Raw genomic sequence first — 72,089 nt, 5'->3', positions numbered from 1 at the left:
TGTTCTTTCATTTTGTTAGGGGCCTATTAGGTTTTGTAACCTACCACACCATCCCACTATCTCGACCTTCCCCTCACGCGACCCTTATTGCACATAATATATTTCTATACCAAAAGCACGGCTCCAAAATTGGGAACTCACCCAGCAACCACATATGCACTGCTAAAGGCTAAACTGCTTCAAGAGAAAATAAAAAACCTATTATTCAGCCATACGCATTAAATTCCAACTGAACGCGCAGACCGAAACTTCTCTGCCACTACCCACCCCTCTTCGTCTCTCTCTCTCTCTCTCTTCCTCTCTCTCTCTCTCTCTCTTTCCCACTCACACACACACACACACACACACACACACACACACACACACACTCTCTCTCTCTCTCTCTCTCTCCAGTTCTTTAACTCAGTCATCTTACATTACTTCTCTTTCTTCCTCCTTTTTTCTCTACCCTCTCTAACTATCTCTATTTCAACACCGTATAGCGCTTTCCATTGACTTTCTTAGTTTTTAGGGGGTGGATCCAACGTTCACTTTTATTTATTTACTTTTGGCCATTACAAGAAGTGGGTTATTGATGTAGACAAATGTTCATGTACCCTTTACAGCTCATTTTATGTATGTTATTACCAAAGATGAAAAAGCCAGTCAGTCACTCAATAGTGTCTGACAGTGAAGACTAGCAATAAACGGGTTTCCTTGCATAATTTGAATATTAGGACACTGCTCAAGTTTAAATTTCACAGATAGGACATACATAACATATTCATAATTCGTGCAAAGTTCTACAGATATGATGTTGGCTGCAAAAGGGACATAGTATCTTTAACTCAATTTCGGGGTATGTAATATACAACATAATTGAATTGAATGAAATGGTTATTTACAACAAAAATCATTACGACCTAGGGCATAGCTTTTTAACATGCCCTACTGTTTTCCAAAAAAAAAATCATTATCTTATTTACATGTGAATAACGTATTGTCAAGTTAATAATTAATATGAGTTTACGTAAACATCGTTGTTACCATAAATTTATTTTGTATTAAGTTCTCAATTTCATGCACTATTATTTGAAAGTATTATATATGAACTTGAACTTGAACTTTGGCTGTTCGTATTTGTTTATGTTTTTTTGTTAGTGTTGATTTGACTTTCGTGCCCTTACAATTGATATAGGCCTATATGTGTTTATTAATTGTGGCCATGAAAGAACGGTGGCATTATTTTTATGAAACTGAAATGGCGTAATCGCCAGACTCATAATGTTTACGATATCTATGTTCTAACATTTCATTATTGCTATGAAAATAAAACAAACAAACGAAGAAAAAAAAGGATTGAAGCGACTCATGGGTGTTAAGAGGTGTATTGACACGATTGTTTGGACTGGTTTCTTGTAGAACTGCTTACACTAGGGCCTGGAGGACTGTGATTAACTGTTGTCCGGGATTCGCAGGCCCTCCTTGTATTGGTAAGTTACATGAAGACTATTATAATATATCATGTTTTATATTGAAAGGGCGGTGCATAAGATAAACTTGATGAACAAAGCTCTTTTATGAATGACTATATGAAGCGCAATCCAGCCTTTTTTTATTGTTATTGTGCATCTATCCATTATTCTTCTTGCTCTTCTTATGTTGTTCTTCTTCATCTCCTTCCACCTCTTCTTCCTCTTCTTTTCCTTCCTCTTCTTCTTTCCCTCCTTCTTCTTCTTTTTTTTTTCTTCTTCTCTTCTTCAACATTATTGCTATTATTATTATTATTATTATTATTATTATTATTATTATTATTAGTAGTAGTAGTAGTAGTAGTAGTAGTAGTAGTAGTAGTAGTAGTAATAGTAGTATTACCACTATAAGTACTACTTCTATTATTAATTAAATTGTCCTTATTTATAATACGATGATAAAGACGGAAAAATATTAAAAAGATACCTTTTTATGTTCAAAGGGGATTGGGGTTTTTGTCGATACGCACGATGAACTAACTTAAAACAATCGACTTCGACATCCTGTGAAGTCCTCTTTTATGAAATGCATCCCCTTACTCATTTTATTACATTTTTTACCCAAATACCTGCAGATACACTGTAATTCAACATGACAAATATCTATACACTTGGTAAATGGAGCCAACAAAAAGCAATAGCTAGTCAAGATTGGCCTATTTCAATACACCATAATGTATGACAATAAACTACATGTAATCATTGACATGAAACGCACCTTATATTCGTATCTGAAGGAAATCAATGACATATGATATCAATATTACGAAGTAATCGAACATATTTGCTATGATATAGTTGTAACTCAAATTTTTCTTTTTTTCTTGTTTTTACTTTTAAGGGACAAACACACATTTTCTGTATGCATCAATATTTTTTTATGTTTTCATCTATATTCCCTTTTCCCCAAGATATTAACGAATGCGCATCTAGACCGTGTCTGAATGGAGGAGCATGCTCAAATGAAGTGAATAGTTACTCATGTTCTTGCACTAGTGGGTGGTCGGGATTGCAGTGTCAGCAAGGTAAGTAGGCCTAAACTAAATATTTTCCCACCTAACGAATCACATTGTAGATGATGAATCTTTAAAAATATAGGTTTCCCCCGGCCAAAAATCATCATAACATTAGTCCGTTTCATTAACGTTCATTCTAGTTCCCGCAAGTCAAGTTACCGCTTATTAATTGCTACCATGCTGTAAAAAGGAAGGGAGAATACAGAATTATTTTATTCACATCGAAGGCAATCCATGGATCCCCCCCCCCGGTGTATATTTTAGACATTCTGATGCCCCCCCCCCCCCTGTAATCCTCGAGCTTATCATTAACATCGGGTAAATATACTTGAGAGCTTGGTGATGATTTGCTGCTTCTAAACCTAGACTGTGGAACAGTATTCCTCATATCCCCAAGTCTTTCCCATGTGAATCATGGACGGTATATTCAGTAGTTTTTTCAATCTCATCAGTGCCTTTGACTAGGTAACTAGATATTGCGTGGCGCTCTACAAATTCCTTATATTCATTATAATAAATGTAACATAAGTCTGAGCAGATAATGTGTTAATAGATCCAAGAAATTATCAGTTGCATTAATTCATTCTCTACACTGTCGTTTCCTTCTATGCAGATGTTAACGAGTGCTCGTCTAACCCGTGTTCTACCAGAGGGCAATGTAACAATCTTCAGAATGCATACAGTTGTACCTGTAATTCTGGCTGGACGGGAACAAGATGTCAAACTGGTGACTATATTTTTCCTTCCTCGCTCGCAACATGTAGAAATATTATGATTTTAGTCATCGAAGTGCCTGATTACCCACATAATTAGGCAAGGAGGCGACAGAATATACTTTTGATAGCGAGGTGCCTGAATATACCTTACATTTTTTTCATATCATAATTACTTTTTTACCACGCTCTTTCGCTTCACTCTCTCGGAACAGTTAGAAACAGGATGGTTCTTGACAACGAGATGCCCGAATATCCTCATATTCGTGATTCGAGATGAAGGAATATATATATATATATATTTTGTATTCATATATTTACCAGCAAGGTGCTCATATACATATAATCATTTCTTATCTAATGTGTTTTGTTTACAAATTAACATTTAAACCATACTGAAAATTTCTTTTTTGGGGGGTCGCTCGCTCGCAAATTTGTATGGCACTTGGCGTGTACCGGAGTGATGGAAATGAATCTTCTGTTTATGAATGTGGGATTAGGGTGACGCAAAAGTTGTTATCTCTTAAAAGGGCACCGTGGCTATTAAACAGGTTGAAAACACTGCATTATACCACGACACCTCTATTAAATCTGTAATACTGTCCAGTATGGTAAATCTATATTGCTGCTAATGTTTCATCGCTACCAATTACGATGTAGATGTATGTCTTAATGTCTTTTGTTCATACATGTTACTACCTGTCAATGAAATAGTGATTTAATGTTGGTAACATTGTTCGGTTTCCATACATATATCTACATGTATATATTTCAATTTTTAAGTTTGTAATCATAGGATGGAGGAAGTTTCAAATACATTGTTTAGGGTTAGAATTAGGGTTAAAGTTATGCTGAGAGTTGCAGTTGGGTTTTTGGTTTAGGGTTAGGATTAGGGTTAGTGTTAGGCTGAGGGTTGCAGTTGAGATTTAGATGTAGGCAGTGGCGTAATGAGCAAAACCATTTTTTTTTTCTTGGGGGGGGGGGGGGGGGGGCAGAACAAAATCTGCATAGCCACCACTCTTACATTACATGCCGGCCCCGTGGAACGTTTTTTTCAAAGTAGGGGGTTTATAGGGCGAAAGTATTTACGATCTGGTAGAGCGTAGCGAGCGAAGCAAATGGAGTGAAAATTGGGGTCCAAGGGCAAAGCCCTAACGGGGGTGAAGGGACGGAGCCCCTAGAAACTCATTGGTTGTAGGCATTTAATTAGGGTCAGATGGGCATATTTTGATACCTTATTTGTGATACTGACAGGTCACTAATTGGCGTGGGGTCAAGGGGGCTGTGCCCCATGAAGCTCAAGGGTTTTAGGCATTTTAATACGGTAAGATGAGCATATTTTGATACCTTATTTGGGACACTGGCAGGTTACTAATTGGCGTGGGGTCCGGGGGTGGAGCCCCTAGAAGCTCAGGGATTTTAGGCATTAATGACGGTCAGATGAGCATCCATGGCCTACGTAGTTGGTCCAGGGGTCAGAGCCCTAGGAAGCTCAGGGGTTATAGGCATTCAATTAGTGTCAGATGAGCATTCAGGGGCCGCCTTAGTCCTTGGTGGGCTCTAGGGCGCGGATCCACCGCAAGTTCAGGGGTTTTAGGCATTCAATTACGGTCAGATGAGCATAATTTGATGCCTCATATTTTGTGACACTACATGGCAGGTCACTATTCTTTCTCTCCTTCTTTCTTTTTCTCTTTAACATACTTTTCCCCAAAAAAAATCGGGAGGGGCTCGAGCCCCCTAGCCCCGCCGTTCAGCGGGACTTGACATGTAGGCTTCTATATAAGCATATTTTGTGCCACGTTTTTGCTCATTATTCCACTACCCCTGAATGGTGAGCCCCTGGAATGTTTGCCCCCCCCCCCCCATCCAAAACTGCCCTCAAATCCACGAAAATCATGTTATTTCAACATCATTTGTACATCACTGGTATCGAATTAGAAACAATTCCAACATTTCTCCATTTATTAGCAAACTCGTTGTGTTCTGTTTTGCTCTATTGTACTTTTTTTTCCTCTCTCTCTCTCTTCCCCATCACCACTTCTCCTACATATAACTTTTGTTGTTGTTTTGTTTTGTTTTGCACTTTCGCTCTCCATCCTTATGTATCATTCCCATTTTCTCCTTTTCATCAATCTATCTCTTTTGTAAATATTTCCCATGTGTAATATTATTGTTTTTCTGTTTGGGGACCTTGTTCTAACAAGCCCAGCTTCTATAAAGTCTCCCCTTTCTTTCATGTACAGAACATGATCTTACATAAGTAACTTTTTATAGAATTTCTTTAGTTAATAACAAGAGTTGTATGTTGAACATTACTATTGCACTTCAAATTATGTTTGTTATATTGATAATCTGCTGTTCCAGTCACTTTATTTGAAATTCTATGTACAAATGTTTGTGAAAGAAAAAATAAAATGAACTATGAACTATGAACATTTTTTGGGGTGACCATAGCTTTAAGGTTTTAGGATTATAGGGTTATAGTGTAATGCTGGTCGGGTTGCAGCTAGTTGGGATTTAGGTTTAGGTTAAGAATTAGGATTAAGGTAATTAGACAGTTATTAGGAATATGACCTGCGGTAGAACGCGGTAAATAAGAATGAAGAATTTATGACCATAAATATGATAACTATAACGAGAAGACTAGTATATATTTCTAAATAAGATTGCTGAGAATCGTCCTCATTTTGACTTTTGGAGATGAGGGCGCTTGTAATGCTGAAGCAGCTTTATCATTGCAAGAAATCCGTTCTTTCTAACTTCATATTGTAAGTAAAATTAACTGATGTAAATACTTGTTGTGAAAGGACTCACATGTTCATGAATTAAATTGATTTTTTTTCTGTGACTATTAGTGTTAGTGATGCGCGATTTCAAGCATCTTGTTTTGTAATTAATATGTGAATGCATTTCATGAATAACAGGCCCCATGTACTGACTTTTGTGTAATGTTATCGTTAGACCGAGCGGGCGAGAGGGCACGTCGATCCCCCCTCTTACTTGCTTAGAGTCTACTTGGTATACTTGGTTGATTAGCCCTCTTGTCCTATGGGAAGGGCTCTCAGTTTTCTCTTAAAGCTTATCCGCCATAGTTTACAGGAGGGATTAGAGTGCCCTGCAAGGACACTGGACAGGTGGTTATCTCATCAACTCAGCTCTCAGTTAACAGAAGAAAAAGAGGATCATGGGGGACCAATGGTCACCGATTATGCATTGTTTGTTATATAGAGGGCGCAAGTAGCTACAAGTAGTGCAGTGGGGCTTTAAAAGTAGCCACAGTAGGTGCAGACACTATGTCGTTAGGTAAGCTGTTCCAGGGTTGGACCACTCAATTTGAAAAAAAGTGGCCAGCTAGTTTTGTGCGAGTAGTCTACGTCTTTGGTAAAGACGTTTCTTAGTAAAGTATTAGTATGACCTCTTGGATCTTTGCAGAGAAGAACTTTTCTGAACTATTCCTATATTTATCATGGAGATATTTGTAAGTATCAATCAAATCTGTCTTCTGTCTCCTCTCCTGTAAGGACTCTATCTTAGTCTTGGTCTCGTTACTACAAAGACGTACATGTATAGACCTCGTCTGCACCTTCTCTAATGTCTCAATATCTTTCTTGGTGTAGGGGCTCCAAGCTGTTGAAGAAAATTCCAACGCTAGTCTCACAATAGACCGAATTTTCCGTCTCTTTCGTTCGTTAGCCTCTTATTGGGGTAGGGTCGGCTCTCTCTTTAGAGACGGAAACCGTTTATACACATTCCCTTGATAACGCCACGGCCATTTCAGGCCATATTGTTATGCCCCCAAAATCCCCCAAAATGTCATTTTACCTCGTGCATATCCAATTGTAAATTAGGCCTAGGCTATAATACATCAGTTCCACTTACTAACTTGACTGAAATAATCCGTTTAATGGTCCCTTTTAAGGAAATTATGGGTCAAAATCGACATCCATGTTGAAAATCTTGCAAGCCGTGTTTAACTCTCGCTGCGTATGAAGTCATCTAAATCAATCTCATCCCTTTTCTGAACTTTTCTGAACTATTCCTATATTTATCATGGAGATATTTGTAAGTATCAATCAAATCTGTCTTCTGTCTCCTCTCCTGTAAGGACTCTATCTTAGTCTTGGTCTCGTTACTACAAAGACGTACATGTATAGACCTCGTCTGCACCTTCTCTAATGTCTCAATATCTTTCTTGGTGTAGGGGCTCCAAGCTGTTGAAGAAAATTCCAACGCTAGTCTCACAATAGACCGAATTTTCCGTCTCTTTCGTTCGTTAGCCTCTTATTGGGGTAGGGTCGGCTCTCTCTTTAGAGACGGAAACCGTTTATACACATTCCCTTGATAACGCCACGGCCATTTCAGGCCATATTGTTATGCCCCCAAAATCCCCCAAAATGTCATTTTACCTCGTGCATATCCAATTGTAAATTAGGCCTAGGCTATAATACATCAGTTCCACTTACTAACTTGACTGAAATAATCCGTTTAATGGTCCCTTTTAAGGAAATTATGGGTCAAAATCGACATCCATGTTGAAAATCTTGCAAGCCGTGTTTAACTCTCGCTGCGTATGAAGTCATCTAAATCAATCTCATCCCTTCTAGTCTACCCCATCCCCCCCCCCCCCCCCCCCCCCCCCCGGTCATGAAAAGAAATCGCCATCCCTGGTTAGACCGAAAGCTTCATCTTTTTCAAGGTAATCTGCCTCCTTCAATACTGAAGATTCTTGTAGATGCCGTATACCCCACATGATTGGGGTGTGCAGGTGGACCAATACACCGGGGTTTTTCCCCTGCTCTAGACGAATAGTGCGGTGGGTTCTTTAAAGGGCAAGGACGGTGACTCTCCTGTGTACATATGTACGTTACACAGGGCCTCCATTTAACGTCCTATCCGAGGGACGGAGTGTTTTACCCTTAAAGGTACTAAGTCCCATTTGCAGGCCAAAAAATTGAAAAGGTTAAATTCCAACGGCATTTGAAAGATAATACTAATTTAGAACTCCCCTAAAAAGGTGGGGCTTGAAAATGTCTTTAAGTGGGAAAATAACGACTATTAGTTGTCTAATCGACTTAGGAGCTTTAGAGCCAATAAGTAATAGTCTTGATTTTCAGACCATTGTACCGAATGGTCATACTTTTGTATGCTGCGCAAAGGTTCAATCAGTTTAATTTTTGACCATCACAAGAAGTGGGTTATTGATGTAGACAAATGCTCATGTACCCTTTACAGTTCATTTCATGTATGTTATTACCAAAGAAGGAAAAAAGCCAGTCAGTCACTCAATAGTGTCTGACAGTGAAATCTAGCAAGTAAACGGGTTTCCTTGCATAATTTAAATATTAGGACACTGCCTACGTTTAAATTTCACAGATAGGACTGGTGCCAGGTAAAAATGTCAGAGGAAAAATGTCAGAGGTAAAAATGTCAGGGGAAAAAATGTCAGAGGAAAAAATGTCAGATGTAAAAATGTCAGAGGAAAAAATGTCAGAGGAAAAAATGTCAGAGGTAAAAGAGGTAAAAAATGTCAGAGGAAAAACTGTCAGAGGTAAAAATGTCAGAGATACAAAAAAAATGTCAGGTACAAAAAAAAATGTAGGGGAAAAATTAGTGCCATCAAAATATCTCAGCACTTTTATCACACAAACTGTTAAGATGTAAGCTACTGGGCTTTTCTATTATATTTTATAAATGACTGTGTATTGTACTTTGTACATGTCCTGAGGATAATACAATGTGGAAAATAAATTTGAAACTTATATTTTGTAATCAGGTTTGCATATATTAATTTCTATCATTTTTTGATATTTTAAATTGGTTGATGTTTTAATGTTTATTTGCTTTTGAGGAAGTAAGCCTAAGTACATAGAATATTAAGATTGAATGAGATACAACATGGAATCAGTTATAAAGATCGCACAGAAATTTCACAAATTCAGTAATTAGACCCATCTTCATGTCCATCCCAGCAAAGACTGTTATGACAAGAAAACATTAATAAAAAGACACGGATGCTTTGTACCCCTCATCAATACTTTATTACAAAAGTTTAACAAACAATATCAAAGCTTCACTTGAAGAATGTCAGATAGTAGGCCTACAAGTGGTAAACGTTGAGACATATCTACCCAGGTATTTTGTCATGTGCTTTTATTATAAAAAAAATCATGTTTGTGATTAAGAAACGTGGGAGAAATACAGTATAAGTCCCTCAATTTCCCCTGTTTTTGTTCTGCCAAATTCATGATGGTTTTTGTTTAATGTGTAGACTTGTACGAATATGTACCTGATGGAAACTGTCGTATACAGTGTATGCCAGCACACCTTTTATAAATCCTGCATCAAATATCCTTCAAACAATTTTATCATGTATACAAGCAGTATCATGATCAGGGGCGTCCGAGAACGGTACAACGAATCGTCTTCTTTCTCTGATAATCAAATGAAACATCACAGGTTCCGCGCTTCGCGCAAGAGAGGGGGGGGGGAGACTTTATTCAAACAAGGATTAATAGTCGACAACGGTACTACTAAACGTCTTCTTTCTCTAAAAATTAAATAAAACAGGGATTAAGAGTCGAGAACGGTACAACAAATCGTCTTCGTTTTCTAAAAATGTAATGAAACGTCAAAGATAAAAAAAGACAATGAAAGTACATGCCGTGAAACAGAATAATTAGAGAGAGAGTGTGTGTAGCAACATAACGTATAATTTTGAAAGTAACTGTAAAGGTGACATGTAATTGTGTCCCCCCCCCCCCCCATGCTCAAACTCAGATTGACGCCCTTGATCATGATGCTATAAATGTGTATAGTAAAACTATGTTTCTGATATGTTACTCATGAATAAATATTTGTCAATTTCAGAGTTTGATCTCTCACAGCAAATAATTATAGAACGATGTAGCTTTAACAGAACCTCTGCAGAGCGCGCGCTTATCTGGAATGTTTCATTTTTTTTTTTCCACATTAAAAACCAGAAGAATATACAAGGTAAGAAAATACATTTTAGACAGAGCAAATGAAAAACAGATACATAAGCATAAAAGAACAATGAAAATATACATCAGTAAACAAACATCAACATTAAAACATAAAAAGGTGAGTAATGTAGATGGGGCTAGAAAAAGCGAAGCTTATCGAGTCTAGCCCCGGTAGCAATGAAGGGGAAGTCCACCCTGAGAATGTGTGTGGCCAAGTAAAGGCGGAGTAAACCCATCCTCAGGGTGGACTGTCCCTTCAAATGTCTGGTTTTATAATTAGATTAAATTGACCCGATGATAACATAATTGCGATTTGAAACATAATAATAATTGTTTTTAAATTGATATGACTATTTAGAATTGCAAAGATATTGTTTATATTTATACTTAAATTGTCGTAATGATGCAGATTGTTTGAGACTGTCATCTAAAGTAGACCATGTAAGGTAACCCTGATACTTGACACTTCTTTGGCCAGTAGCAGTTCTGTAATAAATGCTATGCAAATTCTTGGAGTTTCGGGTGTTATAACAATGTACATCACTGTTGCATCTACATGTAAACCAGTTTTGAAGTGAGTTTGGTAATAGTCCCTTTTCAGACCTGTACATAAATTCTCCCAGTTGTAACCTACCTAATTCATATACAGTCAAAACCCTTAATTGCTTAAAGATATTGTTGGTATGGGCTAAATAATGAGACTTGGCAACTATGTGTATTACACGTTTTTGCAACAAATGTAAACGATTTAACAATGTATTTGATGCATTTATCCATAGCATATTACCATATTGTAAATGAGGAAGAATTAATGAATTGTATAGCAAAAGCAGTACCTTTGACGGTAATACAAATTTCAGTTTTGACATAACTCCAGTAATCCTCGAGATCTTCAATGCAATATCATTAATATGTAAAGACCATGATAACTTATCATCAATATTAACTCCCAAGAAGCGGGCACTATGTACTTGCTTTAAGGGCTCTAGTGAATCAACAAACTTAAAGATAAGGTTGAGTTCTGGTCATGCGATTGCATTGTGAAAGAAACGGTGTGAAATCGACCAGAAAGGGTTGATCATCTAGCATATAAGAATTTGTGTGTATTGCAATGTTCTGGAATCATCAAAATGATAAGAAATTTGGCCAAGTTTTGGTAAAGTTACAAACACTGTACACAGAAAGATGTATATGGGACTACACGAACACGTGGCGTAAAAAACCTACCCCCCGAGTTTTACGAGTTACATGACATATTTAGAATATAAAGGCATTTGAAGAGCCATGCTTTTCAGGGAACATGTCTTATCTGATTTTCTTCCACACTTGCATAATAAGAATGATAACGCTCACAAATTATTTTTCACCTCTTCCCAGAACTCAACCTTCTCTTTAAGAGTAAGTAAGTTCTTATCACATTGTTTATTCAATGGTGCAAAATGCATAAAATTTGTTTTCTCAATGTTTATCCTTAACTCATTCACTTTGTACCAAATATTAGACTGTAGGGCAAGTCACTGTATTGTGTTGTTTCGTAGTCCCATCAGTGGCAGTCGACCAAACCAGTATGAAAATATAAAGAAAATTATTACAAACATATTTACCGTTTGTTCTCCTCATTTTCTTTACGGTTTTTCGTGAAAACTAATTAAAGATAATAATTATGTTTCCTCCTAATAATCGTGGGTAATATCCCGGGAAATCGGAGGTGTGTCCAATTCAACCAATCACGAGGCGGGATTTTCCCTACGTCATTGTCCTCGTTCGCTACTTAAAAACATCTAACAACCATAATGGAGAATGACACCGATGAAGTTTCGTCACCGATACAGAGATAAAGAGGTGTTTTATTCACTTCCCGACTGTGGATGATGTCGTTTTGAAAGAATTTACAGACACAAAATGGTCCAAAGCTTTTGCTTCTGCTGAGATTTTGAAAAATACGGTCGGAGAAAAGAGCAAAATTGCGACGGATTTCCTTGCCAATGTCGCCCGTATTGAACCGTATACAGCGACAGTGGCAGTGGTGCATTGCAAATGACAATTTGCGCTGCACTGGTACTGTCGCTGTATGTATACGGTTCAATACCGGCGACATTGGCAAGGAAATCCGTCGCAATTTTGCACTTTTCTCCGTAAAATACCTCGAGATTCTAACAAGACTTAATTTGAAGGTGAGTTTCAATTTCTTTGTTTGCAATAACCATGATAACCCAGCAAAAATTAAGGCCCTGCCTTTGACTTTGATTTAGATCTAGCCTCATTAAAAAAAAAAACAATTAGAGAATAGAGTCTAGAATCTAGACCCTCTAGGCTCTAGGCTCTAGGCTCTAGGCCTAGATTTAGGCCCTTCATTCATGCATGATGGAGCTTGAATGATGAAGTTTGTCAGTTGATTGAATAGTTTACAATGCCTCTGTGAGTTGACATCAATTTTGTTTGTTATGTCATTGATGTAATCATGTACGTACATGTAGACCCTCCTTAGCTGTAAATTATAATAGGCCTAGACCCTAATGGAAAACAAAAAAAATGTCGAACAAGTTGGACGCATTGAGCCAGGCTTTACTTAACTTTAGACATGCCTTCCTAGTTAGTTTAACTTATTGTCCTGGTCAAAACAGCATTATTTTAAACTGGTTTATATTTTAATGCTGGGATGTGGTGTGTTGTTTACATTTTTTGTTATCAGTGCATGACGCCATTATAGTTCCACACTAGGGGTCAAAATACAAAGCCTATTTAGACAAGGGGCACTTTTTCTAACATGAAGATAGACATGGCGGCTGTCAAGCTATCAGTATCAACAATTTTAATTTTAAAATAGAAAAGACGGCGAAGCTATTGCCAATTTTCGAAATGACTTATAGACTAATATGAATTTTTGTTTTTGAAACATTTAAAGAATTTTCAAAAGACGCCAAAGCTATCTGAAATTTTTGAAATGACAGCGAAGCTATCGCCAATTTTTGATATGAGCTTTGTTTTTGACCTAGTGTTTTATATTCTTTTTCCCCCAGATCCATCTGATATCCCTTCACAACCTAAGAAGCTGTGTAGGAGTCTACAATCTCGGCGCTCATCTGCCAGCTTTGATTTGTTGGACCTATTTGAGACCATCAGCATAAAATTTACGCGTTCATATTGAGCACTAAATGTATGCAATATTTTTTGCTGTTTATCAGCAGATTTTTCAACATTAACTGGTTCTATTGATAACAACAAATATATATGACAAAATTAAAATGAACAAAGGCAAGATCATTGTGAAACTTTTTCTCTGATATTTCTTATTCAATTTGGGGATTAAAAAAAAAGATTTTTATATCCCTAGGGTTCCTTTGTAAATTATGTACAAAATAACCAACCTTTCATGAATAGACATATGCAAATGTATGGGTCGACTGGGGTGTTTTACATATACATTATGTGCACCTGTAATATAAGAATATACTAAATATATGTACAGATATAATTTCAGAGCTGGAAAAATGTTTTTTTTAGATGCCAAAATTAATCTCCCAAGGTTTGATTGTTACAAACTGTTCCAATTTATATTTCATCAAGAGGCAAACATTTCCTTCAAATGTCAAGGAAACGATGTCCTACAGTTCCCTATTTATTCCAGACCTGATAATTATATTGATTAATTGATAAGAATTGTATCAAGGAAAGCAAAATGAATTATTTTGCTAACAGTAATATTACAAGTAATCACTTACAGTAATGTACTATTGTACTTGCATTGCATGCTCATTTGTTTCATAATAATAATAATAATATGGACATTTATTATTTATTATGCATACATGTATTTTGCCATGTTGAAGCATTGCCAAGATTTATAGTCAAATATAAAACTTTATTACGTTCAAATATATGGGTCGTTTCAAACTTTCCATCACACTCTTTGGACACTTGTAATCGAAATATGTAAAATTTATGAATTCCTCAACAGTAACAGCTTTTTGGCAATTTTTCTATCAACATATTTTAGGACATTTTCTTTGAACCAAAAAAAAAGACAACAAATGACTAGACACATCTTATCAATGTTTCATAATTTATTTCAATTCCATCAATATTTATGTAAAAACTGTTAACAATCTTTGCAGTTCAAGTTAAATTGTATTTGTAAATTACAACATACATGTACCATAGTTCTGATTTCACTGGCAGTGGCAAGTACCGGTATTAGAAAAAGTACCCGGTAATAAGCTACTTGTAAATAAATGTCATTGACAAAATGGTAGTACGGTAATATATTTTACGTAATGAATGAAATCAAATTAAACAGAGAAGAATATAATTTATTTGGCAGTTTGGGTATGAATTTGTTGTTAGGTTTCTCTTTGAAATTTGTATTGTTCTAAACTGATGCTATATGCAGACCATGAGCAGTGTTGCTAGTACTACCTAGTATTAGTATTAACAAAGTTTTGAACAGCAATATATTTTTCGGGGAAGTGGAAAATAAACTAAAAGCAACAATATTGATGATTTGATTGGAAGGAGTTTGCACAGTTGATGAAACTCAATAAGACATGTTGAATATAATAAGGTAAAATATGATGAAGGAGAGTGGAAGAGTAGGAGAAAACAACAGGGGAAGAAAAAGAGATTTTTAAGAGGAGACATGAGAACAAAAAACGTGTGTGATGAGAGAGAGAGAGAGAGAGAGATAGATAATAGAGAAAAAAAGGTAGAGTTAAATGAGTGACATGAATATACAAACAGGTGGTAACTTAAACAAGATGCAAGAAATTACATAACTTGGGCTTAACAAAACTCGTCTTGATGACGTGCTGAAAAAAAAAAAAAAACACATGGAAAATTGCAATTAGTGTTTTCAATTTCACCAACAGCATAAATATAAATTAATTGCGCAGAAAAATCACACCCGAACAGTCTCATAGAGGTCCCAAATAAATTTTTTGCCAAAAATAATCAAGAAATAGCAAATTTGAATGCCTTTTGAATCAGCAAAATGGCTGGCGCTAGTCTTTTTCAAGGAAATCTTGTTAAAAACCAATAAAACTAATTAGCGAATTAAATTAATTGCGCAGAAAAATCACACCTGAACAGTCTCATAGAGGTCTGAAATAAACATTTTGCAAAAAAGAATCAAGAAATAGCAACTTTGAATCAGCAAAATGGACTATTTACCATAGTTGGCGCTAGTCTTTTTCAAGGAAATCTTGTTAAAATCCAATTAAACTAATTAGCATATTATCTCATCAACGGGTGTACGAAATTTGGAGAACAAAGGTGTTTTCTCATCAGCAACTTCATCACAATCATTTGGTATAGTTAGTTTTCTCTGCCAAAGATGGGACTACGAAACTTTTTTTTTAGATGGTTAACTGGCCCTTGCCCCACAGTCTATATTAACCTTTTGTATTTCTTTATTCATATTATGGACAAGAGTATCTAGTTTCTTCTCGCTTAAAGAGACATTAGTGTCGTCTGCAAAAATAATGTATGACAAAGTTGAGGAAACATTTGGCAAATCATTTATATATAGAATAAACAACAGTGGCCCAATTATTGACCCTTGGGGCACTCCGCATATAACTTCTTTTTCAAATGAAGTTGCATTGTTATAAACAATGTGATAGTGCAGTTGATGTAACATTGGCGGCTTTCTGCTGAGTATCAAGGCTGTTTATTGACGTTCTCCCAGACTATATATACCGCAATAGTGATCGACGATCAACTCTTTGCAAAGCGCGCGCTTCTCTGGAATGTGATGGTGCGGTTAGCATTAGATGTAACATGGGCGGCTTTCTGCTTTGTATCAAGGTATCAAAGTATCAAGCCCACAAGAAAGTGAAATTGTTGGAAATATGCATTTGTAGGAAATTACATTTTATAGTAGTCATTGCCACGTTTTAAAATGTCCATCAATCTTCAAAAGGGATGGTGAAGTGGGGGCGGAGGGGGGAGGGGGGAGGGGGTGGAGGACTCACAGCATGATAACTTATCCTCTTTTGTGGGTGGGCTGTGATGACTTTTCTTTTTATTTAATGATTACACCATCGAGCCACAACTCGGTCTATAAATATTCATGGCCAAACTACTTGATTTTAGACATTCTTTTGACCCAGAAATTTGCTCAGTGTACCAGTATCACTTGCTTAATAGACAAAGGCATATTAGGGGAAGCAGCCAGGTCACTATGCCCCCAAAAGAAGGATACACCCCCCCCCTCGGCAATAATCGGGCAAAAAGTCCCAATTTAGGGCAGACAGGTAAATAAAAGTTACAGAAAGAAGAAAATAAAGCAGCACTGAAATTAATGACTGCAGAGCATCCTTCGTTTTATCTTTTCGATAAGCCCAATATACCAACATTACCAATATTCAACCTGTAACATGTTTTTTTTTTATATATTTTACCTTTAACATTTATACCTCTGACTGTCTCACATTTTTACCTCTGACATTTTTACCTCTGACATTTTTTCCTCTAACATTTTACCTCTGACATTTTTTCCTCTGACATTTTTACCTCTGACATTTTTTCCTCTGACATTTTTACTTCTGACATTTTTACACCGAGCCACATGACATATTCATAATTCCTGCCATGTTCTACAGAATTTGAGGTTGGCTGCAAAAGGGACATAGTACCTTTAACATAGCCTGCGTCTATATGAAACAAGGGGAGGGGCACGTTAACACACAATGCTGGCTTCAGTCATCCGCCTGGGTGGGTTTCAAACCCGAGAAATTTGGTCCGACGGGAGACACTCTACCGACTGAGCCAACTCGTCTCTATAAAGTCTCTGATATCGACAGTTGTTCCGATGAGATTACATCTGGCTCCTCTGACCGCTTCTATACATAGACTGAAGTACGTCCTATGGGGTACTGTGCGGAAGGAATGGTTCGGTTTGGGCGGATCGAGTTGAATGAGATATGCAACGATTTTGTTCACTCTTTACACATCCATTTTGCACAACAGTTCGCTTCCCATGCCATGTGTACAGAGTTTAACACTTACGCATTGAGCTACACCGCATGCGCAAAATCCATATATGCATAATTCATGAGGCAGCTGACATTCATAAGCAACAGTTCACTGATTCATTAAATATGAAACGTACTGCAGTACAGTGTTGCCCGCTTAATACACATCCAGGATAGTAATAGTGATCTTGGAGGGGAAATTGCTGTTTGGGTGGAAGATTTTCTGACAAATCGAGACCAACGATCTTGGCTGGGAATCCCTTCAGCCCCGATGGAGGAATCAAAGATTTTCAATGTTATATAAATGAAGAATGGCTTAGTTAATATCTATTTGGATGAATTTATTCAACGTAACCCAAGAGCTACTAGAGGTTATGACCAGAAGTTTCTCCACATCAGGCATAGGGCCAGGGTATTTCCCCTAATTATTCCTTTTTGTCTCGCCTGCGTAGCAAAAAGCGAGACATAGGCGCCGCTTTTCCGGTGACGGCGGCGACGGCGTCAACATCAAAAACTTAACCTAAGGTTAAGTTTTTGAATTTTTGATATAATTTTTAAAGTATAAGTTCTTAGTCAATGAAACTTTGACTATAGGGTAATCAAGTATCCCCAATCATGTGAGTAGAATTTCAGATCACAAAGTCAAGGTCAAAGGTCATTTCAGGTCAACAGACTTGGACTATGTTGTAGCATCATCATCGAAAACTTAACCTAAGGTTAAGTTTTTGAATTTTTGATATAATTTTAAAAGTATAAGTTCTTAGTCAATGAAACTTGGACTATAGGGTTATTAAGTCTCCCCAATCATGTAAGTAGAATTTCAGGTCACTAAGTTAAGGTCAAAGGTCATTTAAGGTCAACAAACTTAGACTTTGTTGTGGCATCAACATCAAGAGTTTCAAAATGCTTCTTCTTCGTTATTTTTCAACCGATTTTGATTCTGATTCTGATTCTGATTGTTTCATATGATAGGGCTAGGAGGGGGATTTAAAATTTCTACACAGAATCTTGAAATTCATTATCTATGCTAATTTATGCAAATTTATTCGAAATCACAAAAAAGGCTTCTCCTTCATTTCTCGACCGATTTTGATTTGGTTTGCTTTATATCGTAGAGCTAACTTTGGTACACTAAACTTCTACACAGAATTTTGAAATTGTTCTCCATTAATTAATTATGGTAATTTATGCAAATTTATTCCAAAAATAACAAAAATTGCTTCTTTTCCCTCATTTCTTGACTGATTTTGATTTGGTTTGCCTTATCTGGTAGAGCTAAATTTGGAACACTAAACTTCTACACAGAATTGTGAGATTTTGCTCCATTGATTATTTATGGTACTTTATGCAAATGAAATGAAATTATGTCCCTTCCAGGACATCAAATTTTTATTTTTTGACCAGTTCAAAAGTGTACCATATAAATTATAAAATTTACGATATTTGTTGTTGCGAGATGTGGATGAGCGCTACGTCATTGATGTTCTGGTTTATCATATTGAATTGCGTTATGCAGGCGAGACCGCCGAGAGCGTTTCCCTTGTTTAAAAAAAATTACAGTACTTTTTTTCTTCTTACAATACTTTTTTTGTGCACATACCACACATCAACGAAATGCCCTAAAATGTTGATCACTACTTCAATAGAGATTTATAAAGAGTCTGAATTTACAAATAGTAAAAAAAAAATAAAAAGTGAAAGGCGTAAATATTCTCAGAGAGAATGAAACGCCGATATTAGTACAAAAAAACAAACTAAAAATACGAAAAAAAACCTTCTTCTTGAAAATAAACTATAGGTCCTAAAATGGAAATAACAGCATGAGGAATGGAGATTCCTGCTTTGGAAGTGTGTCACGCGAGGTTGTAAGTTTCGTTTTAAGGAATCCCTTTTTATGGTTGCACAAGGTTGGCAGCTCTGGATATACATGTACATGTACATAGCGATAGCCAGGCGCGTACGTAGGATTTTTTGAGGGGAGGGAGGGTTTAAAATTTGAAAATCACGCCAAAAATTTCGCAACGACTCAGCTGGCCGCTGAATAAGCGGAGGGGGGGGGGGAGTAAGAGGTCATATTCTTCATTTGTGTGTGTCTCAAAATTTGGCTGATCGATATTTTTTTTTTTTTTTTTTTTTTTTTTTAATTACCGGTATTAAAAAAGAGGGGGGAGGGGGGGGGGGGGGTTTCCTCCAAAACACACACATAAAATAAGTTGGCGGTTCAACCCCCCCCCCCCTCCCTGCGTACGCGCCTGATGATAGCTGTAAAATGATAGGAAGAAAAACAAATAATTACCTAAGAAAAAAAAAAAAAAAGTATATAAAAGAAAAAAAAGAATAACCACAGAAATAAGGGTTGGTAAAGAATGATAGAAAAGAAAAAAAAATAGGTACTTTAGAATAAATAGGAAACAAACAAGCACATCAAGGACAGAAGAGAAAAGAAATTAATTTAATCATATACATATACCTCACCTATAGAGTTTAACTTAAATTATAACATTATGTTGTATAATACTGATTATCAAATACAGTATACTTCTCTGCCAAAGCACTAGCTTTCTTAAAGGTAATACAAAGTTTTGGTATGGGGTCATGAATTGTTTCAAATGAACATATTGGAAGCATATATTCGATTTTACAATATTTAATGATCGTTGTCGCGGTTGAAAATGAAGTCTAAAGTGATGAAATTGTAAATAATAAACTCTTTATGTTGTAGAGCTCCCTCTCAAGACTGATATTACTTTGGCTCTAAAACCCCTCTGCACTAGTTCGGCATGGAGGGATTAGACCTCCCTGCAAGGTCACTGGCTGGTACTTATCTCATCCAATCAGCTCTCAATTAACGTAAGAAAAAGGGCACCATGGGGATCAACGGGTACTGCTTAGGCATTGTTGGCTGTATAGATGGCGCAAGTAGCTATGAGTAGTGCAGTGGGGCTTTAAAACACTGTTTCTTGACTACAATCGTCCGATTTGCTATTCCTGTTTGGAATTTATTTATCAGAACTGCATATTCTGACATTTTCAGCTACCATTGAATGACCTTATGCACTATTTGAAATATTTGAAATTTTCCGGGAGCACCTGTAAATTTGTTATTATTCAATTTTTTCGAAAGCAGAAGTGTTATAGGGGCTAAATTTTCTAGTGCTTATAATACATCCACAGGGCATCCAAATACATCAAAAAAATTAAAGAATTACTATAAATCAAAGTTACAAAATTCTCCAAACTTTGCATTACCTTTAAGCAGTTATTTTATTTCATTCTCGTTTTCATAGGTGTCTCTCTCTCTCTCTCTCTCTCTCTCTCTTCCTATTATGTTATCTTTCATCATGCTCTAAGGCATGACCTTTGACTTGTTTTGTGTCATGTGAAATCTTTCCTTAAGAAAAATTATATATAGTATTTATATTGTTATACAAATTTCATAAATCGGTTTTACTATATGTACATTTACCTCTTATAAATGTTGATTGAAGGTTATTCCTAACATTACCAAGAATGATCCGACAATTCCTTTTATGCAGATGTTAACGAGTGCTCGTCTAACCCGTGTTCTACCAGAGGGCATTGTAACAATCTTCAGAATGCATATAGTTGTACCTGTAATCCTGGCTGGATAGGAACAAGATGTCAAACTGGTGACTATTTTTTCCTTCCTTTTGATGTTTTGTTTTGCATATAAAACCATATTAATTGCATTTAATTTTACTCTGATTGTACATAAGTACAAGACAGTATGTTTTAGTATATATATATATATATATATATATATATTTTGTTTTTGTTCTGTTCTTTTGATCTTTTTTCTTTTTTTCCTTAATGTGTGTGTTTTAGGGGTAGGCTTTATATATAAAAATAAGGAATCCCTCCTTTCTGCCTATCCCAAATGCTCTCATAAATTGACATTGTTATTTGTTATCACTATCTTGTTTTTTGTCATTCCTTTCTGTGTTTGTATGTTTTAAATGTTTTTATGAAAAGTGTTGAAAATTTTTTGAATTGAACTTGGAATTGAATTGAAGAACCTCAATTTTTGTACATGATTTGATTTGATTAAAGACAATGTTCATAAAAAAGTAATATCTTTGTCAGATAAATAACAACAATAATAATAACGATAATAATGATGATAATAATAACAAAGATAATAATAACATTAATAATAACAATAGCAATGATGGTAAGTTGGTAACATTTATAGTGCTTCATACTAATGTTTCTATAATTACCTGGTATTAGCCATGCAGCCTTAATAAGGTGCTCTGATATTCAAGGAATTTCTTCCTACCTGATAACCATTTACACCACCTGATTGGAGAGTGGCAAATTCAGATTACTGTTGTGCCTAAGTACATGTGTACATAAGAGATGCAGCAGGACAAGAACCGCAAACGATGTGATCCACAGTCCTGTGACTTATCCGATACCCCACGTTTTCAATGAGGGTGCCACGGGACATGTCTAGGTGTGACCGAGAGAGAAATTAAATTAAAGATCCTTATTTTTTTTTATCAACTATGATATACCTGTAACGTAAATTTCTTTGAAAACAAAATATAAAACACCACTATGTCTTTTCATGACAAATAACATTTTAAAATAAAGTTAGACACAAGCAATAGGCCTACTCCGGGACAGGTAAAATCCCTATTTAAAATATGTTTTGACAAGCATTTTTTTTTAAATACATCTCTTTTTTTATAATTTGTTATAATTTTTATGTTGAGGGTTAGGATTAGGGTAAGTGTTAGGTTGAGGGTTACAGTTTGGTTAAAGGTTCAGGTTTCGGATTTTGGTTAGTGTTAGGTTGATGGTTGCAGTTTGATTAAAGGTTTAGGGTAAGGGTTATGGTTAGTGTTAGGCTGGGGTTACAGTTTGGTTTTAGGTTTAGGGTTAATGTTGGGCTGAGGGTTGCAGTTGGGTTTTAGGTTTAAAGTTAGTGTTGGGCTGGGAGGGGGGGGGGGGGGAGTTAGGTATTAGGTTTAGGGTTAGGCTGAGGGTTGCAGTTGGGTTTTAGGTTTAGGGTTAGGGTTAGTGTTGGGCTGAGGGTTGCAGTTGGGTTTTAGGTTTAGGATTAGGGTTAGTGTTGGGCTGAGGGATGCAGTTGGGTTTTAGGTTTATGATTAGTGTAAGTGTTGGGCTTAGGGTTGCAGTTTGGTTTTAGGGTTAGGGTTAGTGTCAGTGTTGGGCTTCGGGTTGCAGTTTGGTTTTAGGGTTAGGGTTAGTGTCAGTGTTGGGCTTCGGGTTGCAGTTGGGTTTTAGGGTTAGGATGAGGGTTAGTGTTGGGCTTAGGGTTGCATTTGGGTTTTAGGTTTAGGATTAGTGTCAGTGTTGGGCTTCAGGTTGCAGTTTGGTTTTAGGGTTAGGGTTAGTGTCAGTGTTGGGCTTCGGGTTGCAGTTGGGTTTATAGGGTTAGGGTTAGTGTCGGTGTTGGGCTTCGGGTTGCAGTTGGGTTTTAGGGTTAGGATGAGGGTTAGTGTTGGGCTTAGGGTTGCATTTGGGTTTTAGGTTTAGGATTAGTGTTAGTGTTGGGCTGAGGGTTGCATTTGGGTTTTAGGTTTAGGGTTAGGGTTAGTGTTGGGCCGAGGGTTGCAGTTTGGTTTTAGGGTTAGGATTAGTGTAAGTGTTGGGCTTAGGGTTGCATTTGGGTTTTAGGTTTAGGATTAGGGTTAGTGTTGGGCTGAGGGTTGCATTTGGGTTTTAAGTTTAGGGTTAGGGTTAGTGTTGGGCCGAGGGTTGCAGTTGGGTTTTAGGTTTAGGGTTAGGGTAAGTGTTGGGCTGAGGGTTGCAGTTGGGTTTTAGGTTTAGGGTTAGGGTTAGTGTTGGGCTGAGGGTTGCAGTTGGGTTTTAGGGTTAGGATGAGGGTTAGTGTTGGGCTGAGGGTTGCATTTGGGTTTTAGGTTTAGGGTTAGGGTTAGTGTTGGGCCGAGGGTCGAGTTGGGTTTTAGGTTTAGGGTTAGGGTTAGTGTTGGGCTTAGGGTTGCAGTTGGGTTTTAGGTTTAGGCTTAGGGTTAGTGTTGGGCTGAGGGTTGCAGTTCGGTTTTAGGTTTAGGGTTAGTGTTGGGCTTAGGGTTGCATTTGGGTTTTAGGTTTAGGATTAGGATTAGTGTTGGGCTGAGGGTTGCAGTTGGGTTTTAGGTTTAGGGTTAGGCTTAGTGTTGGGCTTAGGGTTGCATTTGGGTTTTAGGTTTAGGATTAGGATTAGTGTTGGGCTGAGGGTTGCAGTTGGGTTTTAGGTTTAGGATTAGGGTTAGTGTTGGGCTTAGGGTTAGTGTTCGGCTGAGGGTTGCAGTTGGGTTTTAGGTTTAGGATTAGGGTTAGTGTTGGGCTTAGGGTTAGTGTTCGGCTGAGGGTTGCAGTTGGGTTTTAGGTTTAGGATTAGGGTTGGTGTTGGGCTTAGGGTTCGTGTTGGGCTGAGGGTTGCAGTTGGGTTTTAGTTTTAGGTTAAGACTTAAATCTGTTTTTACCTATGTTCTTTTGAGTCTTGCGCATCTTTTGAAATAAATTTATTGAAAAATCAGACCTACCGTTAAAAGGTCACATGACCTTTTGTCTTTGCATGTCAGTCCTAGAATATAATAGAAAAGATAAACATCTTAATATTTTATCTTTCTACATGCTCTAAGGAATGACCTTGCTTTGTCTTGTTTTGTATCCTGAGGAATCTTTCCATTAAAAATATATATACCGTAGTATTTATCTTATTATAAAAAATGCATGAATTGTTGTACACTGTACCATATGAACATTTACCTGTGATGATTTATATTCCTAACGTTACCAAGAATGATCTGCCTTTTCCTTTTATGCAGATTTTAACGAGTGCTCGTCTGGCCCGTGTCTTAATGGAGGGCAATGTAACAATCTTCAGAATGCATACAGTTGTACCTGTAATTCTGGCTGGACGGGAACAAGATGTCAAACTGGTAACTATTTTGTCCTTCCTTTTGATGTTTTATTTTGCATATAAAATCTTTTTTCTTCTGAGTCTTGCGTATCTTTTGAAATGAATTTTTCGAAAAATACTGTAGCATTGTTGGATAGTCTTGGGATCCTAATAATGTCTCGGGTTCGTTATCAGCTCTGGCTATCGTGGTCAAATCATCATATTTAGGACACTGGTTCTGACTCGTAACTGTAACGTTAACAGCCACGAGGTGGCGCTACACCTCTTACATCTTCCCTTTTTTTATAAAGATCATGGTGAACATAATATATCTTCAAATATTTCACATGAATCTCCTAATAAATGTCTATACCCCTTTAACCTAACAAAGCCTTATCTTTCTTTTATTATGCTTAACTCCAATATAAAATCCAAACCCAATTACAACTTCCAATTATTACACAACTTCAATCATGTAAAATTAACATGCAACCTAAGTACTTAAATTAACATGTGTTACTTTTCAAATTTAACACCTTACTTAGTAAAACTATCATCTAAAACACTTCCAAAATGTTAACTTTAACACAAAAAATGTATGTATCAACTTAATAGGGATATGCGCCCAACTCATACTTGATGTTGGATAGTTTCTGCGCTCTATAAATGTATTATCATTATTATTATTATTACAAGAGGTGGCGCTACACCTCTTACAAATACGACTTACCATTACAAAGTCACATGACCTTTTGTCTTTGCATGTCAGCTCGAAAAATTGCTAATTTTTGTGATTTGTTTACAAAACATATGGAAATGTCACATTATCCCCAAAAAGAGATAAAACATTGATTATTTGGCCTTGTTTAAAGTTCAAGTGTTTATTTGGGGGTTCAAAATAGTGGAATTATAGTAAGAATTAAAATTTAAAAAAAATAAAAAAAATACATGAATTAAAAAAACAAAGAAATACATAAGTCATTATCAAATCAATATATAACATAAGGAATAACCTGGCTCTTCCAATTTGTTTGGTATTATTATCCCAAATGGTCTAAATAATATATGTAGTGAAAATTAATGTTTAAAGGTAATACAAAGTTGAGGTATGGGGTCATGAATTTGGATCAAATGAATATATTGAAAGCATATGCGAACCTACAATATTGAGTGATCGTTGTCGCGGTTGAAATCGAGTCTTTATTAGTTATGAAATTGTAAATAATAAACTCTTTATGTTGTATAGCTGCCTCTCAAGGTCGAGATGTCAATTAAGCTATAAAATAATGTTTCTTGAAATTCTATATCACAACTACATATTTTGAGATTTTTATGGTCGCAGCTACAATTGTATGGCTGTAGGCGCTATTTGAAATTCATCAAAATTTACTGGGAGCACCAGTAAATTTTTATATTCTATTTTTCTCGAAAGCAGAAGTGTTTTAGTGGCTAAATTTTTTTAGTGCTTATAATACATCCACAGGGGCAACCAAATATATCAAAATTGTAAAGATTCACTATCCACCCAATTTTTAAAATTTCCCAAAACTTTTAGCTTTAATCATGAAGAATATATGATTTATGGGTAAAAATGTGAATTGTATAATACCTTATTTACATAAATTACCATGAATATGCAAATGAATTTACTGCTAAGATCATTGGGCGGGGGGGGGGGGGGGGGGGGGGGGGGGGGCGGGGGGCCTTAGAAGAGCATTGTTAAACAATGCCTTTAAACACTGCTATGTCTGTTTATGACAAATAACATTTTTAAAGACAATCAAGGGTCTTTTTTATTTGGTCGCTCTCGACATTTAGAAAAAGTATGATTTTACTTGGTTTACCGCCTGATTACCCACATAAATATGCAAGGAGGTGCCAGAATATACTTTGATAGCGAGCTGCCAAAGTATTGATTGCTATTGGGTTTTAGGTTTAATAGGGTTAGTGTTAAAATAAGGAATGTAGTTGGGTTTAGGTTATGGATTAGCAGAGATTCCAACAAGTATGATTTAGTACAATAATAAGAGTGAAATACGATAATACAATATCACCTCTTTAAATACGATTTTTCTTCTTTCAAAAAGAAGAAAAGAAAAAGATTAAAACACACATACAAGCCCTTAACAAAACTGCGGAATCGCATAGAAACATGTACAAGTAAACCTCTGCAACACCAAAAAAACTCTGCTTTACAATTTTCTTGTTAGATGTTAATGACAGAGCAAACATTTTACTTGACCGTTCTTACCAGTAAAACATTTTCTGAAATTTGATTGGCCCAGGACCAACGAGCCAGTTGTAGTGTCGAGTTTTCGAGAAAATCTGATTTTTCTCTCCCAATTCTGATTTTTTTAAAGGCTATTCAGTCTGTTTTTTGTGTCAAGAGGTTGGTATCTCCAGGTCAGTGTTAGAATGAGGGTTGCAGTTGTGTTAATGATAAGACTGATATTTGGATTATGACATGCGGAACAAAGCAGAAAATAAGAATAAAGAATTCATTACCATAATTATGATAACTATAGCTGCAAGAAGACTAAGATTCTAACTAATCTTATTGCTGAGAATTGTCTGCATTCTGACTGTTTGAGATGAGGGTGCCTGTCATGCTGTCAAAGCAGCTTTGTCATTGCAAGAAAACCCCTTTAGTAACAATTAACAACCAAGCATCTCTATAATCTCCAATTGAAGCCAACTTGTAAGACCAGCAGGTGATCGCTGGAAGATTTACAGCCATTGCACCATAGAAAATGAAAACAATCGAAAGAAAAACAAAGAAATACCTCAGAAAAAATAAGGAAATACATTAGGAAAGAGAGAAGAAATATAAACAAAGAAATCAACAGGATAGGTAGAAAAACAAAGAAATACATAAAGAATGACTAAGAATTACATAAAGAAAAATATAAAAAGTATCAACAAAGATATACATGATAGATAGAAATTAATAAAAAGAAAAACATACCGGTACACACGTATACCTAAGGAAAAATAAGGAAGTTCATAAGGAAAGAAAAAAAGAAAGACAGAGAAAGAAAAATGGATGGGTAGAAAATAATAGAAAAGATAAATATCTTACATCATGCTTTAAGGCATGACCTACATGTAGCTTTGTCTTGTTTTGTATCATGTGAAATATTTCCATTAAAAAATATATATAGTATTTATCTTATTAAGAAAAATACATAAATCGTTGTACCATATGTACATTTACCTGTAATAAATGTTGATTGATTGTTATTCCTAACATTAACAGGAATGATCTGACTTTTCCTTCTATGCAGATGTTAACGAGTGCTCGTCTGGCCCGTGTCTTAATGGAGCCTGTAACAATCTTCAGAATGCATACAGATGTACCTGTGATTCTGGCTGGACGGGAACAACATGTCAGACTGGTGACTATTTTTCCTTCTTTTGATGTTTTGTTTTGCATATTAAACCTCAATTTCTGTACAGGATTTGATTTTTATTAAAGATGATGTTCATACAAAAGTTATATTAACAGATAAATAACAATAATAAAAATAATGATAAAGATGATAATAATCATAACAATAATCATGATGTTAAGTTGGTAACATTTTTGTCTCGCCCGCATAGCAAAAACTAGACATAAGGCGCCGCTTTTCCTTTGGCGGCAATGTCAACCTAGAAAACTTAACCTATATTAAGGTTCAGTTTTTGAATGTTTAACATAATTTTGAAAGCATATGTTCTTATTCAATGAAACTTGGACTAAAGGGTTATCAAGTATCAGCAATCATGGGATTATAATTTTAGATGACAAGGTCAAAGGTCATTTCAGGTCTGCAAACAGACTTTGTTCTGGCATCAACTTCAAGATTTTGAATTTTTAGCATGAATTTCAGAAGTGTTTGTTCAGATTCCATGAAACTTGTACCCGAGGGTTATTAAGAATTCATAAATCATGTGACACAAAGTCAAGGTCAAAGGTCATTTCGGGTCAGTAGACTTGGATTTTGTTTTCAAAACTTAATATGAGAATTAATGAATCAATTTTTGTTTAATCTATTACCAAAATGGTTTCTATCATTATCTATTGGGAATCAGCCATCAATATTAGGGCACCTAGAGTGTTACATGTAAGTCTGACAGACATGAGCGCCATACAAGAACCCACAATCATCACCATGATTGTATCATTGTGAGTTTATTGTACTCAAGCATGTGATCATGAATTAAATAAAGGTTGCTGCCTACTTTTTCATCTTTTTCACCTTTTTTCCCTCTGTTTGTTAGAAATTGACGAATGTGAACCTGGACCTTGTCGAAATGGTGGTGAATGTGAAGATAAGGTCAATGCGTTTCTCTGCGATTGCCAATCTGGTTGGACAGGGACAACGTGTGAAGAAGGTATAAAGCCCTTTCCATCTCATACTAATTTTGCATTGTCAGGTATTGTTTGATTGTTCTTGCCCCAAAAGGGTACTCTTCTAGGATGATTACAATTGCAAAGACTTTCAAAAAATAAACCTTCGGCAGTTTTTGATAACCTTGTTCCTCAGATATTTAAATGATTGAACATTACACAGCCTTCATATTATGAACGTTATTTCATGGGATGTATAGTTGGGTATTGCAATTACCTTTTGAGTTGATTTCTCGAAAATAATCATGATATTTTACTGTTGATTGATTGGCAGAGGTAAAAGTTACAGACTTTAAAATATCAGAGCTAGGTAAATAATATGCACTTTGAAATTAAATACGAATTGTTCTGTATAAAATGCGGTACCTAATTCTTTGGAATCGAATATCAATATAATACCTAAGTATTGAGTCAACCACTGTCCTTATCTTGTGATAAGTTTTAATAGAAATATAGATCTAATTCAATAACCAAAGTGTTTTACTGCCAAGGTTGGCTTTATTTACTAAGTGTAAATAAATACAACAAAAAAACACAATATGATAACATGACAAATAGTTTTGGAAGGATCACCTTGTCCAGCTGTTCTGCTGAGGGATATTTGATGATTCAACACATTTTGTTTGAGCAAATAATTACAGGGCCCTCAAGAACAACGGCATATTGGTGCTGATGAGGTTTCTCTGGGTACACAAACTTGGTATTATTATTATATAGGGCTAGGTTTGGAGTCGGGTTTAGGATTCGCATCGTTGTTTTTTGGTCAAGTGCTGAAGTCATAGGGGATTGGTTAGAGTTAGAACATACAATATTAACCAAAATTGTACTTACCTTTGATTTCTAGTATTTTGTAATATGTTGTATGCTTCACATTTTTATACATGCGCTTTATTAAAAATCCATTATCTATTTATTATTATTATTATTATTATTATTAGTAGTAGTAGTAGTAGTAGTAGTAGTAGTAGTCTTATCATTGTCATCATTATTATTATTATTATTATTATTATTATTGTTGTTATTATTATTATTATGATTTAAATGAATAAGGTTCACTATTCCAAGGGTTTGTAATCCCAAAAATGAAATAGGGTTCATTATTCTGAATGATCATAGTTGGGATAAACAATAAAGGGTTCTATGTAATTTTTTGTAAAAACAACCCGTCAGAATTATAAACTAACAAAAAAACCGATGTGTTGCTGAGTCAATGAAGAGATGACAGACTTGAAGGCAGGGTATTCTACTGACACCACTGCAGGTTTTTATATACTTCCATCTGCTGCTAGCAATGTCTCCATGTGGCAACATCAATCAATGTCCCACAATGCATCACCATCTGATAAAGTGAGCGTGATGATCACTGATTGAAGGTACAGTGGTGATGACGATTGGGTACTTGGGTACCAGAAATCGATCTATGTACGCTTTAACCAAAATATGGCGCAAATGAAAATACATTTCAGCAGTGGAAGTGTTGTCAGTTAATTGAGGACAAGTTAACTTGAGCGAACAATATGGTATCATTATTCATTCTTTTTCTTTCGTAGATGTGAATGAATGCCTTCCAAATCCATGTGATCACGATGGGATATGCAACAATCTTCAGAATGCATTTAGCTGTACCTGTGTAAACGGCTGGACAGGAACAATGTGCGAGGAAGGCAAGTATATTTGCTTGTAAAATAATATGTACTTATGTGGTCTTAAGCTCTTCACATGATATCGATTGCAAGGATCGTCATTAGCATATTTTCACTCCATGTAATATTTTATGGTTAAAGTTTGTTATGACGATTTGGAATCAATTATATCATATCGGCACGAAGATACCAATTTAAATCTCAGATTTAATCCAATTGTACTTGAAAGTGAGAGGCACAATAACAATGCAGATATCGACCCTGACAAAAATTATTTTGCAAACTACGTTACGTCCACTTCTAATTACTATGAGGTGATAGATTTTGTGAACAAATTTGCGATAACAAAAAATAATGCAACCTTTTCGAATATACATTTCAACGTTAGGAGTATTCTAAAAAAAATTGATTCCTTAAAAAATTTCTTGAGTATTTTAAATTTCCAGTTTGATGTAATTGGCATCTCGGAGACCTGGTTAAGAGACGATAGTCTCTCACTAAATATCGATGAACATACTTTTATATGTAAGAACAGAAACCATGGTCGTGGTGGGGGTGTTGGAATGTATATAGCGGACTCGCATTATTATTTCCTAAGAGATGACCTGACGCTTGATTCAGAAATATGTGACTCCATTTTTATAGAAATAGTTCAAGAAAAGAGAAAGAATATTATAGTTGGTGTGGTATACAAACCCCCAAATATTCAGACCGATATTTTTCTGAAGCACTGGACATTGTGTTCAACAAAATAACTAGCGACAAGAAAATGTGTTATGTAATGGGTGATTTTAATATCGATTTATTACAACATGATATAAACAACTCAGTAAAAAACTTTATCGATATAGTATTCAGTAACTCATGCTACCCCTTATCGACAAACCTACACGAATTACGAAGTCATCTGCCACTTTAATAGATAATATACTTACAAATAACTTCTTTTCATTTCATGATACTGGTCTATTGTATTGTGATGTATCCGATCACTTGCCTGTTTTTACCATTTCAAAGTTAAATGTTGCTAATGTCAAATCATCTAAAGTAAACATAGGTCACAGAATTATAAATCAGAAAAATATTGAGGCCTTAATTAGGAATTTGCACGAAGTCAACTGGAGGGATGTATATGCTGCGGAAGATCCAAACGATAGTTATAATATTTTTCAAAATAAATTTCGTGCATTGTATGATAAGCATTTTCCAATTGTATTAGAAAAAAACAAAAACAAGAAATTAAAATGTTGGATGACGAATGGACTGTTACAATCGATCCGACATAAGAATAAATTATACAAAATGTATTTACGTAACCCATCAGACCAAAATGCTTATGTGAATAAAAACTATCGTAACCTACTCACAGGATTAATTCGTAAAGCAAAATCTCAGTATTTCCATGACAAATTTGTACTTAATAAATCTAATGTAAATCGTACGTGGCAAACGATCAATTCACCACTTAACAAAAGTAAGCCAGCTGAGAATTCTGTATTTAATTACAACGGGGACATCGCTACAGAACCGGACATTATTTCGAACTCCTTTAATGACTTCTTTACAAGCATTGGTCCATCTTTAGCAAATAAAATCCCAGGTACCCAAACGAATTATTTACAGTATATGAATGATCCACCTGTTGACTCTTTGTATTTATATCCTACTAGGGAAAACGAAATTTGTAACATTGTTAGTACTTTTGGAAACAATAAAGCTGCAGGTTTGGACGAATACAGTCCAAGAGTCATTAAACAGGTCATTATGTACATATGTAGACCACTATGCCATGTACATGTATTCAACCTTTCATTATTAAACGGAGTTTTTCCAGATGAGCTAAAGAAAGCTAAAGTAACACCAGTGTTTAAATCTGGTGACAAGCGTGAATTTACAAACTATAGGCCCATTTCTGTACTGTCGGTCTTCTCTAAATTATTCGAGCGCATTGTTTATAAAAGAACTATTGAATTCCTTGACAAACATTCTATTCTCAATAAACATCAATATAGTTTCCGTAGGGATTATTCAACATGTATGGCTCTTACCAATCTTTCTAGTAAAGTCATAGACGCCTTTGAGGCGAACGAATTTGCAATTGGAGTTTTTATAGATCTGTCTAAGGCATTTGACACAATTAATCACAATATTTTACTATCTAAACTATATCGTTATGGAATACGTGGTGTAGCTCTTAAATTTTTCACCAGTTATCTTAACAATCGATTACAATGTACCAAATATCAATCTTCTATTTCGGAGTTTAGGACAATAACATGCGGAATTCCACAGGGTAGCCTGCTTGGGCCATTGTTATTTATATTATATGTGAATGATATTTATAAATCTGCTGATGAATTGTCTTTTATACTGTATGCAGACGACACAAACATATTTCACAGAGATTCAAACTTGAAGTCTCTTATGGATGCAGTAAATGCAGGTCTTACATATATATGTGAATGGTTCAAATCTAATAAATTATCTATAAATGTAAAGAAATGTAATTATATGATTTTTCACAATGGAAAGAATGTAGATTTAAATGATTTCAATATTGTTCTTGATAATGTCATATTGCCAAGGGTAGATAAAGTCAAATTTCTTGGCGTTTATTTAGATAGTTCCTTGTCTTGGAAATACCATATTCACGAAGTTGAAAGTAAGGTGTCCAAAAACATTGGCATTATATCCAGACTCAAACATCTCTTGCCTAATCACATTCTACGTATGTTATATTGTGCTCTTATACTTCCATATTTTTATGCCTCCGCCACCGAAGGTGGTGCCGGAGGCATCATGTTTTCGGGTTGTCCGTCCGTACGTCCGTCCGTACGTCCGTCCCGTTTGACCGTTATCACAATATCTCAAGAACCATTTAAGATTTAAACTTAAGACTCGGGAATAGTATTTATCACCATAGGAAGACGATCTGATTAGATTTTGGAGTACGTAGGTCAAAGGTCACAGGTCACAGAGGTCAACTTATGAAATTCCTTGTATTGAGTTTGTTAGCGCGATATCTCAAGAACCGTTTGAGATTTAAACTTCAAACTTAAGGATAGTATGTATCACCATAGGAAGACGATCTGATTAGATTTTGGAGCACGTATGTCAAAGGTCAAGGGTCACAGAGGTCAACTTATGAAATTCCATACATTGAGATTGTTATCATGATATCTCAAGAACCACTGGAGATTTAAACTTCAAACTTAGTGATAGTGTGTATCACTATAGGAAAACAATCTGATTACATTTTGGAGCACGTAGGTCAAAGGTCAAGGGTCATAGAGGTCAACTTATGAAATTCCATACATTGAGATTGTTATCATGATATCTCAAGAACCACTGGAGATGTAAAAATTTCAAACTTAAGGATAGTATGTATCACCATTGGAAGACGATCTGATTAGATTTTGGAGCACGTAGGTCAAAGGTCAAGGGTCACAGAGGTCAACTTATGAAATTCCATACATTGAGATTGTTATCATAATATCTCAAGAACCACTGGAGATTTAAACTTCAAACTTAATGATAGTGTGTATCACCATAGGAAGACAATCTGATTAGATTTTGGAGCACGTAGGTCAAAGGTCAAGGGTCACAGAGGTCAACTTATGAAATTCCATACATTGAGATCGTTATCGCGATATCTCAAGAACCACTGGAGAATTTTGACTTCAAACTTAATGATAGTATGTATCACCATATCATAATATCTCAAGAACCACTGGAGATTTAAACTTCAAACTTAATGATAGTGTGTATTACCATAGGAAGACAATCTGATTAGATTTTGGAGCACGTAGGTCAAAGGTCAAGGGTCACAGAGGTCAACTTATGAAATTCCATACATTGAGATTGTTATCATGATATCTCAAGAACCACTGGAGATTTAAACTGCAAACTTGTTTTAATTGCTCTATGGCGGAGGCATCATTTTTGACTGCGCGCAGTCAAAATTCCATCTATTTCTTACTGTAATCTTGTTTGGGCGAATTCCTGCAAGTACAAAATACAAAAGCTTATACTATTGCAGAAGAAGATTATTCGTATAATATCCGGAATGCACTATCGTTCCCATACTGGTCCCATCTTTAAACAAATTATTTTCTTGAGATTCAGTGATATTAACTTGCACCAACAGGGTATTTTCATGTATAAAAGCATGAATAACATCTTCCCATCACAATTTAGTAATTTTATCAATTTTAAATGCAACTCGGAAACCCATACGTATAATACGAGATGCGCTGCCAACATTCGTCTCCCTAAACATAGAACCCGAAGATTTCAATTTGACATTCGATACTCTGGACCAAAATTTTGGAACACCTTACCATCTATTCTACACAAATCGCTCTCCTTGCAGACTTTTTCCCGTAAGGCAAAAATGTATTTAATTGCTCGATATTGATACCCTCTCTTGTATTTATGTGTGAAATGATCTTTTGTGGAATTTAATGACATCTTTGTATGACCGATTATTTATTTACTTTGATAACTTGTTGCTAGTACCATCTGTATATTCCCAGGACAATGCTGTCGGATAAAGCTGTTGTCTGTTTGATGATTTTGCTTGTTTGTAATGATATGTACCCGCTGTCTATTTTACAATTGTACTTCGTTATCTTTATGATGTAATCGCAGACACATGTACAGCCCAATTGATGTAACTTTCTCTTTATAAGTGAACATGCCTTCCTATACTTAATTCTCTCCTCTCTTCCTTTCACTATTTTTTCTTTCCTATCAACGTTCTGTTATATACAATGTAATTTTCATAATAATGTCTATAATGTTCTTTCGGTAACTGTGTTAATTTATTATGGGCGTTCCCAACTCAAGCTACGCTTTCCGGGTTTTCGCTTCCTTCCGTATATAAATTAATTACTGTATACTCTATGTTGAAATAATTGTTACATATATCATGTATATATACATGTACATTGTGTTTTATATTGTGCTGTTGAGAAGGAAATAAATGTTAATAATAAATACAAAAATGAGTATATTATTCATTGTACCGTATCCAAGCAACCCTGCGCCCGTACCCATTGTTTGCATTTTCTCAGCTGTCTGCATTTGATGTACATGTAGAAGGCTAAATGGTCCAATACAATTTTTGTTTTTTAAAGCCCCAGTCCCATATAAAGCCGGACCAGCACGGACGAGCACGGACCACTCCGGACCATCCCGGACCATGGTCTGGGGTGATCCGGGATGGTCCGGGATGTTTTGTTAAAAAAAGTGTGATGCTTTAAAAGCTACAGTCCCATATACGTCCCGGACCGTCCCGGACCATCCCGGACCCCATCCGGGGTGATCCGGGATTCGGTCCGTGTTGACACCGTGTTGGCACCGGGGTGGTCCTGGATGGTCCTGGATGGTCCTGGGCGGTCAATAACTCACTCCCGGACTGCCACGGATCAACACGGACCGCCCCGGCGCCACTACGGATGACCCCGGACCCAGCACGGTGGCTACACGGATCACCCCGGATCAAACTATTGTCCCGGACCGTCCCGGACCACCCCGGCAGTTTTTGACCGTCAAAAACATCCGGGGTCGACTCCCGGACCGCCCAGGACCATCCCGGACCATCCAGGACCATCCAGGACCATCCAGGACCACCCCGGTGCCAACACGGTGTCAACACGGACCGAATCCCGGATCACCCCGGATGGGGTCCGGGATGGTCCGGGACGGTCCGGGACGTATATGGGACTGTAGCTTAAAGGCATGATGTAATCAAGGCTATCTAATACCATGCCAGGCAAAAACGTCAGATGTGAAAATGTCAGACGTGAAAATGTCAGAGGTAAAAATATATATATTATTCCCCCTTTCAATTAATATATGTTATGCTAGATTATGTTAGATCACTGATTGAAGGTACAGTGGTGATGATGATTGGGTACTTGAACCAGAAATTGATCTATGTACGCTTTAACCAAAATATGGCGCAAATAAAAATACATTTCAGCAGTTTGAGGACAAATTAACTTGAGCGAACAGTATGGTATCATTATTTTTCTTTTTCTTTCGTAGATGTGAATGAATGCCTTCCAAATCCATGTGATCACGATGGGATATGCAACAATCTTCAGAATGCATTTAGCTGTACCTGTGTGAACGGCTGGACAGGAACAATGTGCGAGGAAGGCAAGTATATTCGCTTGTAAAATAATATGTACATATGTGGTCTTAAGCTCTTCACATGGTATCGATTACAAGGATCGTAATTAGCATATTTTCACTCCTGGTAATTTTTTATGGTTAAATTTTTTTATGACCAACCAGTCAAATGAGTATATAATTGCATTGTACCGTATCCAAGCAACCCTGCGCACGTACCCATTGTTTGCATTTTCTCAGCTGTCTGCATTTGATGAACATGTAGAAGGCTAGATGGCCCAATACAATTTTTGTTTTTTAAAGGCATGATGTAATCAAAATGTCAGACGTGAAAATGTCAGATGTGAAAATGTCAGAGGTAAAAATGTATATGATTCCCCCTTTCAGTTAATATATGTTATGTTAGATGGTTTGTTGTAAATGGCAAAGGTTAAAATATCAGAGCTAGGTAAATAATATGCACTCTGAAAATAAATAGTAATTGTCCTGTAAAATGAAGTACCTAATTATTTGGAATCAAACATCTATATTATACCTAAAGTAGTGAGCCAATCACTCGCCTTGTCTTTACATGAGTTTTAATGGAAACATATAATCTAATTCAATAACCAAGGTGTTTACCGCCAGGGTCGGCAATTTCTCGGCGGGTGGGAAATACTTGAAAATACTTGGAAATACTTGTATGCGTGCCAACGATATTGTACATTGTGTAGTTGGCGATCATGGCATCGATACCAATATCTTTCAACTCACTTAATTCCATCTTTTAATTCGATTCCAAATGTACTTTGATTGTCCTTACCGTTGATAGATATTGATGAGTGTTACGTGAGACCGTGTCAAAATGAAGGAATTTGTGCCAATCTTCAAAATGCCTTCTCTTGTACATGTATGCAGGGATGGACTGGACCTACATGTGATGAAGGTAACTATTTATCATCCTAAATCAGCATTTATACATAATTCTTGAAGACATGACTTAACCACTCCTTTAAAATCAACATTTCTTCTGGAAACAACAAGTTTTTACAAAGTCTCTTTATAAAAAAACTTGAATGAAATGTGAAGACAGCATCTGAATACCTTTATGTTTCTGATGTATTTATACATACATTTTTATATATTAACCAAGTCATTTCATTCCTAACATCCTCCCTCCTTCCCCCCCCCCCCCCCTCTCCTAGTATGATAGCCCATTTATTGATGGTATCCATATGACCCTACATTTGCTTGGGCTTTATTACATCATAATCATGGGTATAGGTGAATGTTAAGAGTCGCGATTGGGTTTTAAGGTTAGGATAGTGATTTTTCCAAGACCAAAGTTAAAGATTGAATTAAGGTTGAAGTTTGGTTCTGGGTATGGCATGGACAGCGGGACAAAAAAATAATATCGCCGGAGCATGGATCGTACATTGGCTTCCCCAATACCTGAAGCCCAACCAGCAAATTGTGTGTTTTTTTAAAATATATATTATGCCTGCAAGCTATCTTCTTCTTCTTTTCTTCTCTTTCTCTATTTTCTTCTTTTTCTGCTCCTTCTTTTCCTCCTTCTTCTTCCCTCTTTTTCTTTTTTCTTCTTTTCCTTTCCATTTTATCTTCTTCTTCTCCTAGTTCTTCTTCTACTCTTAGCTTTTCTTCTTCAATTATCCGTAAAATCCTCTTCTTCCTCCTCCTCTTCTTCTTCTGTTCTTATTTTCTACTTTCTTCTTTTTCTCTTTTTTCTTCTTCTTCTTTTTCATCCCCCCTCTTTTACATCTTCTTCAAATGTTCCTAAAATCTCCTGTTTCTTCATCTTCTTTTTTTATCTTCTTCTTGTTCTACTTCATCTTATTCTTTCCTTTTGCTTCCTCTCCTTGATCTTGGTTTTAGGGTTAAAGTTTCACTTGGATGTTGATTTTATGAATATCAGTTATGATTTGGAGTTTAATGTCAACATAAATGTTTTGTCATGTGTCTGAAATTGAGAGCCGAGTATTGTCAATGAAACATGTATCGTACATTTGCTACCCCAATACTGAGGAGAGCCTTAAAAGCACTTTTCGTTTGTTTTGTGAATACTAATTTCTCCAAATAACCTCTTCCACTTCTTTTCGTCTTTTCTTCCTCTTCCTTCTACCTCTTTCACTTCTTCTTTCCTTCCTCTTCTTTTCTCTTATTCTTCCTCTTCTTTTCTCCTCTTCCTCTTCCTCGTTTTCTTCTTCCTTTTTTCCCTCTTCCTTTTCTTGTTCCTCTTTCCCTTCTTCTTGTTCCTCTTCTTTTCTTCTTCTTCTTCTTCTCCTTCCCCTTCTTTAATTCTTGTTCCTCTTCTTCTTCTTCGTCCTCTTTTTCTTCTTTCTCTTCTTCTTCTCCTTCCTCGTCTTCTACTTCTTCTCCTTGTTCTTTATTCTAGATGTGGATGAATGTGCCGTTAGTCATGACTGTAGTCAGAGATGCATTGATAATGGCATGGGTATGGGATACAGCTGTGCCTGTTATCAAGGCTATCAACTTCAGTCAGACGGGACAATGTGTCAAGGTATTAGTCTTATAAAGTAGATGTTTAAAAAACCTGATTTCAAGTGTTCAAAATATGTAATTCTTGGGATGAATCATCCATACCAATATTGGCTAAAGGAATTAATTAATTAACATCCAAACAGGTATTCAGCGCTCTAACAAAATTAGCTACAACTAATCAGGGGCGTACGCAGGGGGGTGGTTTTGGCCTTACCCCCCCGCCCCAATGAAAAAAAATGTCAAATTCCGAGACCAAACCAAAAAAAAAAAAGTGTCCGCTTACCCTCCCCCCCCCCCCCCCCCCCCCCCCCACTGAGCGACTTTTCGGTTGGCTGAGTCGTTGCTATTTTTTTTTTGGACTACCAAAAAAAAAAAAAAAAGTGTCCGCTTACACCCCCCCCCTCCCTTTCGGTTGGCTGAGTCGCTGCGATTTTTTTTTGGACAACAAAAAAAAAAATTTAAAAAAGTGTCCGCTTACCCCCCCCCCCCCCCCCCCACTGAGCGACTTTTCGGTTGGCTGAGTCGTTGCGATTTTTTTTTTTGGACTACCAAAAAAAAAGAAAAAAGTGTCCGCTTACACGCCCCCCCCCCCCCCCCCCCACTGAGCGACTTTTCGGCCGGCGCGATTTTTTCAAATTTTTGGGAGCAAAATATTTTGGGCCAGATTTTAAAACCCCCCCCCCTTGAAAAAATCCTGCGTATGCCCCTGCAACTAATGCACACATACACAGTACTTTATAGATGAAACTTTGACTTGGAATGCGTAGCAAAAAGCAAGACATAGGCGCGGCTTTTCCGGTGGCGGCGGCGGCGTTAACATCAAAAACTTCACCTAAGGTTAACCCTATTTAGCCCGGGGGGGGGGGGGGGGGGCTTTAGAAGCCCCCCCCTCGACATTTTTTCGCGATAATTTTTTAACGCAAGAAAACCTTGCACTGAAATTTTGTGACTTTTTTCTTTCGAGTCTTGCGCATCTTTTGAAAATCGCTCATTTTTGTGATTTGTGTACAAAACATACGGAAATCTCATTTTTCAAATAAAGAGCTAAAACATTGGTTATCTGGTCTTGTTTATAGTTTAGGTGTTTATTTTGGGGTAAAATAGTTGAATTATATTTGGAAATGAAATAAAACAACAAAAACAATAAAATATATAAGTTAAAAAAACAAAGAAATACATAAGAAATTATCAAAATAATAGATAACATAAGGAATAACCTTGGTTTTTCAATTTTTTGTGTTGTATTATTATTCCAAATGGTCTAACAAATATATGTAGTGAGAAAGAATGCTTAAATATGAATAATGTCTGATTCAAGGGCAAAAATGTGAATTTTATGACCTTATTTGCATAAAGTACCATAAATATGCAAATGAGTGAATTTTTCCAAAAATTGAAATAACCATAGTATTCTATACACTTCAATTGACATGTATGCACATTTTCGCGGCGATCGGGCATTTCACGGCCGAGATCATAGGGGGGGGGGGGGGGGGGCCTTAGCAGAGATGTGATAATTGTGTAAAAACCTTGTCCTTATATTCCTTCAATTTTACAGCGACTCTTTCTCCATTTGTATTCTTTCAGACATAGACGAATGTGTTTTAGTCCGTGACTGCAGTCAAGAATGCTCTAACACTGAAGGCAGCTACATCTGTTCGTGCAATGATGGATACAGTCTTGATATCGATATGAGGACATGTAACGGTACAAATACACAAGTAGTTTATCCTCAAGGGTACAGGGGCACATCCGCCCCTCCCCTCTCCTCCTCTTCCCAAATCGGATGGCCAAAAGCCTAGGAACTTAAAACAGGAATTGAAGGAGATAGAGAGATGATAGAGTCAGAGATTTATATTTTTTTAGATGTCACCATAACATTTCATATAACAGTTACCTGTATGAAGTAGAATTCTTTCAAATGCACGTCATTGCCCATAGAGCAGAAACGTAGATGTAATTCACATTTCATTCAATTTTGTCAGTGATACACTATTTATGAATCTTTAAAGTTAGATCTTAAAAGATACTAAGTGGCTTAACCAAAAGAAAATTATATGCAATTATAAAGTATCATTCTTCCTATTCTGTTAAAAAATCACTAGCCTATAAATACAAATCCCAGTATGGAAGCATACTGTGATATTCAATGTGCATGTATAGTGTGAAAGTTATTTATCATTCTCATTTCATTTTTTACAGAAATTGATGAGTGTTTGTCAAATCCATGTTTCAATGGAGTATGCACTGATCTGCTCAGCTCTTATTCCTGTACTTGCTCACCTGGTTGGCTTGGCTTCCAATGTAACAATGGTAATGACTTCATAAGTACCTGTCATCATTTTTGCACTTTGTCTCTTTCGAAATACCGAACCCTGACCTGGTAAAATAAAGCTCTCAATGTCATATAACGTCCGATAGGAACCGATTGGGTCAACATGTTATGTCATCACTGTAACTTCTGTAAATTTAACCCATGTTGACCTGTAATTTGGAGGGGTGCAGTAAATGAGGTTTTAATTTGCTTTTGTGCAGTAATTAAAGAATAAATACATGTACTTTCTATTTCTTTATATTTGTATTCTACATTCATTCAGTTTTCCATTTAAATCAAGTTGTATTTTCATTGGATAGGGTCTTAGTATGCCCAATGTTTTTTTTGTAGGTACCCATTAATGTACCGTATGTAAATTTACGCACTGGTGTTTTTCCGAAAACAATTACTTATTGAATAAAAGCTTGTCAAATATATTGGCCAAAGCATTCAAATGTTTAAGTGTTTTCTAGGTTTCCCAGGTAAATTAGCCATGCCACACATATCAAATATCGAATATCAAATATCAACGAACATTTGTGCGCGTGTGTGTGGGTGATGTGACTTTGCCCTTTTGCAAAATGCATATGCAAAGCATTTCATTTGATACATTTATTTCATGCTCTCACTCCGCTAATCCCAACTTAATACATACTGTACGCATCACTTTGGCGCAAGTCGATTTTTGCACTCTCGCAAACAATGCCTCCTGTTCGTTCAAGCGTGAACATATACCACACCAAAATGGTACCAAATGATTTTGGATAAAACACTCTTTCATAAGATGTATAATAATTAACTGTTCATAGAGGATTTTAAAAATAATTAGCAATTTTCTAGGTGTAAACTTTTTTTTGACTTACACGGTATTTAAAGATGTACGATTTGGAATATAGGACTAAAACCCTAGTGTGTTATTGGCATCATTATGTGTCTGTTGTGATTTTGCAGATATTGACGAATGTAGTTCAGCAGACATGAATGCATGTAGTCAGATATGTACCAATACTGCCGGTTCTTACGACTGTTCCTGTACAGCAGGATATGAGCTTCATCATGATGGCACAACGTGTAACGGTAAGTAATGTACAAAACAAGTCCAAGCTAGACCTATTTGGTAATTTGCTGTCCAATGATCAGATATAGATAATCTAGGATGTTGTGGGTAAAGCCATGGTATTACAACCAGCTATGCACCTCTCTATCTCTTTTTGGGAAAATCATTGCATCAGACGTTCAGATCTGTACTTTTTTTTTGGGGGGGGGGGCACGCAGAACAGTGTTTTATAATAGGAAATAAATATATAGTAAATTTGTGAAGCTACAAAATTCCTATAGCAGCGGGCGATTCTTAAAAGTCAACGCAGGACTTTTGTCCTTATCGAGGGACAGTAGTCCTCAAAAAGCGACTCTCTGATTGAGGTGAAACGTTTTAAACTTCTCACTTGCATTGTATCTTTTTATTTTGTGTATGACTTTTAGATATCAACGAATGCCTGTTTACGAATGACTGTACTCACATCTGTAACAACACCGTCGGTGCTTATTTATGCTCTTGTCGCCCGGGCTATTCTTTGCATTTTGATGGATTTACATGTATAGGTAAGCCTAATACAAATGATCATGGAATGTTAGTGTTTCATTTCATGCCTATATAAAATTTCTATTTTGTAGAGTACCTTGAAACATTGTAGATATGTTAAATGCTATATTAATCTAGGACATTGCTGTTTTTATTATCACTATAATTTTTTTCTAGTTATTATTATGATTATTATTATTGTCATTATCTTGAACATATGATCATTTTTTTTAGTAGTAGTAGTAGTAGTAGTAGAAGAAGTAGCAGCAGTAGTAGCTATATAGCAGTAGAAGTAGAATCATATTACCTACTACATGTTTAACTGCTGCTATAACTCTTGCTACAAATACATCACTGAGAATTATGCATGCTTATATGATCTGTTCTGTATCTCATATTTCATGGAAATTCATTATGTCATTTTAATATATATATATATATATATTTATATAAACATGTATGTGTGTATAGTATTATATAAATATTTACGCACTAGTGTTTTTCGTACGAGATTCATGTAAAAGCATGTTATCAATTACCCATCAAACAAAAGTATATTTGCCAAATTATGCAAACGGTTAGATATCCTCTAGATTTTCCAGGTAAATTAGTATTCACAACTCAAAGCTTTCGGTATAAAATTTGGTGGCGAGCTGTGTAGGAAGATTGTATGAACATCTACACGTATTGAAACAACAAATTGTTTGTTATCAGTCTTTCTTTATCTTTTCATTTTTCTAACTTTTCTTCAGTCATTCCTTTACATTGTCAGGTTCTTTGACAATATAATGTTTTTATCAAGATTATTAAACCTAACGGGTCATCCCAGTACACTAACGGCCCAGTAGGCATTAACAATAGACCCTCAGATCACTATACAACAATTTTGTAAGCTGTCGTTCTCGTAGCTTGGCAGCTTGCAGCCTTTACTTTAAGCTTTCTTTGTGAAAATATGATTATGTCTGACAGTAATCTATTCAAAGATGTAGGATTTAGATCATTTGCAACATTATGTGTCTGTTTTGATTTGTGCAGATATTGACGAATGTAGTTCAGCAGACATGAATGCATGTAGTCAGAATTGTACCAATACTGCCGGTTCATACGATTGTTCCTGTACAGCAGGATATGACCTTCATCATGATGGCACAACGTGTACCGGTAAGTAATGTACAGGACAAGTCCAAGCTAGACCTATTTGGTAACGTTACCAACTCATGTCATCTGATCTAAGCTTTAGTAGGACTATTAACATATTGCCAATAATCAGATATGGTCGTCATTGACACTAAATGCATTCACATACGCATGATGAAAGTAACTAAAGATACCCATAGTAAACCCAAGCAAAGGCAATGTATTTTCTTTTCATGGTCAGTGCTTATAGTCATCCATGATTGAGCAATAACTGATCAATAAGAACAATTACAGGTTACCTGTCATAAGGGATATTCTAGCCTTAGTGTATATAGGGGCATGAATCAGAAATTCCTTGTTTATGTACACTGTATAGTCATAACAGAGACTTGACTGCTTTGAATTTGTATTCATTAAAAAAACTGCAAAATAAAAGGTGCATGTAATAATTATGTATGTTATATATATGGAAGTTTTTTTTTAAATCAAATTTTCAAATGTTACATAACACCCAGACTGTTGACCTGGTGTGCGAAAACTTGGTATCAAAAGATGCGCAAGACTAGAAGGGAAAAAATCATGAAGTGGCACCGTAAAAATGGATGTATTACTATCAAACTCAGGACATGTATATCTCTTGCAGAGTCAATGGACTGACTACATGCTAGAGTCATGATGTTAAAGATATAAGCGTCATAAATGTATATTAAAAAATAGCTTGTAATCACGATTCTGAGAACCTATTAATGGATTACAATCAAACTTGAATTTCAAAGACTTGCTTCTGTTTTGTTTTGTAAAGTCGCTCCATGCCAGAGGCATCATTTTTTAAGTTCCATCTAGTTTAACTTCTAACCTGCATGGCATGTTTTTCTTTCATGTTTGACTACTAGATATCAACGAATGCCTGTTTACTGATGACTGTACTCACATCTGTAACAACACCATCGGTGCTTATTTATGCTCATGTTACCCGGGCTATTCTTTGCATGTTAATGGATTTACATGTATAGGTGAGCCTAATACAATTGATTATGGAATGCTAGTGTTAACCCTTTTCTTGATTAGTTAGTAATAACTAAATTCATGCCTATATATAATTTCTATTCTCTAGAGTTCCATGAGACATTGTATATATATCATTACTAGGACATTACTATTATTAATATTGTTTTTATTTTATCATGATTATTATTATTATTATTGACATATTATCATTAGTAGTAGTAATAGTAGACGTGGCAGTAGTAGTAGTAATAGTAGTAGGAGTAGTAGTATCATTATTATCACCTATTACATGTTTTGCTTCTGCTACTACTTCTACTGCTACAAATACATCATTAAGAATTAATGTATGTATGATTGCTTGATGTTTTGTCACATGATAATCATAATCTACATAAAACGCAACCATTATTCTCTTATTTCTCATTATATCTCTAGATATAGATGAATGTGCATCGTCACCATGTTATGAAGATCGAACCTGGACTTGTATCAACCTGGAGAACGCCTATGATTGTCTCTGTAATTCAGGATGGCAGGGCATAAATTGTGAACTTGGTAAGTTTTGTCCAGATGGAGCTACAGCCGTAACAGAAGTATTAAAGGGATTGGGCAACTCTGTCTCAGATTCTGAAACAAAATTCTGGATTAAGCTCATGCTGCAATGATAATTATAAACCTGTAGGTCAGTCAGGAACCCTGTGACTTTTACAAGCATGTCTGATTATGAAGATATTTATGATTGGAATTTGAAATTAAAATTTTGCGTTTTCCTAACGGTTTTCATATCACTACAGTCTATTGGGTAAAACAATTATGGTAAAACCAGTCACTCAAAGATTTTTTACTTTTTAGAGGCACTTCTTGATCATTTTGAAGCGCAACTTTTTTAAGGCTTCAATATTACACCATATCACAGACACTGATAACAGGTAGGGCCGTGCATCTCAGATTTAACATTGTTAAACAATGTCTTTAAGAAATTCACCTTAACAACATAAACCATTTAGCCTAATTAACCTGTGTGGCATATCAGGTTATAAACATGTACTTTAAAAGTGTTCCGTGATGAAAACAAACTATTACAAAAATAGAAATAAGTGATAATCTTGAATATCATATGTTTGAAATACAATGCTGATGATTTTTTTTTCTTCAATTGTATTATAATATTTCCATTGACTTGAAACCAGAGGCAGAAGCATATGCCACCCTATTTCACCCCCTCCCTGATTAGATACACCACTAAATTCAGACATAGGCTAGGCAAACAAAAAGCAAAGGGCAGATCTAAAGGATCAAGGGGGTACAGCATGTCTGCCAACATTTGAAAATAAGAATTAGGAATTTTTAGCACGGTATGCCTTCAAAAATAAGAAATCGCACTCGCAGTGGCAGTGTAACTGGCAATACGCGGTAAAACTGTACCAAAAAGCGAATACAAATTCACTGCTCAATCATGCAACCATTTAACGTACGCAATACATGAACTCTCAAATTGCAGCACATGATAAAACAAGCTTAATTTGGCCTTAGCACTCCCCCCCCCCCAAAAAAAAAAAAAAAAAAAATCATAATTTTGAAAAATCAGAATATTCAGAATTTTCAGGTCATAAAAATCCAGAAAATCAGAATATTCCGGATTATTCAGAAGGGTTGGCAGGTATGGTACAGGCACCATTTTCTATTGTGTCAGACTTGATCGAAATAGGAACTGCCCCTCATATAGGTTTAAACATAATATCACTCGTTCCACTTCTTTTGTTTTTTTGTTCTTGTCGTTATTGTTGCTACTGGCATTTTCCTGTTGTTGCTGTTATTGTTACTGCTGCTGTTTCTCTGGTGAGTTATGTTGTTGTTGCTGCTGCCGCTATTGTTTTCTAACCATCTAAAAATTGTCTATACAGACTCAGACGAGTGTCAAGAAGGAGCTCCATGTAACCATACTTGCACCAACTCACCGGGTAGCTTTGTGTGTTCCTGTAACCCAGGATACTATCTTGACTTAGATGGAGTTTCGTGCCGTGGTAAGATCTTAGCATCATGATTGTTAGTCCTACAGCAAATTGGTCCTGTGTTTCTTTGGCCCAGTGCACATGGTGTAACATATAGTTAACCACTTTTATATCTTCCAAGTACTTTCTTTCTCTTCGTTTTTCTTGATTTATCTTTATTCTCTCTTTCTCTCTCTTCTTAATCTATATTATTCTTTCTCTCTCTTTCTCTTTCTTGCCTTTCTTCCGCACTTATGGTTCTGACTTTCTATCTTTACCTCAATCCATCTACTAATTACTCTCATTCTTTTCCTTTTATATGTTTTTCTTTAGTTTTCTTTGTTTTGCCCTAGTTTCCTTCTTTCTCTTTCACTTCTTCTCTCTCTTCTGATGATACGATGATACGATTCTGAAAGTTTTTGTGCCAAGACATATGTTTATCATTTTTATACAACCAAATTGTAAATTGCAGTGTCACTACATCAGTAGGTACCAGCAACATCATGTTGTAGTTCACTTTTCGGCTTAAGCAATAACCTTACCCTATTTTAACTGGGCTATTTCAGACTGGGTTTTTACTGGGGTTTTTACCGGTCAATTTGACCCCCCCCCCCCCTAATATCTTGGTTGTTTCACTACCGATCGCCGCGGAAATTTGCAAATATGTCAAGTGAAGTGTATAGAATACTATGGTAATTTCATTTTTTGAAAAATTTACTCATTTGCATATGTATGGTAATTTATTCAAATAAGGTCATAAAATTCACATTTTTGCCCATAAATCAGACATTATTCATATTTAAGCATTCTTTTTCACTACATATATTTGTTAGACCATTTGGAATAATAATACAACACAAAAAAATTGGAAGAGCCGGGTTATTCCTTATGTTATCTATTTTTTTGATAATTTCTTATGTATTTCATTGTTTTTTTAACTTACAGGTATGTATTTTATTTCATTTATAACTACAATTCAACTATTTTGACCCCAAAACAAACACCTAAACTTTTTAAACAAGACTAAATAACCAATGTTTTATCTCTTTTTAGGAAAGATGATAGTTCCATATGTTTTGTACACAAATCACAAAATAGGCGATTTTCGGGCTGACATGCAAACACAAAAGGTCATGTGACTTTGTAACTATACGTTCGATTAAAAAAAAAAAACGTTAAAAAAAATGCGTAAGACTCGAAAGGAAAAAGTCATGAAAGGAAAATTGTATATCTGCCGCGGTTTCGGAGTTGTCGCAAAATTCCTACAGGGGAGAGGGGGGGTCAAATTGACCCCCCCTCCCCCCAGTTAACATAGGGTTAAACAAGGTAAACCACCCTTTGTTGTTTTTACCTTAAAGGTAACATCTAAGAGGAGTTGGGGATGTGCCCAGCCATCGGCTATCTTGGCGTTGTTTCACAAAACTGCTACAAACGTGTGTTTATTTTGTTAGGCGCGTTTTAAAGAAATATCAGCGAACTTGTAGGCCTACAGATGACAGTTTTGTGAAATGAATATCTTGTAAAAATCAGTGCAAATAAATGAAAGTCATCAAAATAGTTTACATGTACTTGATTGAATTACTTCACAGATGTTGATGAATGTTCTTCAAACCAATGCCTAAACGGTGCAGAGTGTAACAACCTCCTGAACGCCTTCTCTTGTGATTGCCCTCCAGGATGGGAGGGCCATACCTGTGAAACAGGTATTGTTTGTTTGTTTTGATCATTTGTGTGTTTGTGTATTCATTTATTCTGTAATAAGGAACATGCAGTGAAGAATACATAAAGAAGAGTAATTTGATGTAGAAATACGCCCGATAGTCCATATATATAAATACAAACACATATATAACTTTTTGTTCTTATATCTACTCAATACCAAGAGACATCACTCTTTGATTTGTGAGTCAAATTGTCTGCCAATGTTTTATTCTGCATCACTAGTTATACATAGACACTGGTCACGATATAAACAAGTAACATAATATTACTTACTGTAAAGGGCATATTACATCTGACTGTGAAATGTGGTTAATCCATTGGAGTAGATACTGGATGGAAAATAAAGAAATAAATAAAATAAAGAAATTAATAAGTACCTCAAGTAATTTTGTTAAAATCCCATTTCTCAAATAGATATTGACGAATGTTATTCCGGCCCGTGTTTGAATGAAGGAACATGCATTGATCACCTAAACTCGTTCACCTGTAATTGCACTGAGGGATGGTTTGGCACCTATTGTCAGAGTGGTAAGTTTTGCAGACTTTGAGTGACAGTTTGGCGTAAGCTACGTCTAGAACAATAATTTCATTGCTTTCGTTTCTGGCTATCAAATGATAAGCACTAGAAGGATTGTCTTGGATAATGATGGAGGTAACCTATTGCAAACTGGAATTGGAATAAGAATATGGATATTTGGGAGTCGTTTGTACAAGTGCTATCTTAGAAGAGACTTATTATGTCCAAGGGACTTGGTAATTTAGGATTATTGCTCTATCAAAGGGCGAAAGCCATTCACTTGGCTTCGAACCAAGGACCTTCTTGTTTGGAGTCAATTAGAGATCACTGCTCTACCACTGAACCAATGTATTTTTCTCAATAGGCTACTGTGCGTTGAATCCTTGTCTCAATGGAGGTACCTGCATACCAGCAGAACAACAGTGTGCGTGCACATCGCTCTACGCGGGAACAACATGCAACATTGACCAAACACAAGATGGTATGAGCTCCATATGTTCTAAACTAAATAATGCCTGTTTGCCAAATACAAATCATATCAGATTTCAAACATCTCTTTTCTGTTATTGAAATATCTGCAGGATTTGTTGGGGCAATTGTGGGTCCATTTGTATCAACTACAGTCAAACCCGCTTTTAATAGTGACCACCTGTCTACAAAGACCACATTTTCCCCCCTTGAAAACAGTTTCTCATTGAAACATGTACTAAAGGAACCTGTCTACAAACACCACATGTCTACAAAGACCACTCTTTTTGTTTCCCTTGGGCGGTCACTATAGACAGGTTTGACTGTATATCAGAACAGGTTTTTAAGTCAAAACCACCACTTACATAGAATAATTGTTGTTATGACTTTGTGTCATGCCTAGGCTATGGATCAATTTATTCATGTTCCAATATCTAACAGCAAAATTTGTTTTCTTTGAGTATAATAATAATAATATATTATATTTATATAGCGCTTATTACAATGTTTCTAAGCGCTTTACAAAGTTGTACTTAGATAATAATACATTCAATAACTATAATTAATATATACTAATCAACCTAAAATTAATTCAAAATACATACATAAGCACAGATACATCTAGTCAATACATATAGATACAATAGAATACAATTAATTTTAGGGCGAAACATTACAAATTCAAATTAAGGCAATTACATTACATCTAACGTGCAAAACACATTAAAGCTACAGACTAACAGGAAGGATTAACAGGGAGAATTAAAAAGGAATGTCTTAAGGGAGGATTTAAAAGAATCTGGAGATTCCAAAAGCTGCTGCTCGAGACTTCGAACGTATGTGGTCAGCCATGGTGAGATTCTTATCAAGAATAACACCGAGATCACGAGAGGCCTGAACACATGCGATAGACGTTCCATCGCCAATCTGCAGTACAGGGAGAATCCGAGCACCTCTGAACCTGGAGAATACATGGATGACCTCAGTCTTAGAGTCATTGAGTTGAAGATTGTTCTGTAGTGACCATTCCTTAACATCTGCTATACACTGCTGTATCTTTTGAAGTCCGACGTCATGTTCCTCGGGTCTGATGACAGCGTACAACTGCGTGTCATTTGCGTACATGGTATTGATGGGCATTGATGACTTGCGATAGAGGGCCAGTGTACAGTACAAACGCCAAAGGACCAATGACCGATCCCTGAGGAATACCCTGGGAGAGAGGAAAAGACTTGGAAACAGCATAGTTAACTACGATCTTCTGTCTCCGATTTTTTAGATAGGAGAGCAAAACAAATTGTTTATTCATTATTTCTAAAGTGTCATAATTTTACAATGAGAGAGTGCATGAAAAAGGTAATCAGCATTGACAAAATAACAAATAGTTATCAATTAGTTTTTTTATAAACTTTTGAGACGATTGATTCATTATTCTACTAGACAATCTTGGAAAAATATAATAATCTTAAAACAATAATCTATATGTTATTTTTTAGATCTGTAATAGGAATTAGAATTGTGTTTGAGCATACACACATGATTGCAAGCAACATACTGATTACAAATTTGTTGAGATAATGCTTAAATACTTAGATCATTAATTGGGAACATGTGAATGTGGTTACAGCTAAATAGTGCCCCAAAAAAGCATTTGAACTAATTTCTAGTAACAAAAACGCAGTTTGTTGGTTTGTTGGAACAACTCACTAAAGTCATCGTTAGATTTGTATAAAGAAAAATGTCGTGATTAATGGTAATGAAATTTCTTTCTTCATCCTTACTAGGTGTGTCGACCGTTACCACTCATCCTAGAAATAAAACTGTACGTATATCAGAGATGGTAGTATTAAACTGTGAGTTCCAAAATGTTCAGCACTTTGACTGGTGGAGAGATGGGAAAAAGGTGCCTGACACCCGTGATATATCTAACTATGTCATTGATGAGATGAGCCCCCCTGATCAGGCGTACTATAGCTGTGTCGGTATCACAGAAAATGGACCTCGTACTGAAAGCAACCAAGCACTGCTAAGAATCAGAGGTTATTATTTCATTCATTTATTTTTTGGGAAGACAAGACAAGTACATCTTTATCTTCGAATACCCTCGTAGGAGACCTGCACCAAATGCTATTACCCTAATGACAAAAGATTTTTACCTGGGACTATCTATTGAAAATATGTGATTGTAGTGCAGGGTATTGTGTATCCAACCAAGGGGATACTTTATGTACCTACAAAGTAGTAGTATACAAATAACTCACGACCCAGCATGCGTTGGTGTAAATGCATAGCAAGCGAGGTTTCTTTAGATTGGTACCACTTCTGTGCATGAGCCGAGTTCACAGTGTGCTCCATCTGAAGATAACGAGTGTGCACTGCATTTTCATTATGCACAACAGGGTTAAGTGCGTTATTTGTTTCATACAGTAGGCATTAAAATCAAAACAAACAAAAGACTTGATTAACGCAAGAGTCTAGGCCTACGAGAGTTATGTCAGTTCTAGAAAAAAGATAATTAGACCTTGCTACTTATCCAACAGTCCATGGGATTCCACATTTTGCAAGTAGTCCAGGCTAGCCCCATAGGAAAGGACCCGAACCTTGCTTTTTTATATATACAATGTTTTTTGATGGTTTCTTGTCAATTCGAGGGTGCTGATTCCAAATCCGATGAGTGCCAGACGCGTAACCTTGAGCATTTCCCGTAAACGGCGAAAATTCAAAATGGCCGCCAAAATGGCCGCCAAATCATGAAAAGGCTTATTCTTTGGCCATTTAACAGGATATTTTGTTTTCTTGTCAATATGAGGGTGCTGAATCCAAATCCGATGAGTGCCAGATGCGAAACCTTGAGCATTTCTCGTAAACGGCGAAAATTCAAAATGGCCGCCAAATCATGAAAAGGCTTATTCTTTGCAAATGTTTGGCCATTTAACAGGTTATTATATGTTTTCTTGTCAATTTGAGGGTGCTGAATCCAAATCCGATGAGTGCCAGATGCGAAACCTTGAGCATTTCTCGTAAACGGTGAAAATTCAAAATGGCCGCCAAATCATGAAAAGGCTTATTCTTGGCAAATGTTTGGCCATTTAACAGGTTATTTTATGTTTTCTTGTCAATTTGAGGGTGCTGAATCCAAATCCGATGAGTGCCAGACGCGTAACCTTGAGCATTTCTCCTAAACGGCGAAAATTCAAAATGGCCGTCAAATCATGAAAACGTTTATTCTAAGGACATTTATCATGTTGCTTGATGTTTTGGGGCAATTTGAGGGCGCCGATTCCAAAAACAAAGATTGCCATATGCACCAAATGTGAATCTCACTACACCACTTATTATTACGCAGTTTTTGAATTCTTATCATCATAGTGTACAAATTGTTCACCGTAAGCTCATATAGCTGCAAACAAATAAACTTTCCTTTCTTAGGTTGATTTTCTCCTGTCCAATTATAATGAAAATGGCCGAAAAACCCAACATGTGCAATGATGTATGCCAACTGTATACCGAGTGTGTGCTTTATCTAGATGTTACTCACATAAGTTTAGATGCAATGCTATTGATTCCCAATGTTAGTTTTAATATGGGTAGCTTTACCATGAGCATCGGATGGTTTATTATTCAAGGGTCAACAATTTTGATTTAGCTAAAGACAGAAATCCAGTGCTTCAACTACAGTATACTGGAATACGCGAGTGATAATAACAGCAAATTGTATCTATCCGCGTGGTCCAATAAGTTGTGCTGCTCTAACACCTGCATTTTCGCAGTGGATACCGTTACAGTGAACTCAACAGGCTAGCTAGAAAACAACAAAGTATACGTTGTGCAATGGGAAGGTTATATATGAATAAAATAATGAAAACATGAATATTATAGACAATCATTTACCATTATTGAAGTCTTTTAAGTTTTAAGTCTTAACACCTCTTTAATAACAGCACCGAACAATGTCAAATCGCACTAGTCTTCACAACCGCTAATGTCACTGTCACTCTCTTCTGATGCCTTATTCATTGGATTTTGGCAATGGACATCGCCCTTTATACAGCGGCAGAATTCCGAGCATGCCAGTGAAGATTTCTTGCAGATGCACTTGGCTGTTCTGCAGTTGCTCCTACACCCACACTTAATGTTGAGGACTATTCCGGTGCGACTGGCTGATCATTTTCAAAATATACAGGTTGAATCGTAGACTTCTTCCTCCATCCATTCTTCAATGGGTCTTATTCTAGGCTGGTATAGGGCTGGGGGTACTGGCTTGCCAGCATGCAGCCACACACAACGTAACTTGATAATAGGCACGCTCGTAATCTGGCCAAAAAAAGGCCATAGTTGGTGGAAGACTCATCAATTTGAAAGGGGCTATAGGCGCTTGCCACCAGCCTTCCTTGCGAAAATGATCCTTCACATTGTGTCAAGAGAATCATTTGGTTCTTCTCCTTACATGGATGCCCCGTATGTCAAGCAGGATTATATTACTTCATTGAGAAGGGTTTCAGTATTCCTAAGGGGTATAGAGAATCAGGATAGCTATGGCTCCAAATTCTTCAGTACAGAACCCTGTCCTACTCTGTATTAAACAGGAAACGGTGTCACTTATACCTAATGTATGGGCTCAAAGTAGGTAGGGCATGATTTTCTTGTGTTTCTTGATAACCTCATTAATACCTATGACTGCTCGAGTGTGAGATGTTGATTCCATTACCACCTTTGTTGTGTGTGGTATGCCATTAGTTTGAAAATGTAGATGGTGTGCCAGAATGAACAGAAAATCTGTATCATCGCACACAACTTTGATAGGTGAGTGACCATTCTCAGCCTCCTTTATCACGTGGTAGGCCATTATTACATCTGCTTCATCTTCAAGTGCCCCAACAATAATAATTATTGGATGCGGATCGGGTCCAGTTACGATCAGTCGTTTGCCCTCTTGTGCTAATTGCATGGAACACAACTGATCTACGATCACCTTGATGACTTAATTGTTGCTTGTTTGCAAAAACATTTAGGATGACGTTCTATTTTGGCAGAGGATACTCACTCTTCAGCTATTTTACACGGCTGCAACCTTTAGCACGTGCTGTTCGTTAAAAACGGACTTGATGCTAAACTTATATATCTGTCTAAAACCACATGAATAACTGGTCATCTGTCTGCATATTCATGAATGTTGCTACAGCAACATCTACAAAAGTACACACCTTTGCAGGAGAAGCGGGACACGGAACAATCCAAAGAAGAGCACATCCATCAAGCCTGATATAACATCTGGCACCTGTGCATTCTGTTGACTACCTCAACTTTGCTCCTTGAATTCAAGGCAGACTTACTTGTGGAACGTGCATCACCATTCTTGTCGAACAGTGCGGGTGGATAGGGAGCCAATTCAATAGAAGAAGGTTTTGGTTAAAATTGCTTCCCTTGATGTAGCCATGATCTCTATAACTTGGTCGTAGATCATCCCTGTATTGGCAACTGTAGATACCTCACCTCTTGACGACATATATCAGAAGCCTTTGCCATTCCTTTCACTTTCTTCTTAATTGTGCCATGGAACCCCTTCAGCAACTTTCTTTCGTTCTCATTCATCTGATCAGATCCAATCTTGATTGGATCATCGGCATTTACTGCTGAATCATCCACAACCTTTCCAGTGTAGATGTTCACCAGGCTTGAAGGAGGGTGCTTCTCACTGTTAAATGCATCTAAACAAGTCGATAGCGCCTCACAAATTATCTTTCTGTCAGCCACATCTGATTTGATTCTGTTGAGACGTACATGTACTCTCTCCTTACGGTGACAAGTGACAACTTTCTGATCTTCCCCTTCTTGCATGGCTTCCAAGTCATTCTTCAGTTGTCCAAAGAGGCTGAAAGACAAAACCCAGAGAGCAAGGGTAGAGTCATTCAAAGAGGAAGGTCCCTTTCCATAGCGCATGTACGCCGTTTCAATGTACATATCGGACCAGATGGTGCATCACAAGTCATGTTCTCTATCTGAGAACTGCTTGAGTAATGCTGGTGGAAGCTAGACTTTGCATGGAAAGGAGATAATACAGCCCATAGCGTGCAAAATTTGTATGCCCTGAAGCGAAGAAATAGAGCAATATTTCCTTGACAGTTTGCAGATGGAGAGACCAGTCACCCTCCCTTCCAGTTCTAACAAAATCCCTATAGATGATCATGGGTGTTACAAGACAGTTCATCCACAATTTAGTAGTTTGACTGCCTTGACTGCTGGCTATTTCAAACAACTCGTCGAAGTCAGTGAAGTGGTGGTCTTCCAGTACATATCTCAATATTTCCTCAATGACAAATCGAAGCACCCTGAAATTCTGTGGGAATCTCTTCCCATCAGACAAAAGTTTTTGAACTCTAGCAAAGCGGCCAAATTGAATTTTCGCATTTTGTGAAAAATGCTCAAGGTTTCGCGTCTGGCACTCATCGGATTTGGATTCAGCACCCTCATATTGACAAGAAATCATAAAATAACCTGTTAAATGGTCAAACATTTGCAAAGAATAAGCCTTTTCATGATTTGGCGGCCATTTTGGCAGCCATTTTGAATTTTTGCCGTTTACGAGAAATGCTCAAGGTTTCGCGTCTGTTAAAATCTGTTAAAAGGCCAAACATTCGCAAAGAATAAGCCTTTTCATGATTTGGCGGCCATTTTGGGGGCCATTTTAAATTTTCGCCGTTTACGAGAAATGCATAAGGTTTCGCATCTGGCACTCATCGGATTTGGATTCAGCACCCTCAAATTGACAAGAAAACATAAAATAACCTGTTAAATGGCCAAACATTTGAAAAGAATAAGCCTTTTCATGATTTGGCGGCCATTTTGGCGGCCATTTTGAATTTTCGCCATTTACGGGAAATGCATGAGGTTTCGCATCTGGCACTCATCGGATTTGGATTCAGCACCCTCAAATTGACAAGAAAACATAAAATAACCTGTTAAATGGCCAAACAATAAGCCTTTTCATGATTTGGCGGCCATTTTGGCGGCCATTTTGAATTTTCGCCGTTTACGAGAAATGCTCAAGGTTTCGCGTCTGGCACTCATCAGATTTGGAATCAGCACCCTCGATTTGACAAGAAACCATCAAAAAACATTGTATATATAACAAAACAAGGTTCCTTGCTCTCTAGCCTGGACTAAAGCTGGGATTCCATATTCCGCAAGCTGAAATTCCTTCATTAAATCCATCCTATTATATTAGGCCTAAGTCCAAGGCAAAAGTAAACAAAAACAAATTTACAGTGGAGTTTGAATGCATTTACTACAGTGGAGTTTGATGCAAAAATTTACAAATGTCAACGTTGCATCCATGTAAATGTTTGTGGATGCTTTGATGAATTTGCGATGAGCTGATTCCGATAATGGCTTGAGTTGAGGCTGCAAAGATGGACCAGGAACATCGCTGTATAAAGGCTTAAAACCACAGTTTCTTGAACTATATAATGCCATACATGTACCTGCCAACATTTTAAAATAGGAATTAGGAATTTTTAGCTCGGTATGCCTTCTTACGGTATGTAAGAAATTGCACTTGCAGCGGCAGTGTACCTGCAATACGCCGTAAACCTGTACCAAAAAGCGAATACAAATTTGCTGCCCGATCATGCAGCCATTCAATGCACACAATACGTGAACTATCAAATCGGGGCACATGATAAAACAAACTTAAGTTGGCTTAAGCAACAACAACAACAACAACAAAATAAAACTCGAAATTTTGAAAAAAAACAGAATATTTTGGATTTTCAGGTCCTAGAAATCCTGAAAATCAGAATAATCCATATTATTTGTGAAGGTTGGCAGGTATGTAGTGCTGGTCTCTATATGAATGTTACAGACCTGGGACTCGTTTCACAAAGCCTTCTCTCAATGACAAATGACAAAAATCAGTCTGTCCTATAATCTCACATATTATTTCGTCTGTCATCCCTCTCGCCTCCCAATACCAACAAATAACACAATACACTGCAATTATTGTGGAATAGCCTGACAACGACTACTGGGAGCCGGCCGTTTATTTAGTATGAATGTTTCACAAACATTTCTTCTCGTTTCCTTCACTGGAAACCGGACCATTCATGGTCCAGGATAAAAAACCAGAGATAAAACTCAATGAGCATAAAAACTCTGGAAAACCTTATTCAAAAACAGCCATGTCTTAACATAACATGACACAACGCACTTTTATCGCAAATAAAAGTTGTTCCGTCGAAAGATCAAGTTAGAATGATTCAATTACATACTAATTGATGCCACGCCCTGGTCTCCGTGGCAGAAATAGCTCGGACACCTGTACGAGCTGCCTATGCAAATTACATTCCATCGGGGCATGGCCCCAGATCCAACATACTATGCATTCATTAACGATACAAACAACATTTGTCTGCTATACAAACGTACCGCAGACAAATAATAGTAACGAATCTGCTGATAACCAATCAGAAGCAAGGATTTTAGTAGCTTATAACAAAAACTGTCATTTGTCACTGATGACAAGTTTTGTGAAACGCCCCCTGGCCTCACGTTCAGAACTTGAGCAACTCGCAATTTCAGCTACAACTCCGCAAACATTTCCATGGATGCAACTCTTTAAAAATTTATGCAAGATGTTTCTCCCGCCATACGCTGGAATGGAGCGTACAAAGTTACTTTTCGTTGGGCATTTTTTTGCACTCCTGTACGAACTGCACAAAAAAATTGCATGTCATGTGATGCGTTTTGACCAATCACGATGCATAAAATACTAGAGCTATTTTACAATGTTATTCAAGGAATAAATTCCTACCATTGATTACCAATACACTTTGGTGAAGAGTGGCTAATGTAAATTAATGGACATTAGTGCCGAGGAGGGACTAGAACCGCGAACCAAGTGATCCACAGTCCGGTGACGTATCCACTGGTCAATACCACGTCTATATGTATATCGAACAACACATATCTACTGAAAGTATGCAACATTGGATCATGGCAATATTCCATCTGCAACACTACTTTAGGGGGAAATATATTGAATTTAGGCTAATGGGAATTTAAATTCATTTCTCAAAATATGTTTCAAGTGAAAATGGTGTAATAACTTTTGTGAAACATATGTTTTAAATAGTAAGTATGATTGTTTTTTTTTGTATTTTTTAAAATACAGATATGTCTATTTTTCATCTGAAGTTCAAGCTTGTAGAAAATTTCACGTCAATTTATGCTGATCAAGAATCTTCAGATTACAAGTCCCTTGTGCGTGCTATTAAAGAAAAGGTAAGAGGATGGTAATTTTTAAGTTGTTTGCAATATCTTTGAATTAGAATGATATACATTCTCTTTCACTGTTCCCAGTTTGTCTGAGCTAGGGTAAATCCTTGGTTATTTTTGCAGTAAGAAAAAACTCAGAAAACAATTATCTTCACCTGTTTCTTTCATTGGCATATTTATTGTTTCATTCATTCAATTGTCTAATATGAATTTGATGTGGAAATTTGCGTCGCTCACAGAGATATGAATCTCATGCATTTTATAAATGGAATTACCAAATAATCAGTGATACATCTTGTTGTTTTCTAACTTTTGAATTCCGATATCGCTGCAATTAATAACCATTGTATAATGATATCATGTGTATTTCATAAACATTGGGCAAAAAACATGAAACAAACAAAATTCATTTTGCTACTTTTTTCTTTTTAGTGTTTGTAAGATACAACCAAAACCTATGAAAGACAGTTGCTAGGTAATTTACATTTATCTTACGTAAAAATACAAGACTAGATTAAACATCCATGATATTGTTGGCATCATTTGATATCTAGTTTGAAGCGGTGTTTGAGGCGCTTGAAACCGAGAGTGACACCACTTGCACTATTTACATTCACGTGAATCAACTTCTACCAGATGACGGTGTGTTGGTTGATATGAGAGCTTACATAGCCGACTGTAGCATGACTACACAAGAAGCAATGGACCTGCTGTGGAGCGGATTATTTCACGTGGAGGAAGTTTCTGATGGTTACGTTGACCCTTCCCTCCTTCTGGTACTAAGTACAGGTGAATATTGCTCAGTTGAAATCATTTTTATAGGAGTTCAGTAATTTTCTTATTTCTTAATTTTCTGTATTAATCAGCTAATCCTCTTCAAATTGGCAAGAATGAATCTCGTTTTCCACTCCTTTATAGTTTGGAGATTTTTTTTTTTTTTTTAGATCAACCTATATGAAAGACAATTGCAAAATTTAACAAAAAAATTGCCAAGTTGTACATACTAATAGTGATTTTATATCTCAATATGTGTTACCAATTTATAAACTATAATGATTTAATAGTAACATTTGATTCACTCTCATTGAGGAACTGCACAACGTACTGCCTTGGAAGTAGACTAAACATTTTGATAGACTAAAAATGGTGTCCTGCTATGGGTTGATGCCAAGTAAATACTAAACGATCTAACTACAATCCGATTTCGGAACTGTGTGCTATTGCACTTGGTATGAATATTGGATTGTGTAAAGTCTTAGTGATCGTCATTCTGAATCAGATGAATTAAAGAAAAATTGCAAATTAGAGGGAAAGCCCGGTTTGCAACACCGTTGGACCAGGGATCTGTTTCACAAAGCCTTTTTTCAATGAAAAATGACAAAAATTAGTGAAAAATCTGCTGATAACCAATCAGAAGCAAGGATTTCACTAGCTTATAAAACAAACTGTCATTTGTCACTGATGGCAAGTTTTGTTAAAATTGAGTCAAGGAGTTATTTGCAATCTGAGGCCGAAAATGCTTTTCTGCCAACTACAAGGCAAAAAGACATTAAAATTTCAGTGATTAGGATTCATTATTGAAAACACAGGTCAGGAAGATGATGTGTGTTTAACTCTCCATATCTAAGGTAAACGTGTTTTCTTTAAAAATATTATGGCAGTAGGATCGTCTGGTGTGCAGCAGACTTAACACAGACTTTCAAAAGGAAACCAAGAGCAATTTACATCATATTACATTACTTCTTAAAATGTTCAAGAACTGCAATGACAGATTATGAAATACAAATTCTCTCTCTCTCTCTCTCTCTCTTAGTTCTATGTCCAAACACCTCTTGGTCATCTCCGTATGGTACTGTCCAGTTTTTGTCAGGAGACCTTCATTCTTGGAGTGAATCGAGTGGAGAATGTCCATGGTTCACCGTCAATGGTACAATAAAACAAATATTTTGTATATTCTAGTTAAAGGAATATTTTTTTCTTTAAACTTTAGATAGTTAACTTTACATGAGAAAGCAAACTCATGAATGTCAAGATTATTACCAACTGGAAAGTTCTTTGATAAAACATGATAATCATAATACAACAGCAGTAGTAGGATTAGCAATAATAATAATGATAGCAATAGTATTTATAACAGTGATAAGAACAAAGAGGAACATGAAGAAGAAAATATTGATAATAATAATGATAATAATAACAATATTTTTACCCCAAGAAACTTTGTCAGCATCGTGTGGTCCTTCCTGGGGGCCCTGCAACCAGTATCACCCCAGGAACTGCCAGGCACCCATTTACACCTGGGTGGAGGGTAGCAATTATTGATATACATCTTGCAAAAGGACATTAGTGTCGAACTCTGATTCGAACCCTCAACCCTGATATTGAGATTCAAAAGAACAAACCACTATACCCCCAACATCTCCACACAATATGCCTTGGTTATAAGAGACCGATATTATATTTATTCTGAACTTTGGTTTTTGCATATATATTAAGATGGAGAGTCATTAGCACGAGCCGTCTGCTACGGTGATTACATCTCTCCTTGTGCATGGGTACCGTCAGACAACTGCGGTGGCAATAAAACAGCTGACCAACTCTTAATCTACTTACGAGAGGTAAACTTGATCTTATTCTAGTCTGTTATAGAGTTCCTGGTATTGTGCAAAGTAAATACATGATCAGCTGGCCCTGTGCATCTAAGGTGCACATGAATCTTACTGTGGAATGTTCTTAACCCTAAAATGCTTGAAAATTATATTTATCCACACAATAAACAAACTTAAGATTGGAAGTTAAATAAAAGATAAATTTGACTAATCTATTCTAGAAGAAAAAAAACATCTAGTTTGTAATAGTCTCTTACTTTTTAGTAATAATATTATTATTTTGGTAATTAATAGTGATAATAGTAGTATTGCATGTGTTAATCATTATTATTAGGTGATCTGCAGCATGGCAGAGTACCTATTGATTTCGTCAGAATCTACCTTTTTTCTTTTCTTCTTTCTGTAGGGATTTTTTATACATATCTCGTGAAGGACACGGTTAATGACAATGACACTACCATACAACTTTCTTCCTCTTCTCTTTGCTTTCGCCTACATATTAAAATATTTTATACATTTACTTGGTTTTATCGTAAATCTAAACATGCAGTCTAGCCTTTTGGCTAGACTGGTGAATTTGGTGAATGCCTCTTGGTTGTTACTAGTCAAGATCTCCATCGATATATTATCTCTTTTACGATTCTTCTCCCCATTCTTTTGCTGCTCTGTACGATCCAACATATTTGCAGGATAAATACAAATAGACATGTTATTTGTTGTTTGTTCGCCTCCGTCTTCTGTTTGAATTTGTTTGTGCTTAAATTTCCTTCACATATAGGCTGATTTGTTAAAAGTCATATCAAATTAAACTTGATTGAGGAAAATATTTGTATTTACTCTAGAATAAAATTTGATAACCAGTCATTTAAACCTGTTGATTTTGTTGATAGAATCCGATGACTGCTGAAAGAAACACCCAGGACATCCTGTCAGTGTTGACTGTGATCTCCCAAGACACAAATATTAGTTCTGCCGTTGTCAATGCTGCATTTGACATCCTTCACCAGATAGGGTCAATTTCTCAACCAACGCAAGAGGTAATTTGATCGATTGAACAATAATAATAATAAATAATAATAGTGGGTTCTTGTATAGCACTCATGTCAGTCAGACTTGACACTCCTGGTGCTCCTGATTATTACCCTGGCATTAGCACGGCTGCCATTACGGCGCGCTGGCATTTCAAGGAATAAATTCCTGCCAGGTACCCATTTACATCACTTGGGTTGAGTGTGGCAAATGTACATGAACGTCTTGCCAAAGGACATTAGTGCTGTGGCGGGACTCGAACAGCGGACCTTGTGATCGACAGTCCGGCGAGGTATCCACTCGACCACCACACCTCTAAGTATTCATTGATTTGATGAAAGATCACCCAATTGAAAAAATTACTGAATTTCATTATTTGTATCCCTCTTGGTATTTTTGTAATATTAATAATATATTTATATACAGTGAAGTGCTAATAAAGATATTATGTCCCTTTTGCAGCCAACATCAAATTCTGTAGAACTTTGCAGGAATTATGAATCTGTGAAATTTAAACATTAGCAGTGTCCTAGCATTCAAATTATGCAATGAAACCCGTTTACCTTCTAGACTTCACTGTCAGACACTATTGAGTGACGGACTGACATCATTTTTTTCTTTGCATGGTAATAACATATGTAAAATGAGCTGTAAAGGCATGAGCATTTGTCAACATCAATAACCCACTACTTGTAATGGCCGAAATTAAACTAATTGAATCTTTATGCAGCACATTATTATTAATATTATTATTTATATCATGATTATTTTTATGATTATCATTAATATCATCATTATGATTATCATTGTCATATATCATCATCATCATTATCATTATCATTAATAGGGCCTATTATCACCATCATTATCGTTTTTGTTTTTGTTGTTTTATACTAGAATGTTGCCTTAGTCGTTGACATCTTAAGCATCCTGGCCACGTTAGACAAAGGCTTGATCATGGAGGCTGAGATCATGAATGGTGCTGTAAGCAGAGCCACCGAGGCGTTGGAGGAAATCCTTCTAGCCATCAATTTGCCTTTTAGCCAGACCTTGCAGTACGTGGCATCAAACCTTGTGGTACAGGTATGATGATAAACAAACACATCTGGATTTGAATACACTACCGATGTGTGACTTCATACTGGCTCAATTGTTAAGGTTGCTTGTTCTAAACAATTGTGTGCTAAACAGGGGTGTGGTGAATCACCACACCCCTGTTTAGCACAAAATTGTTATACACCAGCCCCAAACACTGAATTTGCCCTGCTCTAGGCCGTTAAATGATTTTGCAGCGAACGTCATGTGCAGGCTCTGTTGTTTAGAACCAGTAACCCAGAGGACAAGGGAATATGACTTGACGTTAGCAATATGGTACTCTTTATAGTGCTTAATATAGAATTAGTGCTGCATGTGTCAGGGATCGAACCTACGACGTTTGCATCTCCTGTCAAGTTCTTAAACCACTTAACTACAACACCTCTATAGGTTCCGGTTTGCTCCAACACTTCGCCCACCATGTGGAAGTGTCATATGGTTTGGTGGTTTATCCACTACTCTCGGTCCAAGAGTTGAGGGTTCGACTCCCATATCATATAACACAGATCTCAGTGAACATGTGCAAGTCCTTTGTTGTGCGCTGTCCTATTCATTTACACTGGGGTTTTTTTGCAGCAGGTTACTGTGCCATATTTGACCAAGCCTTTAATCTAACAATGTATTTCTTTAGGTAATCAACTCTGAGTCTGACGGTGTCCGCGATGGGATTGTCTTCTCCATCATCGGCGATGACAGCCAATCCTTTGATGAAAGTGACGTCCAGGTATCCACCAACAATCTTGGCAAGGGTAACCTAGGTGGTGCTGTCCAAGCAGCCATCGTCATGGGACCAGAGACCATTGATGAAGGCACCAGGGGGAATATAGCGTTTACTGTGTACCGTGACGATGCATTGTTTGTAATGGACGGTCAAGTGGGAAGCAATGATGGGCGTCGTAATATCACGGTCAATACTAATATCATCGGAGCAAGCCTCGGTACGAGTGAAACCACACCTCTGAATGCTCCGGTCACCATAACACTGGCACACAAACAGGTAAGATATAAATCACTTCATGAGCTAGTTTGTAGATTCTACCTGCTTAATGGGTGGATTTCAAGTCATTTGTACATAACTGTAAAACCCACTGAGACGAATATTGGATATGTATTCATTATTTATTCATGCACAATATATTTCATGATACACGAGTGAAAGTGTTATTTTCAAGAGGGCAAAATGTGCACCTCCGTGACTTAATTTGGCAGTGATTATTCTAAAATGCACAAATTGGGGACATCAACATGAATAAAAAATGTTTTGATTGATTGATTTGTATTCATATTCCATGCAAGATTAACAAAAAATAATACATTTTGCAAAAGATAACATTTCTTTAATGTTCAAGTAAAAATCCTGAATCATATTCATCAATGACATGGAATAATGTTCTGTAAATCATCGAATACAGAAATGAAAAGAGAACTCACGTGTAAAACCCGTCTTAATTTGTAGACTCAAAGGAATTACCCGTCTTTTCCCTCAAAACAATGTTATATACTTTCAGCAAACTGGAATGAATCCGCAGTGTGTGTATTGGGAATATTCCACTAATGCTTGGTCAAGCGATGGCTGTGATATGACAAACACTTCCAAGACACATACCGAATGCCAGTGCAATCATCTTACTAACTTTGCAGTCCTAATGGTAAGAACATGAAATAATAATAATAATAATAACACCTATTTGGATTACGACAAAGCAACTTCCATATATGCGTCCACGCTCTCCTAATGCAGGAGAGTGAAAATCCTTATTTTTAAGGAGTCATATTAGGGGTCAATTCCTATGAACTGTAACCAACTACCCCCAAATAGCGATTCAATTATTTTTGATGATTGAATCCACTTGTTTATTACATATAATATCCTACACAAAAGAATGCTCTTTCACGAATTGGTCAAGGATAGCTCATATCGTCGGTGGGGTGACAAATCCTTGTATCTCAATTTTTTGAGATTTTGATTTTTTTGCATAATTTTGTACCTAATGGCCTACGACACCACCTGATAAATCCATGGAACGCCTCCTTCTTGGTTTTTCACAAATTCCACACAAACACCCTTAAACTAAACCTCGTAACTTTAACCCCCTTTGAAACTGCACTGACAAAACCTCGTAACATAAGATACATAATTCCTTTTCCTCGTAACTCACACACGGCCTAACAGTACCGAAGTTAGTGTATTCAAATCCTCGTAACTTATTCAACCAAAACCTCGTAACTCATTCAGAGTTGAAAGTAAGAACTCGTATCTCAATTTGAATACAAACTAAAAACTTGTATCTCAATGTACATAGACGCAAAAACCTTGTAACTCACTTTCAAATATAAAAACAATTATTTTACTGTATTTCAACAATGACATTAAAAATTGTATAAATATTCCAGTTTTAAAATGAAAGGACGATGTCACAGCACTAAATTTGTTGAGACAGGAAAGTTTTTTCGCTCTCCTGAAAATTCATGATTTTTGAGATTTTGTCACCCCACCGACGGTATGATTTTAAATATGAAGGGAAAATGGATATGTGTGATCTCATATGGGGTGTAATAACGTTTACATTCTTATAATGTTTACATTCTTATAATGTTCTGTATGATATCGACTAATGATTAGATTGTGACTGGCACATTGTCGGGTGTTAATATTATGTACTGTTGATTATTCTTGAGAAAATGAAATTGTCAAAGTCTGCAGATAAATCATAAAGATATTTAAAATAACTATATAAATCTATCTCCAATTTGGCTTATTCCATTTTTACAATTTGTTGCTTTCTGTTTCTCACCAGGACATGAGTGGCATCCCCAGACAATCAGAGAGAGTAGAACAAGTGTTTAGGATTCTCAGCTACATAGGATGTTCTTTCTCTATTGTAGGCCTCCTGGTGACCCTGGCTGTCTACATCACTGATAGGTAAGACTCTGAGGAAATCCAACTTCAACAGACTTTAACTCTTTAAGAAAGCAGAAGTATCAGAGAAGTAGGCTGGTGACAAATGTTAACCAAAAAGGAACTCCCCCCCCCCCCCAACAAAACAACAAAAAAAAATCAAAAAAAATTCAAAGGTTGCAATCACTATATAGGCACTTCATATTGACTGAATCAGAGTGCCAGACAACTTTCCCCAATTGTTTCTAAACACAAAATAACTAAGATATCATTTTTCATTCCAAAATGTATGGATCAAGGAGGGTCTTTTCTTGTAAAAGGACCTTTTATAATATGCTATCCTTTATGTATCTTGAGTAGTGCCCTAAGATAGAATACAGAAAATGATGATATTTTTGTTTACAACAAACGACCCTGACTACATCACATTCAAATAGATCAATGTAGTAGTCTCATATTTCATTACTCTCTTTTCATTGGTCTAATATATTTCAAACTTTGCTATTCTGTTTCTCTAATTTATCTGCTTTCGTTCTAATGACCTATACAAAGGTTGGATTGCCTTTAATCTTCCATGTTCCTACCCTTCTTATATCAACACAAGCTCTCAACCCTTAGGGAGACTATAATGGTCTCCCTAGTTAAGTCAGTCTAGCGTTTAACCAAGCTTTGGTTTATCACAGCAGTAATATTACTCTCTTTACACCCACTTTAACTAATCTGATTTTTCTTGTATCAAATACTCAAGATGTATTATGCTTTAAGTTGTTATGGATCTTAGTTAGCTACATGTAGGTCTTGTGTAATTATTTGTTGGTATTCCTTCTTAATGTTTGTTTGAACGTTTGTATAGTTAAAAGCTTAATAAAGGTCTAAACTATCATTTTAAAGAGTACAGATGCTTATTATAGGAGTAGTATCTACGAAAAGTGATGCTTCTCTTGTCAACTTTTACCAGCAATTGCAATGTACTTAGTAGGTTAGCATAGTCAACTCACCTACTCCACTCTGAAATATTTTAATTTGTTCTTACGAAGTTCCTTGACTCTGTTTCTCTTTGCCCCAGGAAACTTCGTTGCTTGCAGCACATCCGGATCTTAATGTGTCTCTGCATCACGCTCCTCCTCCTGTACGTCTTCTTCATAATCATGACAGCACTCGACCGATATCCTGGAGAATCCGAGGTCAGTCCAGGTCTGTGTGGAGTCATCGCCGCCGGCCTCCACTTTACCACGCTCTCATCGATGTCATGGATGGGCGTTGAAGGGATAAACATGTTCCTAATGGTTATCCGTGCCATGGACTCGGATATTCCACTCTTCATGATGAAAGCCTCCATCATTGCATGGGGTAAATTGCTGTTATAACTTGTTTGTCCATAATTCCCAAGGCCTTTTGTCATGCAACTAAGATTTAAGGACTTGCACCATACAAACATTGCTTCTTTAGCATGTCCCTCCCTTCTCAATGTATACATTCAGGTCATCGATGTTATGTTATCATTTTCAGTTCTTCATCAATTCTATTTTGTCTATTTTACAATTTCATTACTTTGTACTTTTTATCATGTTGATATTGAAACAGAAATCAGTCAATCAATCAATGAGTCAAACATTGCTAAATTTGTATCACAGTAGGCCTAAACATCTCTGGTCTCTTTGCATTTCTTTGCTTCCTGGAAAATCATTTCTCATTCTTGTACTTGTTTCTGTTCTTCTTTTTTTTTTAGAGAGTATTAATTAAACATGTGATTTCAATGTATTTGTTTGACAGGATTACCTGCTGCGATAGTGCTCCTAACTGGTGCTATCTCGAGACAGAATTACTTCAACTCCGACTAGTAAGTACTCTCCACGTCATTCTCATCCTATCCAACAAACTTTCATAATCAATTATATTATCCTTCTTTGTTGGAGAATGTGTCTTCATATAATTCCTTTTATGACCATCTGGTTTCATTTCCTGATATGCAGGATATACTTGATTTAAAGTAAATTTAGTGCTCTGCAAAAAATAAAGCTTACAACCCTCAGCTGATGCGGTGACATAAAAAATAAATCTTTCAGATAAAACCCAAACTTGACTAAAAACTACAACTATTGAAATGTATGAAAACAAAGAAATTCTCATCCTATCCAACAAACTTTCATAATCAATTATATTATTCTTCTTTGTTGGAGAATGTGTCTTCATATAATTCCTTTTATGACCATCTGGTTTCATTTCCTGATATGCAGAATTTAGTGCTCTGCAAAAAATAAAGCTTACAACCCTCAGCTGCTGCGGTGACATAAAAAATAAATCTTTCAGATAAAACCCAAACTTTACTAAAAACTACAACTCCATGGAAATCCATGGAAATCGAGCCAATCGTCCAAACCAAAATTGTCAATGAACATGATGTTGTATGTGTATGCATGTCAGTTGTATTTTTTTTTTTTAAAGTTTTCAATAGTTTGATAATGTTTAGTAAGTATAAACAACCGTCGATTAGACATGATAACATTTTTCTTAATCTTGAGATATGATTGTTAATATAGAGGAGTATAGCATAGAATAAAGGCATATAATAAATATGTTCGTCTTGCACTCATCAGAATAAACCAAAATGATATTATCTGATTTTGGTTACTTTCCATCTTCAAGACGAACATCTGTCGTATGTCTTTATGTATCTGCATCCCTTTGCGTGCATGCACCTTACCAGACTTTAGATTTAGCAATTGTCTATCTGATTATTAGGATGATTATTTCCCTTTTCAATTGTACAGCTGTTTTCTTCAGAAATGGCCTCTCGTGGGCGGTCTGCTCATCCCACTGGCCTTCATTCTCGCTCATAACGTGATCATCTTTGCTCTCGTTATGCGTCGTCTCGTGCGCATCAACTCGGATGGCGGGAAAGCTAGCGAGTTGAAATCAGAAGTCCGCCTCGAGATCATGCGCCGTCTCAAAAACGGGATGGGCTTCCTCCTCCTACTTAGTTTGACCTGGCTCGTTGGATACTTCACCGTGATCGAACAACTCAACCTCGCAGTCCACGTGATCTTCATCCTACTCAACTCTCTCCAAGGATTCTTCATCTTTGTTTTCTACGTTCTCCGACAACCGAAAAGCCGTGCGCACTTGCAGGAACACCTGGGATGCTGTTTCCAGGATTTACCCTTGACGACAGATGCAGGTCTGATGAGTATGAAACAGACGACAGTGACAGGAACAGAGAATCCGTATAACGATTCTGTGTTGAGCAAATCTGATAACGATGACAATGTCTCTGAAAAATGTGAGTAATGCATTTTCCTGCACAACTCACATTTCCTTACTATATTCAATTTTAGTAAAGGCCAACTCATCTGTAAAATTCTGAGTTACCACTCTGCTTTGCACAGTTAAATGCAATTTGAACTATTTTTTTTTTTTTTTTTTTTTTTTTTTTACATTCAGTTTCTGAGAAATTGCACTACTTAGAAAGGATAAGGGGCACGTGTCAAAATAAAAAGGGCACTTATCGGAGACAAAAAGTGGCACTTATTGGAGACGAAAAGTGGCACTTATTAAATAAATAAAGGGGATACCTCTCAAATTTGAATAAGGGCACTTATCGGATATGAAAGGGGCACTTTTAAGAATGAAACAAGTGCATACAAAGGAAAAGAGGCACTTGTCAAAATATAAGGGATGCCTCTCATATTTTAAAAGAGGCAATTACAAGAGGTGAAGGTGCATTTATCAGATGGTATAAAGGGGCACTTCTTGTACCTGAAAAGGGTCACTCACGCATCTGCTGCAAACATTAAAGATACTATGTCCCATTCGCAGGCCAAAAAATGGAAAGGTTACATTTCCACTACATTTGAAAGATGATACTAATTTAGAACTTTCCTCAAAATGAAAGGGCTTGAAAATAGCTTTTAATAGGGAAATAACGACCTTTACCTGTTGAATCGAAAAGTTGTACGTTTTGTGCTACACAAAGATTCAATCAGTTTAATTTTGGCCATTACAAGTAGTGGGTTATTGATGTAAACAAATGTTCACGATGTACGTGTTACAGCTCATTTGATGTATGTTATTGCCAAAGAAAAAAAGATGTCATTTAGTCACTCAATAGTGTCTGACAGTGAAGAGGTAAACGTGTTTCCGTGCATAATTTGAATACTAGAACACTGCTAATGTTTACATTTCACAGATAGGAAATCCACGACATATTCATAATTCCTGCAAAGTTCTACATAATTTGATGTTGGCTGCAAAAGGGACATGGTATCTTTGAATATGAAATACTAAGCCTTTGTGTACGTGGTTGATGTTTAGAATAAGTAGCCCTTTGGTTCCTATCTTCTGGTATTCTTATTTTGTTTCCCAAAATGTAACTACAATATTTGCATTCGAAAATTTCTGTCATTAATTTTCTGTTATGTCTGTCAACCTAAAGATAGGTGTTTACTTTCGCTTACTCAGATGTACATGTATCTTATGTTTATATTCATATCATTTTCTGTCATTAGTTGTCTTCTTTAATGTGTGTTTCATACGCATGATTATTAATGCAGATTTGTTATGGTGGTGGATCATTACATTATCGTGTTATACTTTATACAGAATACTTATTATGCATATCTTTGAAATTAGTGTTAACTTTTACTTACCCAGATAGGTTTTTCAACAATTGGGTAAAATTGAGTACATTGGAAACTTGTATGTTTTTTTGGATACATCTGTACCCGATTCGGGTACATCATACCTACATATATTACTAATTTCACCCAACAATCATGCATGTTCGCATAGTTTACCCAATACAGTGCGTATCAAAAAATTGTACCCAATTTGGTAGCTTCTAATTAAAAATTCATATACCTTTAAATCTATTTCATAATGAAGAGTCACTTGTTTTCTGTCCAATGGTACAATATTCATTATATTTCTGCCACGGGTGACTGAGCACCAGGGTCTTTAAAAAGTGTTGTCACAATGGCCTTGTACCAAGTTACGCTGATGGAATGAATGGGGGTAATGCGTGTGTTTCTTTGGTCATAAATCCCTTAAATTATGTCTCCTGCTTCAGTGCTTCATTGTGAAATGATGCAATGCATCCAGGCTTTCACAGAACCTTCTTTCGATCTATAGGTCAACATTTGATTATTTTGAACAGCCTACTAACTTCTTGTCTCATGATATTTAAGTTCTCTCTGTTAACTTGTCAGCTGGGCCAGTCGGAAGAAGCATTATAGCGAATGAAAACTCAAAGGTTACTTAACCCAAATACAAAAAGTACACATGTGATAAGTATCAAAGAATTTGAAAGTAGACTTTCATTAAAAAGTTAACATCCCAACTAAACTAAACTTAATCCATTCTGTATCACTCAATGGGAAGGATTACCTTGAACAAGGGATACTAACACCTTTCCTTTTTAACTGTCTAAAAGTCAATGTAAATAAGTTAGCAATTATTTTTGAAATGCAATAATACACAAAATTGCTTTTTACTCAAAACACTGCTTCAACCAAAACTTTGAAAAGCCTGCCGCTCTGTAATCCATGGTATCACAATATGCTATTATTAGACAGGGTATTAGTTGTAAACCCTTACCATGAAATATGATTCAAGGTTATAACTTTTTAATTAGAAGCTACTAAAGTTAGGTACACTTTGGTGCACGCACTTTTTTAAAGGGCTA

At 36.3% G+C, this 72,089-nt stretch overlaps 2 protein-coding genes across 4 annotated transcripts; both read left to right on the top strand.

Moving 5' to 3' along the window:
- The first annotated feature begins 19,017 nt into the window (after nucleotides 1–19,017).
- LOC105445098 (fibropellin-3-like) lies at nucleotides 19,018–31,012 on the top strand. The gene is made up of 6 exons (XM_030994386.1): nucleotides 19,018–19,045; nucleotides 20,734–20,847; nucleotides 24,022–24,135; nucleotides 27,380–27,490; nucleotides 28,356–28,469; nucleotides 30,036–31,012. Exons 1-6 carry the CDS (start codon nucleotides 19,018–19,020, stop codon nucleotides 30,167–30,169), a joined length of 615 nt encoding a protein of 204 aa, XP_030850246.1. The 3' UTR covers nucleotides 30,170–31,012.
- A 6,057-nt stretch (nucleotides 31,013–37,069) lies between these two features.
- Nucleotides 37,070–70,558, top strand: LOC105444772. Of its 3 annotated transcripts, XM_030994727.1 has the most exons (26): nucleotides 37,070–37,191; nucleotides 38,659–38,784; nucleotides 40,353–40,472; nucleotides 40,968–41,078; nucleotides 42,031–42,156; nucleotides 42,562–42,681; nucleotides 43,697–43,822; nucleotides 44,692–44,811; nucleotides 45,242–45,361; nucleotides 46,711–46,830; nucleotides 48,387–48,500; nucleotides 48,934–49,047; nucleotides 49,401–49,517; nucleotides 51,289–51,543; nucleotides 58,674–58,783; nucleotides 59,332–59,566; nucleotides 60,591–60,704; nucleotides 61,274–61,395; nucleotides 62,277–62,423; nucleotides 63,313–63,498; nucleotides 64,142–64,507; nucleotides 65,019–65,159; nucleotides 66,309–66,433; nucleotides 67,476–67,759; nucleotides 68,183–68,249; nucleotides 69,181–70,558. In XM_030994727.1, the coding sequence occupies exons 1-26, from the start codon at nucleotides 37,158–37,160 to the stop codon at nucleotides 69,695–69,697; spliced, it is 4,137 nt and encodes a 1,378-aa protein (XP_030850587.1). In that variant the 5' UTR covers nucleotides 37,070–37,157; the 3' UTR covers nucleotides 69,698–70,558. The 3 variants fall into 3 exon arrangements, with proteins under 3 accessions (XP_030850587.1, XP_030850590.1, XP_030850588.1); XM_030994730.1 differs by lacking the exons at nucleotides 42,031–42,156; nucleotides 42,562–42,681; XM_030994728.1 differs by lacking the exons at nucleotides 43,697–43,822; nucleotides 44,692–44,811.
- Nucleotides 70,559–72,089: the final 1,531 nt, after the last annotated feature.

The sequence above is a fragment of the Strongylocentrotus purpuratus genome, unplaced genomic scaffold (assembly GCF_000002235.5).
Source record: "Strongylocentrotus purpuratus isolate Spur 01 unplaced genomic scaffold, Spur_5.0 spur5_scaffold_21, whole genome shotgun sequence".
In the NCBI taxonomy this organism is placed as follows: Eukaryota; Metazoa; Echinodermata; class Echinoidea; order Camarodonta; family Strongylocentrotidae; genus Strongylocentrotus; species Strongylocentrotus purpuratus.
The sequence above is the reverse complement of the archived record's forward strand: the minus strand, read 5'-3'. Positions and strand labels throughout refer to the sequence as shown.

Excerpts from the sequence above, each read along its gene's own strand:
- LOC105445098 (XM_030994386.1), top strand. The coding sequence starts at position 19,018 with ATGAGGAATGGAGATTCCTGCTTTGGAA. Across the intron at positions 19,046-20,733 it reads TGGAGATTCCTGCTTTGGAA|ATGTTAACGAGTGCTCGTCT; the intron begins GTGTGTCACGCG and ends CCTTTTATGCAG. Across the intron at positions 28,470-30,035 it reads AGGGACAACGTGTGAAGAAG|ATGTGAATGAATGCCTTCCA; the intron begins GTATAAAGCCCT and ends TTTCTTTCGTAG.
- LOC105444772 (XM_030994727.1), top strand. The coding sequence starts at position 37,158 with ATGCAGGGATGGACTGGACCTACATGTGATGAAG. Across the intron at positions 58,784-59,331 it reads TGCGTGCTATTAAAGAAAAG|TTTGAAGCGGTGTTTGAGGC; the intron begins GTAAGAGGATGG and ends TTTGATATCTAG. Across the intron at positions 66,434-67,475 it reads GCTGTCTACATCACTGATAG|GAAACTTCGTTGCTTGCAGC; the intron begins GTAAGACTCTGA and ends TCTTTGCCCCAG.